At 39.9% G+C, this 72,089-nt stretch overlaps 3 protein-coding genes across 4 annotated transcripts; 1 reads left to right on the top strand and 2 right to left on the bottom strand.

Moving 5' to 3' along the window:
* The first annotated feature begins 13,964 nt into the window (after positions 1-13,964).
* Positions 13,965-29,790, top strand: LOC131242541 (histone-lysine N-methyltransferase ASHR1). Of its 2 annotated transcripts, none has more exons than XM_058241249.1 (14): positions 13,965-14,273; positions 15,810-15,955; positions 17,980-18,114; positions 18,995-19,049; positions 19,168-19,286; positions 19,833-19,921; positions 20,140-20,221; positions 20,340-20,444; positions 20,585-20,675; positions 20,789-20,926; positions 21,370-21,476; positions 25,096-25,165; positions 28,324-28,387; positions 29,313-29,790. In XM_058241249.1, exons 1-14 carry the CDS (start codon positions 14,174-14,176, stop codon positions 29,470-29,472), a joined length of 1,461 nt encoding a protein of 486 aa, XP_058097232.1. In that variant the 5' UTR covers positions 13,965-14,173; the 3' UTR covers positions 29,473-29,790. The 2 variants fall into 2 exon arrangements, with proteins under 2 accessions (XP_058097232.1, XP_058097233.1); XM_058241250.1 differs by having other exon boundaries at positions 13,966-14,273; positions 20,789-20,908.
* An 869-nt stretch (positions 29,791-30,659) lies between these two features.
* LOC131242540 (serine/threonine-protein kinase MPS1-like) lies at positions 30,660-38,568 on the bottom strand. Its single transcript, XM_058241248.1, has 6 exons — positions 38,277-38,568; positions 37,688-38,110; positions 36,119-37,194; positions 31,971-32,171; positions 31,703-31,864; positions 30,660-31,321 (listed from the first exon to the last, which is right to left on the bottom strand). Exons 1-6 carry the CDS (start codon positions 38,395-38,397, stop codon positions 30,848-30,850), a joined length of 2,457 nt encoding a protein of 818 aa, XP_058097231.1. The 5' UTR covers positions 38,398-38,568; the 3' UTR covers positions 30,660-30,847.
* A 10,043-nt stretch (positions 38,569-48,611) lies between these two features.
* On the bottom strand, positions 48,612-62,949 carry LOC131242539 (probable apyrase 7). Its single transcript, XM_058241246.1, has 4 exons — positions 62,833-62,949; positions 57,880-60,034; positions 50,596-50,923; positions 48,612-49,579 (listed from the first exon to the last, which is right to left on the bottom strand). Exons 2-3 carry the CDS (start codon positions 59,780-59,782, stop codon positions 50,607-50,609), a joined length of 2,220 nt encoding a protein of 739 aa, XP_058097229.1. The 5' UTR covers positions 59,783-60,034; positions 62,833-62,949; the 3' UTR covers positions 48,612-49,579; positions 50,596-50,606.
* Between the last annotated feature and the right edge of the window lie 9,140 nt (positions 62,950-72,089).

The following is a 72,089-nucleotide window of genomic DNA, read 5'->3' as shown; positions in this document are numbered from 1 at the left end:
GCATTAAACATGGACATCATGGTGGGCCCACAAATCTACTGACAGGACTGTACATTTTTGGCTAGGTACTGGTGGGGGTAGTCTCCAAGATGGTGCGACCCTTACAGTGGGGCCCACCTTGATATATCTATTCTTTATCCAGGCCGTCCAAAAACAAAGAAGGTCCAATCATCAGGTTGACCATACCATAGGGAGAAATGGTGATTGACCATTAATGGGTTACAAAAGTTTTCGGATCAAGCTGATATTTGTTTTCCCCCCTTCATCCATGCTCATGTGACCTTATCAACGGATTGGATGTAAAATAGACGCTATGGAAACATTAAGATGGGTTCTATGAAGTTTTTAATGGTAGCACGTTTAATCACCACTGTTTTCTATGGTATGGTCCACCTGATAATTGGATCTTCTTCATTTTTGGTATAATGCCCTAAAATGATTGAAAATCGGATAAACAGCGTGGATACGGAATTCATAAATCAAGATGGACCCCACAGTAAGCGACGCAGCGTCTTGGGTGAGTCCGGGGTCCTGGGAAAACAGGGAAACAGTAGTGATTGAACATCTACCGTTAAAAACCTCTTGTCGCCCTGTAATGTTTATTTGACATCCAACCTGTAAATCAGGTCATACATACCTGGATGAACTCAAAAAGCAAATATCAGCTTGATCTAAAACTTTCGTATCGCCAAGAAGTTTTTAACGGTGAGAGTTCAATCAACACTGTGTGGCCCCTTGAGATCTTGATCTACCTCAATTTCGGGTTCATAACATAAAATTATCTGGAAAAATGCATGGACGGCATGGATGAGACACATACATCATGCTGGGGTTCACAGAGCACAGACCACTAGCCATTGGTTACTGTAGCCAATCCGTTTTTGGATGCATGATACATCCCGTGCTCCGTGGGCAACCAACGATTCCACCCTTCAAAAAGAGATCGAACGAAAAGAATATGCATTGTTATCAATAAAGAAAAAGAATAAATTTGTACTTTTTCTTCAGTCATGTAAATGGATTCTGAAAATCTAATATAAAACCTTGAAATCACAACCGTTCTTTCCCAAGCCCATTCTCTCGTTATCACAACCGTTTTTTCCAAGCCCATTCTCTCGTTATCCCCATCTCCATCTTTCAAATGGGAAATACAATCTCTAGCCCGTCCTCGTCACCATCCCCGCCCCGGGCCCCAGTCTCCCAACCAAGGCAGCTCCCTTCCTCGCCTTCACCCACCCAACCAATCCAGCACCCGGTCTCGCGCGTCCCGACCCACCTGCGCCCAGCTCACCCCAATGCCTTCGACTCCAAAACTATCTTCCTCGGCCCCATCCACGACGACGACGACTGGAATGACTCGTTACCCTTCAAATCCAAATCCATCTTGACCTCCCTCTCCCTCTCCAAACCTGACTCCGGTTTCGAACCTGACGAGCTCTGGAGATGCATCACCAAACACCTGTTAGAGTCAAAAAGCATATCCACCATCCTATCAAGAATAACAGAGGCGCAAGATTACGACACCCGTGGGCTGGATATGGAGAAGTTCTTGCATCTCCTGCAGATTAGAATCGTGGGAGATGCTGTTTTCCTAGTCTCGTGCTTCCTCACCGATCTTCATTCCAACCCGGAAGGACTACGAAGAAAATACGAAGTAGCTGCCATTAATGATATTGTGAAGCTCGACAACCAGTTGCCGCTCGAGCTCGTTCAAGCTGTCGTTGCAGAGCTTCCTTCTGCGCTAAAAGCCACAGTATCCGAAAAGACGAAGAACACAGACGAAGTTTCCGAATCTAAACCCGAAACATTTCGGATCGGGTTCTCAGAGGACGATTTCCCGCAAGTCACTGTAAGTTTCTGCAAGTTCTACTCGATTTTCCGGCAAACCGCCTCGCCAAGTCTCGACTTGGGTAAGAAAAAGACCCTGTTGGACTGCTTACACACAACCATTTCCGGCGAGTTCGAGTCTAAAGAAGCGGAAACCAGCACCGCTCGGCCTGAAATAGCAAAGACAGATTGCCCAACAGCTAAAGAAATGGTTCGGGTAGGAATCCGGTTCAAATCGGAAGGGGTTCAGAACATAGCTGGGATCCTTTTCAAGAACGGTTTTCTCCGGTTACCGGTTCTGGTTTTGAATGATCTGACGGAAACGGTTATACGGAATCTGCTGGTTCTAGAAGCTTCTTACAAGGAAAGGCCGGTGTCCGATTACGTCCGGTTCTTGAATATGATAGTGGAGGGCGGAGAAGATGTGGCGGTGTTGAAAAATGCAGGGGTTTTGGAAGGGTATTTTGTGGAAGAGGAGGTGGCAGAATTTATAAAGTCATTGGACGACTTTCATTTCACTCCTGCTTACCATGTTCTTCCTATTCAGAATGCTTTGGAGCATTTGCGGTCTTATTACGATGAGAACATTAAGGAGGAAGGGCTTGTGAACCGTTTGGCTGAGAACATTGAGAAGAAAAAAGGGCATGTGAACCGTTTGGCCGAGAAAATTGAGAAGAAGGAAAGGCATGTGGACCAGTTGGCTGAGAAAATTGAGAAGAAGGAAGGGCATGCAGACCGTTTGGTTGAGAACATTGCGGAGAAGGAAAGGCATGTTGATGGTTTGGCCGAGAAGATTGAGAAGAAGGAAGAGCAAGTGAATCGTTTGGCTGAAAACGTTGAGAAGAAGGAAGAGCATGTGAACCGTTTGGCTGAAAACATTGAAAAGAAGGAAGAGCAAGTGAATCGTTGGGCTGAGAACATTGAGAAGAAGGAACGGCATGTGAACCGTTTAGCTGAGAATATTGAGAAGAAGGAAGGGCAAGCGAAGCATTTGGCTGAGAACATTGAGAAGAAGGAAAGGCATGTGAGCCGTTTGGTTGACCACATTGAGAAGAAGGAAGGTAATGTGAAGCGTTGGACTGTCGCTGTAGTTGCATTTGTTTCAGTTGGGTTGCTTTTGCGCCTTGGATATGAGATGTGGAAATGAAAAATCAAACACCATTGTTGTTTCTACATCTATATCTATCTACAAGTCCTTCCTGCTCCAGAACACCAATTTCCATTAAATGTGAGTGGATGAATGCCCAGGCCTCTTACAGAGTCCCATGTTGGCACCTATGTAAATGTCCATGTAGATTTCCACATTTCCTTCAAACAGATCCTTGGTATGTATAGTTTTTTTTTTTTTTTTTCTTTGAGCTTGTAACTTTGTTGATGTGGGAGAAAATTTACAACTCTCGAACAGGCACTAAATAAAAAAAAAAAAAAAAAAGGCCCCACGCCTATCTTATATGCTAACAATTCAAGTAGGTGGCACCGAGGTACGACAACCCATCCTCCCTTCGAATTAGCTACATCGCTATGCTTACTCGACCTAGACAGGACCTAAAGTTGACAAAAGAAAACGTCAGCAGAAAAAGAACTAGAGACATGTATAATACATTTACGCAAAGGGAATGGCGTGTTGATGTATAGCGGGTCATGGACAGTTTCATGGCCAAGATGGACCAGAAAAGGCCTAATCGAAGACCGAGGTGATCAGATAATCAGGACTTAAAATGGACATATCTCGCGGACCGCAATGAGCTACGACGTACTGTATATGATTTTGGGTAGGATGATCTACTTTAGCCACCCAACCCCACCATGTCGGGTTGTGCATACCGAATTTGTGAAATACCATCAGATCGGCAATTAGATTTCTGTTTTAATTTCATTTTTACTATTTATAACAAGTTTGGCCGAAAACCATTAGCACTATTTATAATTAGTCACAAGTTTTAGTTGCAAAACTCATTTACTCATTTATCAATTAATTTACATATTCTCTAAAATATTTTTTTTATTTTTTTAAATTTTTTCGGTGTGAATTGGAGAAATCTCTCCCCATAAGCTTGTGGTTCGAAGTAGTTATCCTTGAGTAATACATTCATCCAAGCGTCGCACATGGAAGAAAGTAAAGGGAAGAGAGGGGAGATCATCATACGTAAGGATGTGTGTGTAAGGATGTGTGCGCGACGCGAACTGCATCTAGCAAGGCACGCAAGTGCGCGTTTGCCAGCATGGGACAGGAGCGGATTAGATACTGAACACTTCAGTAGCCAAGAGGCTACTGAAGTGACGTGGTGAAATAGGATTGGTTGAAGGCCAAGAGTCTATTGCATTACAATTAATGCTCTTTTCGTTAGAGTTCCATTATAAGTCTCTTTCCGTTTGGCAATGCACACACCCGACCACTCAAGGGTAAATGCCATTTTCAAGTCATTTATTTTACCATGATGTATGCATTGTATCCACATTGCTCATTCATTTCCCGAGATCATTTTAGGGCATAATCCAGAAGTGAGAAGGATCCAAATTTGAAGTGCACCCCACCGCATAAAACAATTGGGATTGAATGCTTACCATTAAAACCTCTTTAGGCTACAGAAGCTTTCGATCAAGTAAATATTTATGCTTTACCTTATTTTATGTCTTTTTTTAACTTGTAAAAAAGTTGATCTCAAATAAACATCATGATTGGCCCAGGAAGTTTTCAACGGCGGCTGTCACTGTCCCATTTTTTTTCCCTGGTGGGGTCCACTTGAAATTGGGAGCAGCCTAATTCTTTGGCTCACTCTCTAAAATGATCTCTCCAAATGGATGGATAGTGCGGATACAACACATATATTATGATGGGCCCAAAGAACGTGGTGATGCCACATCAGTGGCCAGACTCGCTACTGTATGGCTAAGTAACCAACAAGCTTCCGGTTCCAATTGACGCGGTTTGCGGCCAAAGCCATGAGCATGAACTTCCTTAAACGGCAAGCTAGGTGGGGCACACCATGATGTTTGTGAGAAATCCACTCCGTTCATCCGTTTTTTCATATCATCTTATAATGTATGCTGAAAAATGAGGCAGATCTAAAACTCATGTGGGCTGTACGGCTGGAAACAGTAAGTGGGGGAATTCTCGTCGTTCAAAATTTTCGGGGTCCACCATGATGTAAATATGCCATCCATATGGTTCATGAGGTTATTCTTACGGGGATAAACTGAAATTATAAAAACATTAGCATTATCCAAAACTTTTGTGGCCACCTGAATGTTTCAATGGCAGAAGCTCAATCCTACTGTGTGGCCCACTCGAGGTTTGGATCAATATCATTATTACGTCCATGATGTAACATAATCTAAAAAAACTGATGGCCGGGATAGATTTATCAAAAACATTACTGTGTGCGCCACCTAGATATGTTACTACTTTTAACACTATGTGACGGCATTTTAATAATTCATGGAGGAATGGATTTTTAGTTCTTTAAATTACGTATGGTAGGGAAGCAGGCTGGCTACTCAACCAGATGGTAGCGAGTCATATGAGACGTCACCATGTTCCACGGGTTCCATGATGTATGTGTTATATCCGCACCATCCATCCATTTGGAGGGATCATTTTAGGATGTGAGCCAAAGAATTAGGCAAATCCAAAGTTCAAGTAGACCCCGCCACAGAAAACAGCGGGACGGTGACAGCCACTATTGAAACCTTCTCGGTTGGGATTTAACTTTTTTATAAGTTAAAAAAGACATAGAATAATGTAAAGTATAAATATTAGCTTGATCGGAAGCTTCCGGAGCCTAAAAAGGTTTTAATGGTAAGCATTCAATCCCCATTGTTTTCTGCAGTGGGGTACACTTCAAATTTGAATCTTTCTCGCTCTTTGGATTATGCCCTAAAATGATGTCGCGAAATGAACGGCAGTATGGATGGTCGAGTGCGTGCATCGCCAAACGAAGAGAAAAGTCTAACAGAACTTCAATTGAGGGAGCATTAATTGTAAGGCACTAGACTCTCCGCGTTAAACAGATCCTATTTCACCCCGTCACTTCAGTAGCCTCGTGGCTACGGAAGTGTTCAGTATCTAATCCGCTCCCGCATGGACGACAACGAATGGGTAAAATAATCATTTTACACCCAAATCCATAGCTCGAAATACATCGTTTCAACACTTGAGGTCTTGGTATCGATCCCTAGTGGGGGTGGCTAATGTGTGTGTACTGACATAGGTGTGTACTCACATGCTAACCCAAAAAAAATTTTAAAATTTTTTTTTTAAAAAAATAAAATGTAAGAAATTTTTACTGTAGCCCCTTTGCTGAAATGGTTAGATAATGTAAGCCGTCCATTTCTTTGTCACTCCAAATAAGGGAGCGGATCACGTATCACCCAGATAACACCATGGTGGGTGTTTCCCTGACTGTGGGGCCCACCTTAATGTATGTGTTATATATCCACAGTCCATTAGTTTTTTTCAGCTCCTTTTACTGAAATTGAAGCAGATTCAAATCTCAAGCAGACCACCACAGGAAACTATAGTCATTGAACGCCAACCATTAAAACTTCCTAAGGCCACTGTCATGTTTATTTTCCATCCAACTTGTTGATAAGCTCACACAGAAAGGGAAAACACAAATGTGAGTCTGATCCAAAAGTTGTGGCCCCCAAAAAGTTTTTAATGATCAATCACCACTGTTTCCTTGTGGTCTATTTGAGATCTGAATTTATTTAATTTTTGGTATTATGTCCTAAAGTAAATTGATAAAACATATGGATGGCATGGATATACAAAAAATACATCAAGGTCGACCCCACGATCAAAGAAACACCCATTATAGTTAGAGGTGGGCATCGAGTCAAGTCGAACTAGATTGGGCCCAACTCTACTCGGTTCAAAGTTTTCAATGCCTGACCCAAACTCGATCCGATCCGGGACCGAGTCTAGGTCCTCTGAATCAATCCGATCCGTTGTACTGCTGGCCGACCCGAACCGAGTCCGGCTCGGTCAGGGAAATTGAGTCGGATCGGGTTAGGTACGGTTCGGATCGAATCTTCTTTACCCTAAAAGAGTTTCAATGGTGGACGTTCAATCCCCACTGCTTTTTGAAGTGTGGTCCACTTGATCTTTAGATCTATCTTATTTTTCAACTTAAGCCTTAAAATGACTCCGCCGAGTGGATGGACGATTTAGATATAACACATACCTCATGATGGGACCCATAGAACTTGCTAACGGCAACACGCCAAATCGGCTGCCTGGTGCGTGGTATACCTGCCAATCCAGAGTTTTTTCTTAGGACTGCAGCCATGCATTGGGATACTATGTGGGCCCACAGTGATATTTGTAAGAAATCCACACCGTCCATCAGCTGTGAGAGCTCATTTTAGTACATGATACCAAAAAATAAGTGGATCTAAAACTCAAGTGTGCCGGACGAGAGGGAAAACCGAGGAAGGTGGTCAATGAATCTACACTGTTTCCTCTCGTAAGGGCCACTTGAGTTTTGGATATACTTCATTTTTTGCCGCATGTCCTAAAATGAGCTCCCAAAATGGATGAACGATATGGATTTATCACAAACATCACGGTGAAACCCACCTAGCATCCCACGCAGGAACTTTACATGAAAGGATTTTGTTAGGGAGCTCAGTGCTCAAGGCACCTTGAGCTGCCCACAGGTGAGAAGACGGATTGGCTACTCCCATGCCACCAGTCAATGGATGGTAAGTCGGTGCTCTGTGGACCCTATCATGATGTATTTATTCCATCCATGTCGTTCATCTATTTTTCTAGATCATTTTATGGTATTAAAAAAAAAAAGTATATCCCAACCTCAAGTGGACAAGATTAAAAGAAACAATGTTGAATAAACATCGTGCAAATCGAATCAACTCGGATTGGTCTGAATTGACCATTGATCCAAACTCGATTCAATTTACAGTCGGATCTGACTAGGCCAACTCGATCCGACCTAATTCTGGCCTTCGGTTTGGGTCAGTTTGGGTCGAAACAGGTTGAATCAGGTCGGATCCCCCTTGATCGGATCAGAAATGCCCAACTCTAACTATGGTGTTACCAGGGAATAAATTACGAGTCATATTGCTGCCCGGACGCAATCAGTCCTGGCAAGGGCTATGTGGGGCACCGTTTGTGGCAGATTGAAGGTTTAGATGTGAACACACCATAAGAAGCTGTGAGGATTGAATTCCCACCGTTAAAAAATTCATAATGCTATCCGTGATGTTTATTGGCCATCCAACTTTCTATTTTTTCGTTAGCTTGATAGTATACCCACTGTGAGTTCACACTTCACTGTTAGCCACCCACACTAGGAATTCATACCAAAGACCCAGCGTTGAGACGAGGTATCTTTCACTTGGCTGAAAACATTGAAAAGAAGGAAGAGCAAGTGAATCGTTGGGCTGAGAACATTGAGAAGAAGGAACGGCATGTGAACCGTTTGGCTGAGAATATTGAGAAGAAGGAAGGGCAAGCGAAGCATTTGGCTGAGAACATTGAGAAGAAGGAAAGGCATGTGAGCCGTTTGGTTGACCACATTGAGAAGAAGGAAGGTAATGTGAAGCGTTGGACTGTCGTTGTAGTTGCATTTGTTTCAGTTGGGTTGCTTTTGCGCCTTGGATATGAGATGTGGAAATGAAAAATCAAACACCATTGTTGTTTCTACATCTATATCTATCTACAAGTCCTTCCTGCTCCAGAACACCAATTTCCATTAAATGTGAGTGGATGAATGCCCAGGCCTCTTACAGAGTCCCATGTTGGCACCTATGTAAATGTCCATGTAGATTTCCACATTTCCTTCAAACAGATCCTTGGTATGTATAGTTTTTTTTTTTTTTTTTCTTTGAGCTTGTAACTTTGTTGATGTGGGAGAAAATTTACAACTCTCGAACAGGCACTACAGAAAAAAAAAAAAAAAAAAGGCCCCACGCCTATCTTATATGCTAACAATTCAAGTAGGTGGCACCGAGGTACGACAACCCATCCTCCCTTCGAATTAGCTACATCGCTATGCTTACTCGACCTAGACAGGACCTAAAGTTGACAAAAGAAAACGTCAGCAGAAAAAGAACTAGAGACATGTATAATACATTTACGCAAAGGGAATGGCGTGTTGATGTATAGCGGGTCATGGACAGTTTCATGGCCAAGATGGACCTGAAAAGGCCTAATCGAAGACCGAGGTGATCAGATAATCAGGACTTAAAATGGACATATCTCGCGGACCGCAATGAGTTATGACATACTATATATGATTTTGGGTAGGATGATCTACTTTAGCCACCCAACCCCGCCATGTCGGGTTGCGCATACCGAATTTGTGAAATACCATCAGATCTGCGGTTAGATTTCTGTTTTAATTTCATTTTTACTATTTATAACAAGTTTGGCCGAAAACCATTAGCACTATTTATAGTTAGTCACGAGTTTTAGTTGCAAAACTCATTTACTCATTTATCAATTAATTTACATATTCTCAAAAATATATTTTTTATTTTTTTAAAATTTTTTCGGTGTGAATTGGAGAAATCTCTCCCAATAAGCTTGTGGTTCGAAGTAGTTATCCTTGAGTAATACATTCATCTGTGCGTCTCACATGGAAGAAAGTAAAGGGAAGAGAGGGTAAGGATGTGTGCGTAAGGATGTGTGCGCGACACGAACTGCGTCTAGCAAGGCACGCAAGTGCGCGGGTGCCAACATGGGACAAGAGCGGATTAGATACTGAACACTTGATTGGTTGAAGGCCTAGAGTCTATTGCATTACAATTAATGCTCTCTTCGTTAGAGTTCCATCACACGTCTCTTTCCGTTTGGCAGTGCACACACTCAACCACTGAAGGGTAAATGCCATTTTCAAGTCATTTATTTTACCATGATGTATGCATTGTACCCACATTGCTCATTCGTTTCGCGAGATCATTTTAGGGTATAATCCAGAAGTGAGAAAGATCCAAATTTGAAGTGCACCCCACCGCATAAAACAATTGGGATTGAATGGTTACCATTAAAACCTCTTTATGCTACATAAGCTTTCAATCAAGCAATATTTATGCTTTACCTTATTCTATGTCTTTTTTAACTTGTAAAAAAGTTGATCTCAAATAAACATCATGATTGGCCCCGGGAAGTTTTCAACGGTGGCTGTCACTGTACCACTTTTTTTCCCTGGTGGGGTCCACTTGAAATTGGGATCAGCCTAATTCTTTGGCTCACTCTCTAAAATGATCTCTCCAAATGGATGGATGGTGCGGATACAACACATATATCATGATGGGCCCAAAGAACGTGGTGATGCCACATCAGTGGCCAGACTCGCTACTTTATGGCTAAGTAACCAACCAGCTTCGTTCCAATTGACGCGGTATGCGGCCAAAGCCATGAGCATGAACTTCCTTAAACGGCAAGCTAGGTGGGGCACACCATGATGTTTGTGAGAAATCCACTCCGTTCATCCGTTTTCCATATCATCTTATACTGTATGCTGAAAAATGAGGCAGATCTAAAACTCATGTGGGCTGTACGGCTGGAAACAGTAAGTGGGGGACTTCTTGTCGTTCAAAATTTCCCAAGTCCACCATGATGTAAATATGCCATCCATATGGTTCATGAGGTTATTCTTATGGGGATAGACTGAAATTATAAAAACATTAGCATAATCCAAAACTTTTGTGGCCACCTGAATGTTTTAATGGCAGAAGCTCAATCCTACCGTGTGGCCCACTCGAGGTTTGGATCAATATCATTGTTAGGTCCATGATGTAACATAATTTAAAAAAACTGATGGCGGGGATAGATTTATCACAAACATCACTGTGTGCGCCACCTAGATATGTTACTACTTTTAACACTCTATGTGGCGGCATTTTAGTAATTTACGGAGGATAGGATTTTTAATTCTTTAGATTACATAGGGTAGGGAAGCAGGCTGGCTACTCAACCAGATGGTAGCGAGTCTCATGAGACGTCACCATGTTCTACGGGCTCCACCATGATGTATGTATTGTATCCACACCATCCATCCATTTGGAGAGATCATTTTATGAAGTGAGCCAAAGAATTAGGCAAATCCAAAGTTCAAGTAGACCCCGCCACAGAAAACAGTGGACGGTGACGACCACTGTTGAAACCTTCTCATGTTGGGATCTAACTTTTTTATAAGTTAAAAAAGATATGAAATAATGTAAAGCATAAATATTAGCTTGATCGGAAGCTTCCGTGGCTCAAAGAGGTTTTAATGGTAAGCATTCAATTCCCATTATTTTCTGCAGTGGGGTATACTTCAAATTTAAATCTTTCTTGCTCTTTGGATTATGCCCTAAAATGATGTCGCGAAATGAATGGCGGTATGGATGGTCGAGTGTGTGCATCTCCAAACGGAGAGAAAAGTCTAACAGAACTTCAACTGAGAGAGCATGCATTGTAAGGCACTAGACTCTCCGGGTAAAACAGATCCTATTTCACCATGTCACTTCACTAGCCTCGTGGCTACGGAAGTGTTCAGTATCTAATCCGCTCTCGCATGGGACGACAATGAATGGGTAAAATAATCATTTTACACCCAGATCCATAGCTCGAGATCGATCCCTAGTTGGGGTGGCTAATGTGTGTGTACTGATATGGGTGTGTACTCACATGCTAAGCCAAAAAATTTTAAAAATAAAAAATAAAATTAAAATGTAAGAAATTTTTACTGTAGCCCCTTCGCTGAAATAGTTAGATAATGTAAGCCGTCCACTTCTTTGTCACTCCAACAAATAAGGGAGCGGATCACGTATCACTCGGATAACACCGTGGTGGGTGTTTCCCTGACTGTGGGGCCCACCTTGATGTATGTGTTGTATATCCACAGTCCATCAGTTTTTTTCAGCTCCTTTTACTGAAATTGAAGCAGATTCAAATCTCAAGCAGACCACCACAGGAAACTATGGTCATTGAACGCCAACCATTAAAACTTCCTAGGGCCACTATAATGTTTATTTTCCATCCAACCTGTTGATAAGCTCACACAGAACTGTATGAAGGGAAAACACAAATGTGAGTCTGATCCAAAAGTTGTGGCCCCCAAAAAGTTTTTAATGATCAATCACCACTGTTTCCTGTGGTGTGGTCCATCTGAGATCTGAATTTATTTAATTTTTGGTATTATGCCCTAAAATAAATTGATGAAACATATAGATGGCATGGATATACAAAAAATACATCAAGGTGGACCCCACGATCAAAGAAACACCTACTATAATTAGAGGTGGGCATCGAGTCAAGTCGAACCGGATTGGGCCCAACTCGACTCGGTTCAAAGTTTTCAATGCTTGACCCGAACTCGATTTGATCCAGGACCGAGTCTGGGTCCTTTGAATCAATCCGATCCGTTGTACTGCTGGCTCGACCCGAACCGAGTCCGGCTCGGTCAAAGAAATCAAGTCGGATTGGGTTAGGTATGGTTCGGATCGAATCTTCTTTACCCTAAAAGAGTTTCAATGATGGACGTTCAATCCCCACTACTTTTTGCAGTGTGGTCCACTTGATCTTTAGATCTATTTTTCAACTTAAGCCTTAAGATGACCCCGCCGAGTGGATGGATGGTTTAGATATAGCACATACCTCATGATGGGACCCATAGAACTTGCTAACGGCAACACGCCAAACCAGCTGGCTGGTGCGTGGTATACCTGCCAATCCAGAGTTTTTTCTTGGGACTGCAGCCATGCATTGGGATACTATGTGGGCCCATGGTGATATTTGTAAGAAATCTACACCGTCCATCAGCTGTGAAAGCTCATTTTAGTACATGATACCAAAAAATAGGTGGATCCAAAGCTCAAGTGTGCCGGACGAGAGGGAAAACCAAGGAAGGTGGTCAATGAATCTACACTGTTTCCTCTCGTAAGAGCCACTTGAGTTTTGGATATACTTCATTTTTTGCCGCATGTCCTAAAATGAGCTCCCAAAACGGATGAACGATATGGATTTATCACAAACATCACGGTGAAACCCACCTAGCATCCCACGCAGGAACTTTACGTGAAAGGCTTTTGTCAGGGAGCTCAGTGCTCAAGGCACCTTGAGCCGCCCGCGGGTGAGAAGACAGGTTGGCTACTCCCCATGCCACCAGTCAATGGATGGTAAGTTGGTGCTCTGTGGACCCTACCATGATGTATTTATTTCATCCATGTCGTCCATCTATTTTTCTAGATCATTTTATGGTATTTTTTTTTTTTTTAAAAGTATATCACAGTCTCAAGTGGACAACATTATAGGAAACAGTGTTGAATAAACATCGTGCAAATCGAATCAAATCGGATTGGTCTGAATTGACCATTGATCCAAACTCGATTCAATTTACAGTCGGATCTGACTAGGCCAACTCGATCCGACCTGATTCTGGCCTTCGGTTCGGGTTGGTTTGGGTCGAAACAGGTCGAATCGGGTCAGATCCCCCTGATCGGATCAGAAATGCCCAAATGCCCAACTCTAACTATGGTGTTACCAGGGAATAAATTACATCATATTGCTGCCCGGACGCAATCAGTCCTGGCAAGGGCTATGTGGGGCACCGTTTGTGGCAGATTGTAGGTTTAGATGTGAACACACCATGAGAAGCCGTGAGGATTGAATTCCCACCGTTAAAAAATTCATAATGCCAACCGTGATGTTTATTCGCCATCCAACTTCGTTTTTTTCGTTAGCTTGATAGTACACCCACTGTGAGTTCACACTTCACTGTTAGCCACCCACACTAGGAATTCATACCAAGACCCAGCGTTGAGACGAGGTATCTTTCACTCGGTCTACCACTATTTGCCATCTAACCTGTTCATAAGGTTACATATACCTGTACAAGGAAAAACATAATTATCAGTTAAATCCAAAATTTCTGTACCCCAAATAGTTTTTAACGGTAGGCTTTCAATCCCCATTTCTTCTTATGGTGTGGTCCACTCGAGCCTTCAATCTACCACTTTTTTAGGCTCATGACCTAAAATGGTCTGAAAAAATAGATGGACGGCGTGGATAAAATACATACATTATGGTGGGCCCCACGGAGCCCCTGACAGGACCGTCCATCTCTAGCCAGGCGCCCGGGGGGTTAGTACACAATCCGCACCCGTCCTTACCACCCAATCCAGCAAATAAGCAATAAACCAAACTTCAGCAATGATCCTAACCTTTGATTTCTAGAGTCGAAAGCAAGCCCCGTTGGCGGCAACACACGTTGTATCCTGAGTCGCGAGAGGGGAAAAAATAGCTCTGTCGCAGCCCCAACCTTTCCATCCTTTCGTCTGCCTAAAACGCTGCAACCTCTCTCGCTCGCTCTCTACTTGAGACGGAAGAATAAAATCAATGGAGGATCTGGAGAAGGAACTTTCAACGCATGGCCTGACGATTTCCTCATTTCCTGACAAAGGCCGTTGTCTCTTTGCGACCAGAGACTTCTCTCCAGGTATGTACTCATCTCTCCATTCGTCTCCATCTATCCCTTCATCGATTTCCCGTTCTCATCCCAACCCTACATCCGATTTCCACGCATGATACCAATTTCATACCCTTTTTTTTGTACTTTCTTATTGGATTTTGATTGATTATCAGTCTAGCAGTTAAAATGAAAAGAGAGTCACTTTTCACACTCTCTCTATTTGCTATATACATCCAAACTATCTACTTTTCGGTATACGATAATACAACTTTGTAGTACCGTACAACCAAAATGTAAAAAGTATGGGTGTACGTATCAAGCAGAGCGGATGGGGGTAGCATTTTCCCAAAAGAAAATTTTAGATACTCTTGCAGAGTGTGGTGGATGATACTCAGGCGCTTGGAAATTACATAGAAATTGTATGCTTGGCATACAAGCATTGCAAATCAAACTGTACAAAATTTCAGTCCCAGTTTAGATGTATCATGGACCAAAAATCATGCCTATGTGATTATCAGAATATCGGATTGGTTGACATTTATTGGACGGTTAATAATAAAAAATATCCAATGGTCCTATTGCAACAAACAAGTGTCCAAGAATCAGATGTTAGGATTGCTCAACTAATCTGGTTTTGGGACTTTCCACAATTTAGTTTGTTTAGCTTTAGTTAATGCATGTAATGTCTACAATTTCTGGGTGCCTGCATTTCCAGCATCATATGCTGCTAGAGTATCAAATAACTCGCCTTTCCCAAATGAAAATTTCATCTGATTAACATTTGTTTCAGTTTCCCACCGACATGTCACATATGTGGGAAGTCTGAACCGTGCATAAGGAAGGCTCAGTCATAAGATCAACTGGTGCAAAGATCAGGCTATTCCACTCATTGGGTGGGCCGCATCACTTAAAGAAATCTGTGGCCCACCTGATGACTGAATTGGCCTTCTTTTTTTTTTTGCACCAAGTGATCTTTACAATGTGGCCCGCCTTTTCAACTGCTTGGATGTTCTGTGCGTGTGACAGTTTAGTGGGAGAAATAGAGTGGCATAGTAAGCTTTGCATGCTGGGGGCTGTATGTGATCATATTTTGTTAATGATAGAATAACTCTCCTTAGATCAGTCCATACTAAGGCTTGATCATTCATTGAAATGTGTCCTGCTGCTTGTCTGAACTCATATTAAGCAATTAAAATCTCACTGATCTTTTTCTTTTCTTGAAATAAATCTGGAGTGCATTAAGAACTATACTCCTATAAGTCCCCCATCCAAAGTGGGGCCCATTGGATGAATGGTTTTGAATCACCAAAGTGTAAGTCCCGCATGAATAGAATCCCGTGTATCATAAAAGCTGCAAGTTTGCTGATGAGGAGGACCCGGTAATTCCTAGCATAAATGTTTAAAAACTTGATAAGCTATCTTTGGATGTGAACCATGATCTCGAAATGGAATTCAGACATTAGTAAGCTTTCAAATGAAACCTGTCGTAGAAGTGTGCAAAACTGCTGACATTTCATAACCATCCCTTTCTTTTGTTGTAGTAATGGAAACTATGCATTTCAGGAGAAGTGATTATTTGTCAAGATCCTTATGCCTCGACACCAACTAACTCACCTGCTGACCTAAGATGTGATGGATGTTTTGCTTCTAGTAACCTAAAAAAATGCTCAGCATGTCGGATAGCATGGTACTGTGGGAGCAGATGTCAGGTATGATTTGGGATATTTCTTGTATGTGGTTCTTTTGGGACTTGGGACCATTCGTTTTACAAATTTTCTTCGTTGTATTTTCTTTTGGCTGCATTTTAATATTCAATTGAATCCCATCATAATAATACAATTCATTAAAGAGAAGCCGATGATAAAGAGAAACAGATGAATCATGAAAGGAGGGATAGGCCCACATCATCTGTGGTAAAGTACTGGCCCAAGCTGCAACTACTGTCATTTCAATTCTGTTGTATATCTTTTCTTTAATAAATATTACTGTTACCTTCCTATTAAAACAAAAAACTGCCATTCAACTCCAATTCTTAATGCACGTTGTAGTAATTCAATCCATAAAGAGAAGCAGTAAAGAGAGCATGGAAGCAGGAATAGGCCCATACCATTCGTGGTGAAGAATTGGCCCAAACTACCACGACCCTCATTTCAAATCTGTTGTCTCTCTTCTTTAATAAAATTACTGTTTTACCATTCACAGAAAGAAAGAGGAAAAAAAATAAAAAAAATCAATCATTCAGCTCCAGCGCTAAATTCATAGAATTCTTGTACGAGGTTTTGTTGTCATGAATTGTAAAGGTTTCCTCCCCCTACCCACCCGCTCACACATGCACATTCCTTCTCTAATCGATTAAATAAATTGCAATTAATTTCAACAGATAATTCAAATGCATCTTCAACCTATGGCTTAAATGAGGATATGGTCCGTGATAGAGTGGAATGGTGTAACAGGATTCGTTCTTACTGCATTTCTTCTTGCTGCGATCCTGACCCCAATTAGTTGGGATAAGGCTTTGATGACAATGACAATCTCAATACATCCTCAACTTGGAGTTGACTAGGGCAGAACAGTTCTGAATGAAGATTTTGGTTTTAAATATGTACACATATGACATATCTATGATCTGCCTAAGTTTTTGGTTTTAACATCCCAGTTACATCTTACTGCATTTCTTCGACTTTGAATGTTTACACCAGCTATTATATATGTACACATATCTATGATCTGCCTAAAATTGGCTTAACAGATTGTCCATCTAGAAATAATAACAGAATGCAGTGGTTATTAGGGGTTCCAACAAGTGGATGCATACAGTATACCACTTTTATTTCCTCTATTAGGGAGACACAATCACATAACCCACAGAGATGGTCAAAATGACACTTGTTGTTAGCCAAGGAAATGACTCGTCTTAAAAACAAGATACGACACGCTCATCATCATCGAAGCTTTATCCCAATTAATTGGGATCGGCTACATGAATCCTGTTCCACCATTCCACTCTATCAAGCGCCATAACTTCAGTTAGACCATAGGTCATCAATTCTTTTCTTAGTACCTCCACCCACGTCCTTTTAGGCCTTCCCTTTGCCTTTTTAGAGCCTTAATGCTACATAGCTAATGAAAATAGTCGCATGTAGTGTACACTACATGATTAATTTCCAAACGCTATATGCTACATAGACTACACTACACGTTATGCAGCTCACATTACAAGTTATTTTTCACTACAACATTAAAATCATTTAATGTTTTAATGATTTGTTATATTTTTCTATTTTCAATAAAAATCAGTTAATTTTTTCAATACTTTTTGTAAAATAATATAAGTAACAGAATTAAATAAGTTTCGTTGCTAATTCTTTACTATTATACTTAATCATACCCTTTCCAATTACTTTAGGTTGTGTTTGGTTGCACCAAATGTCTTGAAATTTTGTTAAATTTCATTATTAATCAGTCTAATTTTGTGTAGAATATCATGAAATTGGTGCAACCAAGTGCAACCTTGATTAAAAACCTGAAAGTAGGGGTGAGTGCTATGTTATACGCTATTCACTATTTAAAACACTGGAATTCCCTATCAAAATGGATATAGGCACAACTTTCATTTTTGTATTCCATTTCCATAAAACTTCAATGCTATTCTGTTATTGCTACAAAGTAACTCAATAGCAACTTATGGAATTATCAAGTCTTCTTTATCTGATTTACAGTGTTTTATTCTCAGAAATTAGAATGGAAGTTGCATCAACTTGAATGCCAAGCTCTTGTAGGACTTAATGAGGATAGACGGAAGATGCTTACGCCTTCTATACGTTTGATGGTGAGACTTGTCCTGAAAAGCAAACTGCAGAGTGAGCAGGTAAATAATTATGCTCAGTTTTGCACTCACACATTGGATGTTTCGCAGTTAATTTTCTAGCTTCTTATTCCCTTAAATATGATCCATTTCCTTTTCTTAGAACTTCATCTCATACTCTGAATGTCCACACATTTGATCTGAGACTTGTCTGTCTTTGCATCATCTCCCTCCCTCTCTCTTCTTTTATTGAGTTGCTCATTTTATCATTGGAAATATCATTGTTTCAAGATCATCACCCTCTTGGGCCATTTTCTTATGCCAAGTAATTTGATTTCATCATTCTTTATTACCACTTTGTGCACTAGGAAGCAATATTAATGTCTATCTAAATGGATCGTGCATTGTACCTGGACATGTCACCCATCATTGCAATTTTTATTACCATGTTCCTTGGCCTAGAGAATTTGGCATTCTCTTTCATTTCAAAAACTTACAATGACTACTTAAGGTGAAAACGGTGATTTGCTGCCTTGTTCACTGTTTGGCTCACCCGCTGTTGCTCTTCCCTTGTGCCTCACCGCATGGTGATTCTGACTGTTCATCTAGTAGGTCCCAGTGTGGAAGGACCACTTGGTAAAAATCTTACTAGAATGGTTCACATTTCAACACCTTTTTATGGATGTTGTGATTCTGATCAATGGCCTATTAGATGAAGGACAAGGGCAAGCAATGCTTGCCAAAATCACTAACTATGCTTTTGCATGATGTAAATGTTTCAATATTCCTTTTAAATTTTAATCTCTTGTTTGCAGAATCTATATGTAGAACCATTCCTGTAATGTCTGCCATGTGCAATTTCTTACCAGTTCCAGTGATGTTGCAAAGGGCAATATATCAACTTTTCCATTAGCATTTTTTAATTTATTTGTTCTATTTCTAGGTGATCCCAAGTACTGCTACAGACAACTACAATTTGATCGAGGCATTGATGGCCCGTATCCTTTTCTTTTCTTTTCTTTTCTTTTTAATATTTTTTTATGATATTTTCTATTCCTTTGGCATTGTCAGTTTTCTTTAGATGGACTGTTTGGTTGACTTTCGATTTTTCCCTAGATATGTCTGATATTGGTGAGAAAAAGCTAATCTTGTATGCCCAGATGGCTAACCTTGTCAATTTAATACTTCCATCGCTAGAGATCAACATAAAAGAGGTTGCACGAAACTTTTCAAAGGTATTTTGTAAAATTATCTTATACTTCCAATTGCGCATTCGTTTTCTTTTTCTTTTAGGACCTGTTTGGATTTTGTGTTATCCAAAAAGTAATTTGGAAAGGAAAATGTCACATGAATCCTAAATAACATGTTTGTTGGAGCATACATGATTTTCATCGAAACGTGTAAAGTCCCGTGAGAGCTGTCTCTCAAAAAATGTGGAATCTCTGTCTTAGAGTTGTGTGGGTGTGCACATGCATGCATGTGTGTGTGCACTCACGTGTGCATGTGCGCATGGGGGGTGTGTGTGTGCGCGCGCGCATTTTGTGGAGGAAATGGAAATGGTCCTTTCTTGAGGTAAACTGACTTGCAAAGCTATTTTCACTTCTGCAAACGGTCAAAAACGTTGCATCCGAGAAAATCAATCTCCTTTCCACAGTTGAATCCTGTTTTCCACCAATCCAAACAGCCCCTTTATGCTTTTATAGGAAGCGTCAGTTTTATTTTATTGATCATGTTCATATTATTCTATTGAAGTCTTTCTGATGCCTCTCGTTCTTATTCAGCTTGCGTGCAATGCTCATACAATCTGTGACAGTGAACTCAGGCCCCTGGGGACAGGGCTTTACCCTGTAATTTCCATCATTAACCATAGGTAGTCTACTTTTTGCCAATTGACATGTTTTGATTTACCAGCCAAATCTTCTTTATCGCCAAGGAAGGTTTCCTGCAGTTGGCGCTTTGTATTTGGAACCCATTCCTCCTAATCTAGTGCATGTTGGTATTCAACCAAAATGATTTCCATTATAACCTTTTCAACAACTAAGTTTAAAGCATGAACTTTCTTTATTTTGTTATGGTTTGGAGTTGCAGTTGTTTGCCCAATTCGGTGTTAGTATTTGAAGGAAGATTAGCGGTGGTTCGTGCTGTGGAACCTATAGCCAAAGGTGCTGAGGTAAGATCTTCTCCTATTTGTTTTCAGTAGCATTATTAGTAATTCTTTGAATCGATATTTCTTCTGTTGTAGAAATTGGATTTGTTGCTTAACACTGTTTGTTGTGGTGATATCTAAGGTGTCAATTAGTTATATAGAAACTGCTGCGAGCACTACAACTCGGCAGAAAGCTCTCAAAGAGCAATACCTCTTCACTTGCACATGTTCCCGCTGCATGAAAGTGGTACAGTTCAGACTTGCTTATTCAAAGCTGATTTGTTGTTGTTCCTGTTGCCTGTTAGTTCTAAGTTCTTACTACATATAGAAATGTCCCTTTTTCCATCCTTGATGGATGCAATTTAACTTACTGCTGCTATATTGAAGGGCCTGTATGAGGATCTTCAGGAAAGTGCTGTTCTGGAAGGTTATAGATGCAAGGACAAGAAATGTGATGGTTTCTTGCTACTTGATTCCGGTATGTCATCATGGGTCCCAATTTGGCGTCTTAAATCTTAGAAATCTTTGTGTACACTTTCATGTTTTCTGTATTCTGCAGGTCACATGTTTTACCTAGGGAATGTTTTGCAGATAAAAAAGTGTTTATATGTCAACAATGCGGGCTTGTTAGGACTCAACAAGAGATTGAAAAGATTGCAACTGAAGTTGAACAGCTTTCAGAAAAGGCTACTCTTTCTCAATCCTCTGGCAGTATCCTGCAATCTTCTTGTATCTTAAGAATACAATAAATCTCATATCTTAGAACATCTAAATATTAGGTCTATATATGATCTTATATTTAAAAAGTCATGGGGCATGACCCGTGGTTTAACTGAGGATGTGATCCTTGATAGAGTGGAATGGTCGAACAGGATTCATTATAGCCAACCCCAATGAGTTGGATAGGGCTTAGATGAAGATGATGAAATAGATCGAGTTAGTCATCTGAGCGAAAAATTTAGGTAGCTGCCATGTGATATGCACTGTCCATATGGGCCCATCAGCATGCTACAAGAACCGCTGACATCTTGGGGGTAGGCTCCTTGTACAGCACCTATAACATGCTGTCTTTTTTTCTTTTTGTCGGATGAGGTTTGTTATATGATTCCTCATACGTAATTTATCTTGAAACCGATTACAGACTATATTATTGATCCTTTGACATACATTAGATTTTTTTGAAGCCAGTGCTATGTATAAGATCATTGAGCAACTCCAGCTGCAACTCTGTCATCCACTTTCAATCAATTTGATGCGAACTCGAGAAACTCTTCTGAAGGTGCCATCATATTTTCGGTTACTTTTCAGTGTTCTTTTTAATGTTTCTCTTCCTACCATTATGCTAGAAGATAGTTACAAGCTACAACTCTGTGACTAATACACCAATATGAGCATGTATGGGCCTGCATCTTACCCTTTTATGGTTTAGTTTCCTCGATAAAATTGTAGTCGACACAAGTTATTCAATTTTGTGGACACCGTCCTACGAGTCCACAATTTTTGTGGGACATGGTGATCATAGGTGGTCTATATCCTCTCATGTATGATTAGGTAATGATTAGTTGGAGGTACCATTTTCGAGAAGTGGATAGACCCAAACTCTTCTCATTAATATAATATTTATTATTGATCACGAGCTTTGCTAAGCCCACACACATGTGCTATAAAGCTCATGTACATGCCAGACATGTGCAACATAGCAGTATAGGAACGAGATCCAATCCGTCCATCAGAATGGCACCACTATATTGATGCCCTAGCCCAAGGGTCAGGTTGATCCACTGGTCAAGCAGGCCACAGTTTGCAAAACAAATGTATGGCTTTGAAAAACTTGGCCGAAGTTTTCTAACCCATCCAATTGCTTCCAATATTGGATCCCACTGCTAATTGGACTATATTTGTTTTTGAGTAAACATGTATATGGTTGAAGCAACCTGATGGATGGATTAGATGTCGCACTTATGTGCCATGCTGGCTTATGTGTGGCATGTGATGGATTTGATTATAAAATGAAGCAAAAGTTAAAGGTTTTTGAAAAATTCAATTATTAATTTTGATAGGATCCCCAGCTAGATCAGCCCATGTTTCTCAAAATGAAGAAAAAAACTATTAATCATACATGAAGTAGATCCGTCGATCGTTGCAGTTGTTGTTGCCGATTTCCCTCTCCCAGATCTATCTCAAATAATGAGAGATGAGAGCTTTCGTCTGTATCTTAGTAAGGTCCAGATCAACCTAGAGCCACTCATATGATCAAGGTGTTCCAAAATGGTAACGGTGGCCGTAACGGCCACCACTATTACCATTATGATACGGGCCGTTACGGCTCCCATATCGGCCGTTATGGCCATTTTTTAGTTTTTGAAAAAAATTGTTACTAGACCGTTACGAGACCATTTTTCTGTAACAGCCATTTCGACCCCGTAATGCGTAACGGTTATGACCGTTACCGTTATGTAACCGATTTTGAATACCTTGCATATGATGGACCCCACACAACCACATATGGACCTGAGGGCATGACTCACCTGCTCTCCCTTTTCACACTATCTCTCTCACTTTTGCTTTTAAGGTGACGTCACCATATGGTGCTCCACCACCCTACAGACATCTATGTACCCTACTATGAAGGATGTTTATTTACCTTCCTAATCCATACAACATAATCATCTAAATCCATGGTCACCATCGTTAGGCAATTTTCCTGCTACCCAAGGTAGGGATCAAATCAATCTGAACCATTGGTATCCATCAAGCATGATTTAAAACAAATCAAGAATATTTTTAAAAAAAAAGAAGCAGAAGAAGAAGAAGAAGAAGAAGAAGAAAAGTTAATGGTTTAAAAGCCACAATTAACCAATTAGAGACTTCAGAAGTGTTGAATAACCTTTTAAACACTTGATGGAAGGTCCTACTAGTTCATGTCTCGGGTAGAACAAGTGGATCCCATATTAGATCATGCATGCTTCAAGGACTATGATGAAAACACCCAGCTACACCCACTTTCAATGGCAATGCAGTAGACTCATGAGGAGAGCTAAAGCATGATCAATCAAACCCTCGCCATCCACGCATCCTCAGGTCACGGGGATTTGACGGAGCTAATATAATGGCAAGCCTTTCAAGTCTAGTTGTGATGGGTTTCATAGGCTTGATACTTGCAAGCGACCCTTGCCAATGCAAGTGACCAAAGGCCCTATCCAAGGAACCATCCATTGCACACACACTGACATGAGGTAGGGAAGAAGGCAAACTGACATTAAGTCGGCCCCGATGGGCAAAGACTGTCCATCCTGACACCAAACCAATCTCCTCACATGAGATAATCATCCAATCATATCACAAATAGTGTCCATCCTGACACCAAGCTAGTCCCCTCCCATGAGATGATCATTCAATCATATCACAGGTATGCTAAAAAACTTGTATGGTCATGGTCAAGGCAATAAGGTCCACGAATCATAACTCTCCCTAGGCTACCAAGTCGTTGTTTTCAATCTCAAATGCCCAAGAGCATCAAAGGCTATACCTCTCAAACCTACATAAACATGTTCCATAAGAATTAACTCAGAAATTCACCATGTTATCAATTAAGGTCTAATAACATTGGTCTTCAAGGACACTAGCCCAACAGCGTGTACACAAGTGGCATTTCTAGTCTATGGAGGAAGATCATAGCTGCTAAGTATGAGTTAGCTCCTATGAGTTGGTGGACTAAAAGTTCTTCTCCTTGTCATTCCTCCTTTATATGGAGAGGTATTTCTCGAGTGGCTCCTAAAGTTTTCGATGGTACCAATTTGTTATCAGGATGGGGTCTAGGGATAGATTCTAGGAGGATGTGTGGTGTGGTGATTCACCACTTCAGGCGTCTTTTCCAGGAATGGCTCGTCTTTTCCATGTTTCTAGTATCTTTGTGGCAAATTGCTTCTTGAATCTAGCCTTCGGGGGGAGTGGACTCCCCCCTGCTGTCAAGAACTTTTTTAGTCCAAATTTGATGACTTGCTTTCTCTTTTGGCCCATCTGCAGGGTTGATCGTTTCCCCATGAGTTGAAGATTCTCTCTTTTGGCGATTTAGCAAATCCAGAGAATTCTCAGTTCATTCCTTCTTTGCAGTTCTGATTCAGACTGATGATGGAAGTGCTGGTAGTCACAATTGCTGCTATGGTTTATAAATCTCCTCCTAAAGTTTCTGCCTTTGCTTGGCTTGTTGGGAGGAACAAAGTTATTATGATAATCTCCGAAAGAGATTGATGGTCTTAACATGTGTTTACTATGTATGAAAGCTGAGGAATCTGTGGATCATCTGTTCATTCATTGCTGGTTCTCTAGGATTATCTAATCTAGAATCCTTCGATGTTCGGGTGTGATCTGGGTGATGCCGGGCTTGATTAAAGGCTTGTTCCGTTTGTGGCATGCTGAAGGAGGAGGTAGGCTAGGGAAATCCAAATGGAAGGTTGTGTTGTTGTCTATCTTTTGGTCCTTGTGGAGTGAGAGAATTGGTCACTGCTTCTGGAATATCAATGGGTCTACCAATGGCATCCTTAGTCGGGTTCATTTGTATCTCGAGGATTGGGTCCCCTAGTTGTGGGTGTGGACTTGTTGCATGTTTCTTGGCTTTCCTTTGTTTTTTTCCTTTTTTGTTGTTCTTCTTAGGTTTTTAAGGCTGTTTTCTGTTTTTGTTTTCTTTCTTTTTCTTTTGTTGTCTTTTCGTTTTTGACCGCTCGCCCTAATACCATTTTATCAGCTTTCAAAAAAAAAAATTAAAAAAAAAAAAAAAAAACAGCATGTACATGACCTTTATTGCACATGTATGTGTGCTTAGAAAAGCTCATTGAGCACATTTGTCTTTTTATTGGGTTTCGTCATGACTTGGGGATTGGTGTTGTTTCTTACTGCAGATTTTGATGGAGCTTAAAGATTGGAGAGGAGCACTATCATATTGCAGATTGACAATTCCAGTCTATGAGAGTATGTCCTGTTTCAACTTTACTCAAAAGCATTGGGCCTATTAAAGCCATGGTCTGAAATATTGTATGATACGACTTGGTATCATCTGTGTTATATCAGTTTCGGTCCAAAACGAAACGTCGCCACATTGATATGGCACTGAGCTGGACTGGATCAGGGCGAGCTGTACCAGTTTTGACCCTGGGCGAATCGCACTCCAAAACCGCTACTTAAATCCACAACTAAAGCTCTTCGAATGTTCTGATTGTTGCTTGCTTGATTTTGGCTCTGGAATGTTGATACAATTAACCTTCTGCATGAGAAGCACTAGTTTATCTATTAGCGTCAATGTTGTCAAAATCGTTATCATATCATAAATCGTAATAGGGGTTGAATAGTATCGAATGGCAAATCGTAAGATTTTATCTGATACACACACACACACACACACACACACACACACACCCACACACATGGGAAATGGTACTTAATAAGGGTGATGTCTCTCTTCAAATGCCCTCCCGCTGTCCTGAAGATTATTGAGAACAAAAGACATGACTTCCTTTGGCACAACAAGGGAGAGAAGAACAAATTCCACCTGGTGGAGTGGAAATCAGTGTGCAAGCAATATCATCAAGGTGGGACAGGCATAAACAATTTGAAGCTTATGAACCAGGCTTTACTGGGCAAGTGGATATGGAGATTATGCACAGAAGACAGTAGCTTGTGGAATAATGTTATCCAGAGCAAATATGGTAAATCGGCTGGTGGTTGGTGGTCCAAAGATTCCTCTCGTTACAAGGCTTCTGCGTTATGGAGAGGTATTATCTCCACTCAAGATCAAGTCTTGCAAGGCGTGGATTTTCAACTCGGTAAGGGCTCAAAATTTTGGTTTTGGAAAGATAGATGGGTGGAGAATGTCCCACTTTTGGAGAAATTCCCGTTAATTTTCTCTCTTGCTCCAAACCCAGAAAATTTGGTTGCTGATTGTTACTCTGTTTCTGCCGGAAAGATTGCCTGGACGGTGTAATGTAGGAGAAACCTGCAAGACTGGGAGATCCAGGAGTTTGCGGATCTCCTTGAGTGCATTTATAGGGTCCAGCCTCATCCTCTTCTCGACGACTCATTGATCTGGACATATTCCAAGACCAGCAGCTTCTCGGTTAGCTCTTTCTGCCTCCAATTGGACTATACTTCTCTCTCCATTGATCCCCAATGTAAGCAAATTTGGAAATACCCAGCCCCGCCCAAGTTTGTCGCTTTCGGTTAGCTGCTTAGCAAGAAGAGAATCCTCACAGTGGATAACTCAAGGAAGAGAGGGATGTGTTTGGTTAACATTTGTTTGTGTTGCATGAGGGTGGAGGAATCGGTTGACCATCTTCTGCTCCACTGTCCCTTCATTTCTTCTATCTGGGCTGATTTTTGGACCCGCTTTGATATCAGTTGGTGTCCTCCTGACGCAGTTGCCTCCCTCTTCTTCGCTTGGCATGGGGTGAAGCTAGGCAAGCTTCGATCTAGGCTGTGGAGAATGGCCCTTCTCGCCATTTGGTGGTCCGTTTGGAAGGAAAGGAACGGCAGATGTTTTCAGGATTCAGCAAATTCTGCTGCTTGGGTGTCTTCTAGAGCTAAATCGTTAATCATAGAGTGGGCTACTCATGTTGATTTTCTGATAGATTCCGACTTTTTGTTTCTAGGCGTGTAGCTTTTCTGCTTTCTCAGCAGGCTGGCTGCTGCCTTTTGTATTTGTTCTTTTCCTTTCTTTTTTAATACAAGTTTCACTAATTTTCAATATATATATATATATATATATATATATGGGAAATGGTACTATGAGGTCAACCTCATGGGAACTTTCCATGAGGTCGAGCTGTGTGAGCCCACCGTGATGTGTATCGAACATCAACCCCATCAGTCAGATGCACCATTTCATGGTGGGCCACGTGCTTAAAAATCAAGTCACTCCATGACTTGGTGTGCCACACCACATACAACAGTTGACAGGGGTTATCCTCCCATTAAAACATTCAAAATCATTTATTGGGCAACTGAGATGTGGTTCACAAATCCAGCTCATCCATTGTGTGTGTCCCACTTGGATGAGGGGTTAGACCAAGTTTCAGCGGCATCCAAAACTCAGGTGGGCCACACCAAGTGCTTTTATATATTTTAGGCATGTCTTCAAATGGTTTTAGACGGTATGGCCCACCTGAGTTCCGTATATGGCTGATTTTTGGGATATCTCATGAACTGAAGGGGACCCATCAAATGCACGGTGTTGATGCTCGACACATCGCGGTGGGGCCCACACAGCTCGACCTCATAGTACCAGTTCCCTTATATATATATATATATATATATATATATAAAACACATGAAAAGATATAAGTATATCAGAAAATATTAAAAACTCATCAATCATGCATTTACCATCAACATGTACGAAAAAAGTAATACATATCATGATGCTATCAATTGAGATAATGTATATGGTATACATATCATGATAGTAAAGGTTTCTATCTTTTTCCTTTGTTTTCTATTTTTGTCTTTTGAAAGTTTTGCCTTAAAAGACATGCAAGATTCCTTTAAAAAATTTATTCTTTTGTACCTTTCTTGTGTAAAATCATGTTAGGAAAATGGCATTTGATTCCATTGTGAATAAAAAGATATCCTGATTTCTTTGTTTTGGGCTTTTGAATATCAAAATTCTCAAATCTCCTCTCTCTCTCTCAAAAGAAAAAATAAAATAAAATGAGGATATTTTGATAGGGGAGAGCCATTTTCATATTTTATGAGCAAAATGGAACAAAGAAAAAGAAAAAATTGAATAAAAAATAATATAATTTTGATTTTTTAAAGTTTTTTGGGCCCATTTAGGCAGTCCACAATTATCTTACGATTTGGCTGATTATTTAGGATCTGCGATTTGGGTGTATGATTCAAATCGTACACCCATATGATACGATATGAATCGTAGGAATTTGATAGCATTGATTTGCATCATTAGCAGCAGCATTTCTTGACACCATTAAGAAAGTGATTCTCATCTTTACTATATGCATACCAGTCTTCACTCTTCCCGTTATATATAGGAATGTTTGGCCTATTGTCTTTCCATTTTTTGTTTAATTTGGAAAATATCCATTTAATGTTGATTGATTATGCTTCCCATATCGCAGGAGTATACCCCGCAATTCATCCCTTGGTTGGACTGCAATATTACACTTGTGGGAAACTAGAATGGTTGGAATCCCATCTTCTATTCTTTTCTTGAGCATTTTGCTTTTACATTTTTCGTTACATCATGCTGGTTAAACTAACTTGATCAGTCCTTCATTTACCTTTCTTTCGTCCTCCGTTTGAAAATCTGATTAGCAAAATTATGACAATGAGTAGAAAAACCTCCATGAATGTTTAACGGGCTTTCCCTAATAAACCATCCATATGAGGCATTTTAAGTTTGATTTGTTGCCATCATTTATTTAGTGAAGAATGCCATGAGAAGTCTGAGATTTATTGGAGTTACTGAGGCACTATAATGGCAGAACACCCACACAATAAGGGTATGTTTTGGTGTCCTGAATATATCAGGCTCTGGAAATGCTTTTCTGCCCAAACCGATTTTTAGATCATTTCAGGTTAGCTGAAATGACTCAAAATTTGATTTGGGGCAGAAAAGCAGAAGCCTGAATGGCTTCTACCCAGCGCCACCAAAAAAAAAAAAAAAAACAGATCTACTTTGCAATTTGAGGTACATTCAAATGGTAGCTAAATCTTGGAACAATCTATCTAGTTGTGGAGGATGTTGCAATTTGCTTTAAAGCATTTCTTCATTGGGCATATCTGTCATAAAAGCAGAACAACTACCTTCAAAAGGTCCAGGTGCTTTTTCATGTATTTTTATGGTTAACAGAAACAATTCAAAGCAGCACCGTTCCTTTGTTTTAAAAGATGTATCATTTTATAATTTCGGAGAGTCTGTGCATAACTGAGAACATTTTGGAGGAAATGGAGCTCTACTTGAAGACCCCCATTTACTCCTCTCTTGTATGCTAATGCTGCCTGCTGTATGAATGGTTGTCTGGAATATCTTTTGGGATTTGTCTGATGAGATCCACCATTTTCTTTCCAGTACTTCTGGCACATTATTCCTTCTGTTGTTCAACAGGTTAATTGAGGAAACAAGGGTTGCTCTTAAATCCTTCACAAAAGCTGCAGACGTACTGCGGATCACACACGGGACGAGTACACCTTTTGTGAAGGAACTCTTCAGCAAGCTGGAGGAAGCTCGTGCCGAAGCTGCTTACAGTCTCAAGCAACATGATTGAGTGCTGATTTTCTTATGGAGCATGAATTGTAAAATAACCATCTTGGCTAGCAGAGTCACTCATCAGAGAGACAAGTTGTATTTGTTAACTTAGCTACAGCTTCATTCATCGGCCTGTTGGACACAGCATGCCACTCTTCCAGTTGAGGTTGCTGCACTCCTTTAGTTGAATATGCAGTGGAATGTAGCCTCTTTTTAACCATGTGCCATGTGCATGATGTAACCAAAGCCTTCACGATTATCTACAAATGTTGGCTCTCATACTGGGTCCACGTTAAAAAAAAATCATGAACGCATGTTAGTTCCAAATTCTTTTGAACTGGTATAGTGCGATGGATGTTTCACCATATAGCAATCAAATGAAACTTTCAGCATTCGAAATGGAAGTCTCATTAGAGACAGTAAACACTGACTTGACATTGATGTTGTGAGCAGCCAATGCTTAAGATGATGCCTTCAGGCTCGCAGATGATAGAAAATGAGGTTCTATTAATGCCCCACAACCACATATAGAGAGAGGGAAAGAGAAGATCCTCTTAGAACCCAACCTATAATTTCGGTTGGGATTATGTACACTGGGTACAGTTGGGAGGGCAGAGGAAAATGATCCAACAGAGGCCAAAATCATCTTTCTCAGTGACATTTTCTTTTTCCCTATTTTATATTAGACCTCATAGAGCAATCATAGAGAAGAGAGAAGTGGGGATGGGAAACTAAAGAAAATCCAATCAGTTCAGTAAAATACAATGAGATCAACATGCAATCTCTATAGGGTGTATGATCAGGCCAGATCAGGCCAGTGAGCTCATCATCATTTACACGTGTTTTGCAGTGTTACTCTTGCTAAATTCATTGTTCATTTCAATGTCTCACTTTGATGACCATCCAAAGCTCTGACCCATGAAAAGGGTGAGCATATCAGCATACCATGAAGATCATCTTGAACAAAAATTGGAATAATCTGCTCATTATAGGGGCCCACACATGTAGATTGACTCTATTGGCTGTCCACCAATTTCAACAGTGTAACCCGCCTAATGAATGGAATATCCTAGTTTTCAACCCCAAGTGCACATTTTCATGGTCCAGATGTTATACACAAGTGACATACTGGTGTAAAGAAAGAGTTGTATGTGAAAAGCCACATGCAACATCATATGTGAACATTACACGAAAAATAGATCATAGTTGCAGAAAAGAACTGCCTAAATGCCTATTGTGGATTTTATTTTATTTTTCCATTAAACAAAATACAGGACACTGCTACTATATTGAGTACATGGAATTACAGGGGAACCCGCCCAAAGAATCATGAGGATTTGCATTCTCAAATCCTTCCCTGCATATAAAATAAGGCCAACTTTTCAGTGATATGCTTAGGTTCCAGTGTTTTTAAAGTTCTCTAGTTGTTTTTGGAGTTGTAAAAATATTGTAGACACCTCAGGGGCATTCTCATATGCTTCAGCCATCTGCATAAGCAATTTACAGTGTTGGTCGCGCGAGGGGGGCAGCTGAAGTGGTATTGGAGGGACAAGGAATGGGTGTTGAAGCAGCTGAGGTATCCGCCACCTTTCGTTGCGATCCCATGCAAGACATTTCTTCATAAGATCAAGTAGCCATGGGTTTGGAACTGGGTCATACTTGATTTCATGGTTTCGATCTGTTATGGCCTTGAACTTGGCCCAGAACGTCTTGTATTCTGCAAAAGGTGTCCTTCCATAAACCATTTGGTAGAGGATGCAGCCAAGGGACCATATATCGGATGGCCGCCCGCATTTGATAGTGTTTCCATTTGCATCGTGCTCATTCCACATGAATGCTTCTGGAGACATGTAGTTTAGTGTACCCACCTGTAGTAATATAAGAAATAGGTGAAAGTATTCAATCTTTTTTGTTTCATTCCACTTGAAAATGTAAAGGCATTGTAGAATGGTTAGTAGTGTCTGTGGATGCTCCATTTCAGCTGAACATTAACTCATTCAATTCATTATAGAGGAAACAATCGAAGTGGCAGTAGCACCATTTTAATTCATAATGGCAACCAAACCCTAATTGCAATCCCTGTGTTTCCAGCAGGACTAAAATGCTGGTAATTGCAATTTTGAGGCTGCTCCATTAATATGAACAGGGTAGAGCCAGGCCCACTTTGGTCATTTACTCTTCCTTCAATGGAGTTACTACAATCCAATCAAATTGAACATCCAAACACAGCCAGAGAGTTAACCAAGAACCTGTGAATCTCGCTGGATGTTGGTCGTATCACTCATTATAGCTTTGGCAATGCCAAAATCAATCAGCTTCAATGAGCCTCTGACAAGAAGAAAGTTAGCAGGCTTCAAGTCCGAGTGCACGATACGCTCCTCATGAATTGTGTTTACAGCTTGAAGCATTTGCTGTAAAAATCATACATAGCAGTGAATTTGCAGAAAATAGAATAGGTCCAAAACATTCATGAGAATATATTGCCTGACGAATAAGGCAAACTTGCAGTATGCAGACCTGCCAATAGAACCGGAGCCAGTTCTCATCTATTCTCGAACTGGAGCTATCCATTCCCTTCCACTTCTGTGACAACATGTGAGCCAGATCAATTTCACCATATTCAAGTACCATGTAAATAAATCCGTCATCCTTGATCTTTCCATCATTGATAGTCATCGCGCCATTCATGACTTCATTGAGTAGAGTTTTATCTGTCACCTATGGAGGGCTCAAGCAAGCAGGGATTCTAATCAGAGCTAAAAATAACAAATAATATAGAGAGCAAATAAAATAGCAATCATGCATTCCCTATACAAAAATTTGTATATGAGTGTGTTTGGTTGCACCAAATTAGATTTCATGACATTTGGTGCAACCAAACGCACGCTATATAATGCTGCTAAAAATAATGAAATCAATCATAAGGCTTCTCGATAGGGGGGAAAACTACTCTAGATGACTAGATGATTTTCATGCATAATTTTCCTCCTACTCTTGTCTTTTCAGTAAGAAACAACAGTTATGAGGTTGTAATCAGATTTCATATACTAATCTACTCTGCATCATGTTGTGTATTTCCCATACAGGTGTTTGCTATATCCATGCAACTGCCATGTGTACATGAGTACACTGCTGCCTTTCATTGAAGAGAATATGTTCCATTCTTTCTGTAGAGCCTCTGCTCTGCTAGGTGCTTCTAACTTTATTCACAAAGGAATTGTTTTCCTTTGCATGTCCTCGGCAGGCGTGGATGCCCTTGCACTCTTTATCACAGAGTCCAGGACGCGGCATGCGCTGCTCTCTGGTGATAGCTTTGCAACCTCTTGCTGCTTACAGAAGTGAGCCATTTTTGTCAAAAAAGGTGTCCACATCTTTAACGAATTAACGGGGCAATTAAAGGGTTTCCGTCATTTTCTTGTATGCAATTGGACTTAATCCCTTTAATTTGGGTGAAAATGGTCTTAATTCAACCCACATGCCCCTCGCAACTATCTTTTCCTTGCATTGTGTAAGGGGATGTAAGAGGATGCCACCATATCCCTTGCCTGACTTGCGAGAACCTGCCTTCAGTTCCCCTTTATACATGTATGTGCATGTCTTGTGAAGGTGCAACTGGCACCTTTCCTCCAAAGTTCATCTCTAAAACTCTAACGGGTGCAACTCTACACCCATCTTCCCAATCTTAACAGGTATTGAGTGACACCACTACCACTCTTTTGAGCAGTTGTGCTCATTAGCAGGTATAATCCTCATCTAAAGTGCAGTCTGTGGCAGTCTCTGGGCCTTTCCCTCCCATAAAATCCTACATAAGGTTGCAGAAAGATGAGAGCTGGATCACTCTTCTTTCGGTTCTCTTCAACAGAACACCTTTGATCATTCAATTCTTTAAGGACAGCCATCCTTAGGGCCTGTTTGGATGGGCGTATTTGATGGTGATGTGGTGTATTTTAGTCATCATTACAATTTTACAGCGTTTGTTTAGTCAAGTAAAGATGTATTGTAATTCGGTGGTCAAGTGCGGATGTAATGGAGAGAGGTGAAAAAAATTTGTAATCATTACAAATATGCAATACATTGCAGTAGAAATTTTCCATCCAAACACTGGATTTAGTGAATTTTGAGGTATTGATTTGACATGTCAGTAATTTAGTAGTATCATCATTATGATATCGCCATTCCTATCCAAACACAGACTTTGCACTCTATCCTATCAAGTGTAGCTTTTGGCACACTATCCTCTCTGCACTTAATCCAAGGCTACAGATGGGGGTGGTAGCAATTGGTTGGGCTAGGGCTGGGCCAAGGTTGGCCCTAACCCAGAGCCAATTCCCTAAATCCTAGCCCTGGCTGGCCTGGTTCCTATTGGGTTGGAAAGGCCCTGGCCTTGTAAGAAAAAATCAAAACAGCTGAAGGATTGAAATGGTCCGATGGAAGCTTCTTCTTTCTTTCTTTTTCGTATCATCATATAAAGGGTTTGGATCATGGAAACATGACTTTGGATTCAACAAGTGTCTTTCAACTATGAATGTACGTTAAATGGGAGCCACTAATGAATTTCTTTGAACCATCCATTCTTCATACATACCAATGATTGGAGAGGGACAATCTGGCTCAGGCCCAGCCAAGGCCCTGCCCGTAGGTCAATTTTAAGGGCCATGGATTGGACCACCCAGCTGCGGGAATGCACCATGGCATTCCTGGCACACAAGAGCGCCAATCTAGACACTCTCAACTCAAATACTTCGGTGTTCAAGATTCCACCTTAGGGCTCTGCCTCCCATCTCTATGCCTAACCAGAGATTTACTCTGACATTCTCTTCCTAGGCCTAACCCCAGGTCTCACAGAATGCACCTTAAGCAGTCGTTGTAGACTGTCATCCCTGACATTCCATCAATGCATTCTTTGCATCCTAAGTCCCTCTTGGTGTAGCCACCAAACACCATTGTGCTCATCTCTTGGACCACTGCTAGGACTCAAGGGTGTCAACCCTAATGAGAAAGCATCTTCATTTTCTTATTCAGTTACTTCGGCACTCTTCACCGAGAGACCCCACCCTCCATAGTATGGTCATCCTCCAGTCCACCAGTGATGAATGCTCATCAGAGTGTGAAACTTGATACTCGCCCCTTAGGGATGCACTATTGCCATCCAGCCCAATCCTACTCCCACCAAGGGGCAGCCATGAGTGTTTATCTAACAGTTTCTCCACTTCAATGAATGAAATGCACTCTAAAAGCCCCACACATGGACACCTTAGGTGCTTCCTTGGACTTTGTCAAATCGCTAATGGTAGCAATCTCATAATATATCTCGAGTCAGCTTGACCTTAGTGCGATCATGCACGTTAATCCTCAACAAGAATTTATAAATCCCTTGAAAGTGGACCCATTCCACATATACTTCTCTCATTGTTGTGCTAAACACTCCCACCTGGAGTATCATCATGCACACTCTTACGCACTACAATACCCACAATGAGGACACTATCATCAAAGATCCACCCTTAGATCATCAGATCATCTTCATACATGGTCACCAACATAATTGACGCAGGGATGAACGTGATGAGGTCAATCACCGTCTTCCTCAAGGATAATTACTTTGAATCCACGAAGCTTCTCTGGACTCCTCACAGAGACTTCTCAAATCCACGAGGAAAGAAAGCAAGAAAATAGAAATAAATTCTAATAAATTCGAAATTTGATTGATTAATCAAATAAACGAATTCACAACCCTTTAAATAGGGGTAGCAAGCAATGGGAGAGAAATCAAAAGCAAACTATAACCAAAACTACTAGAATTCGCAACTTACTATAAATAGTAAACTTACTATTTATAGACGGTCGTGATGTCTACTAGTGCGCAAGGTTTTTGGCCAAAAATAGTAAGTGTCCTATTTGGCTTCACCAAACCGTTCTCCTAATTATTCTAAGCTCTTTTCACGTTGGGCGCAACTCCTAAAGCCCGATGGATGAAGAGTTATAATGAAACTAAAACTTACTATTTATAGCAAAAACAGAATTAAAATAGGGAAACAACTGTCAATCCAAGGGTATTTCGCAAATCCGGCTTGCGCAACCCGGCGCATCCAGGTTGGTTGGCTAAAGTAGCTCGTTCTACCCCAAAATCATATATTTTCCGCCCGATAACTCATTCCGGATTGTGAGATACACCCGATCTAAGGTCCGACGGTCCGGATCACTTCTGTCGTCGACCAGGCCTTTTCTGATCCATCTTGGCCATGAAACTGTCCGCGACCCGCTCTACATCAATAATGTACACACATTGTGCACTATTCATACACGATCGACTTTGTTTTTCATTTAAACAAGGTTTTACTCATGAGATGTAATTAACTGTTTATGGTTTGTCATGATTGGGAATGCATGTCCGACAATCAGTAAAACCCCTCCACAGGTGAAAATTTGGTCAAATTTGGGTGTTTTTCAACTCATGACATGAGTAAGAAAACACATCCAAACTCTGATTTACAGTTATCAAAATCTGAAATGTAATATGCTACTTGGGTCAAAGTTAAATGAGCATTTTACAGCAGATTGAAGAAATTGAAATTCAAAGCACAGTGCCGAAACTGTTAAAATTATCACGATGCCATATTCAATCCTCAAGTGAGAGGGAAGTGCATATCAATTATTTTTTGTACCTCAGAGTCGAAGAGTTGTATGATATTGTTCTTTCCCTTCAGCTTGTTCAGATACTCAATCTCCTGACAGAATCCATAAGCAGTTGAATAATCTCGACCTCTAAGCTTGATGCTTTTAAGGGCGTAGATTGTACAATCTGATGATATGACTTTATGAACCTCACTACTTCCTCCACTGCCTATCTTGCCAAGCTTCTGATAGCGCTTCCCGTTAACTTTAGGAAACATATTGGAGTCGTTATTCTTCTTACGAGGCGCAGATAGGTCTCTGCCACCGGTATCCTTTCCAGATTTGCTTGATTGAGAAGGCTCCAAATTTGCATTTGAAGATTTATTTTTTGTGGGTGGAGCCTGAGATTGTATGTCACTAACTTCATCTGAATACCCCTTCCCTTTACTTGATTTTTCATCAAAATAGACTGCCCTTGGATGACCCAAACGTCCATCTGGCAACCCATCGATTTCCTTTATGATGGGCCCCTGCCCCTTTGACAAGCTATGATCCTGAACTCCCCCCATTGAGGTATCTGGAGCAGATGAAGACACTTGGGTCGACACAGCCGTCTGTCTGGCCAATGTCGTGTGTATCGACTGGAACGAAGGACAGGATGGCAGGGCTAAACCTCCTTGAATTATCGGTTCTTGATTTGAACTGAAATCTTCCAAATGTTTTGTGCCCATGAGCGACCAGCTATCTCTATGCGAATGGGGATTGTAAGTTGTGGAATTTAGGATGGGTGCTGACGATGAATGGATGTTTGTTGTAGTAATACATGAAGAACCTGCAACTGAAGATTGAGTCATGGGATGGGTTGTGTCTTTCCCGAGAAAGCCCGTGAAGTGCCGATCGTGCACCAACTCATTCGTCTTCGACAACAAACAGGTCCCACCAGACCTTGTGCTCATGTTGGACATTTCAGTATGCTGATAATCCTGCTGCTTAAAATCCTGACTGCTCATGCTTCGCTTTCCTACTCGATCATTCAGACTGCATTCGCTCTCAGATAATGCAAGGTAAGTCATATGCGATGACAAGTTATCGGTTCTAGTATCAGCAGCTGCCTGGTCACTGCCCCCTGCATAAACGAAGAGATAGAGACAAATGGACAGACGGATATCAAAACCAGCCCAATTATAGTCTTGTTCGCAATGTGATTCATAGAAACAAAAGTAGGTACTATACGATGCTTGGTCCAAATTACAAGTGTTTTCGCTTGGGCCAGCATACAAACAGGTGGGGCGTGCCTTTGAGTGATCGAGGCTTTCATACAGTGAGCACGGGCAATGGGCCTAAATCTCCTCATCAAACAGTCACAACTATCAGGCTGGCATACTTCTTTCATTGCATATGGACTGTAGGCTGTATTCTCATTTTAATTATCTATTTGCAGGACAATAACTATGCAGCTAGGATTGTCTGATGAGGAAGTTCTTTGCAACATCACCACCCAACGAATAACCCAGATCATGGAAAGTTGGGCCCCGCCTATACAAAAATTCTGGCTGAACATTACATGCTTCCTCGAACAAAAGCTTGTTTCAGTACTCCATAACATGGATGCTTCTTACTCTGTGGAGGAGGTTCTGGACAAGCTGATCTGGCATTGCTGACAGAGGAAAAGTGGATCTTCTTTGGACCATCGATCAAGTCACGCTGAAATGCTGCATTGGACGAAGAAATCCCAGAATCACTTCCACAATCCAAACACCCGTTCCGACGGTCAGGGACGGTTTCCACTTCATCTGTCTGCAAACCAAAATTACCCACATTCTCATCTGGAGCAGTAGTTGTACTAGTCATGGTCTCTGTAATGGAAACTGGAGCAGTTGAGGAATCCTCAGGTCCCGCCTGATAAATCATATCATGTGCAGCATTATCCTGTTTGGATGCAGCATTTCCCAATTCCTCCAAGCCTCGTTGCAGGCTCTTAATCGAGTCCTTTTGCGGAACCAACACACGCCTTGCCCGACAAACATTGGACGGCATCTGACCTGGAAATTTCACCGATCACCGTAAAATTCCAGACCCAGATGGGAAAAACCCCAAATTTACAGAATTCCAGACCCAAATGGGAAAAATCTAAAATCCCAGACTTATAGAGAGAGAGAGAGAGAGAGAGAGAGAGAGAGAGAGAGAGAGAGAGAGAGAGAGAGATACCGATAGGCCGTTGGCGCTTGAATGCGGCTTGGACATGGCGAAGGGAATCTGAAACGGCAGCGATCGAGTGGTGGAGTTTCTTTGATGGGTTGGATTGGGGAAGTTCAACTTCCCTATCCATTGTTGGATCTGGACGGCATGTCTGATTTCTGTGGGCTAGGAAGTGATGGACGGATGAGATGAGAAGGGATGGAATTTGATGAGGGGAGATTTGAGTCTTCTTCTTGTATTGTTGGTTCGGGGAAATTTTTGAAATGGCGTGTTGCCGCTTTGAGTCCTCTTACTGTCGTTCGGTCTGAGTTTGCCACACGCTTGTCTTCTTAGGCTTGGTTGAAGAAAGATGTGATTATTCTCTTTGCTAATTGAAAACTAAACACGGGGTATAGAAGATTGATATAATATGTTCGAATGCTGAAATGGAGATTGGAATGTGAATTTATGTGGGCCCATTGTGATGTATAGGGCTTATCCACGCTGTCCATCCATTCTCTTATCTGACTTTAGGGCATGATTTTGAGGCAAACATAAAAGCACAAGTGGACCATATCACAGAAATTGGGAATTAAAAGACCATCTGAAAAAAAAAAAAAAATAGGGCATAAAAGTTTTGGATTAAACTGATATTTGTGTTCATGTGACCTCATGAACTGATTAGATGGCAAATAAACAGTCTTTTGAGTAGTAGAAAGAAAAAATACATTTCAACCATGAAAGTTTTATAACCATTGTTTCCTAGGGTGTGAGCCACTTGAGTTTTGGATTGACTTTTTTTTTTTTATCCTCGTGCCTTAAAATGTTCCTGTCAGACAGATGAACATCCGATATCTCACACACATCATGGTGAGGCTCACAAAATTTCCTTTTTTACTAATTTTTTAGACCAAAATACTCACAAAAATCAAACTGTCAGGCGAGTTATGATGAACATTTACCATGCATTTTCAATGAAAATAAAAAATAAAACAAGCCCCATAACATTTGTACTAAAATAGTATATCATTAGGGCATGGTCCCACCATGATATATGTGTTATATTTATACTGTATATTAGTGGAAGCGTGTGCCATGGTGTGTGTGACCTTACCATGTTCCATGGTCCCACCATGATGTATGTGTTATATTTATATTGTATATTTATTTTTGGAGATCAATTTAGGGCGTGAGTGAAAAAAATAATGAGACAGATCCAAAACTTAAATGAAATATATCACGGAAACCATTAGGGACAATGATTCCCACCATTGAAACCTTCCTAGGGCCTATTATGATGTTTGTCTACTATCCAACTTATTCATTAGGTAACATAGACCTCGATGATCCAAAACTTCTATGATCCTAAGAAGTTTTCAATGGTAGACATTCAATCCCCATTGCTTTCTACTGTATGGTCTACTTGAGTTTTGGATCTGTCTAATTTTTTGGTGCATAACTTAAGAATATCTCGCCAAATAAATAGACAGTTTTGATATAACACATACAACATGGTGAGGCCCATGGAACTAGGTAACGTCAGGACACAGGCAATCCACTTCTCGTTATAGTTGGATAATTAGATTGTAACAACTTATCACCTGGACAATTGTCATCTTGCTCCGGGGTAACCTCACCGAAGCAGATTGGGTACTGCCAGAGGCTATGTGGGGCCCAACATGATGTATGGGTTTTATTCATGCAGTTCATTTATTTTTATTTCTAAAGAGGTTGGATGGCAAACAAACGTCATGGTGGACCCCAAAGAGGTTTCAACGGACCGCATGACAGGAAACAGTGAGGACATCCATGGGTCTCAAAAGTTTTTTCTTATGATCATCAAGGATGGCATGTAGACATAATGGTGGACCCCAAAGAGGTTTCAACGGTAGACATTTCCCTACCTGTTTTTTCAGTTGTGCAACGCGCTTAGTTTTGAATCTATCTCATTTTTGAGCCATGTTCTAAAATGAACCTGCAAAATATAGATCCCACTAGCATTGATGAAGGGAAAACACAAATATCAGCTTGATCCAAAGAAGCTTTCAGCATGTGCAATTAATTCCTATTGTTTCTTGTGGTGTGTTCCACCTTTGGATATATTTCAATTTTGGGCTCATGTCCTAAGATGAGCTGAAAAAATAGATGGACAATGTGAATAAAACATTTACATTACAATGGGCCCCAAGGTATTGGCTCACCAACTACATAATATGTGTACGGCTAGGCCCATTTCGCGACACTCACCACCTATATCCTAGTGTCCGGATTCTGTGAATCCCATCACGATGTATGTATTTTATCCACACTCATTTTTGAACATGATTCCAAAAGCGAAGCATAGCCAAAGCTCAAATGAGCCACATCACAGGAAAACAGTGAGAATAATGACATCCACTGTTGAAACCTTTTTAGGGCCTACACTGATGCTTATTTGTCATCCAACCTGTTCATAAGGTCACAAAATCATGGATCAAAGTGAAATAAAAATATCAGCTTAATTTAAAACTTCTGTCATTCCTGAGAACTTTTCAACTATAGGTATTTAATTTCCTGTAGTGCAGTCCACTTGAGCTTTGGATACGCTTGAATTTGAGCTCATGCTCTAAAATAAGCTGGTAAAATAAATGCATGGCATGGATACGATACATCATGGTGAGCCCGTATAGAATTTATTCAATATGCAATCCGTGTTCAACCCAAATCACCCTCCTGATTTTGGTGGAAGTGGATTGCGTGTGACCCTGCAGGGCCATCGGTTTTAAAAGACCGCATAGGAAAGGAATCTAAAAATAAGTCACATCCAAAACTCATGTAGGCCATACCAACGCATGGGGCTGACAGAAGTTCTATGATATTTGTGCCTACATTTTATCTGAGTGGGAATAACCCTGTGAACGGTTTAGAGCACATCACTTTGGAGCCCAAACGATGAAGGGTGCTTATCTAGGCTAGCATGCGTGCCTGCTCATCTACTGATGGTGCTTTCGAGCAGCGTTTGAGGACCCCCTAACTCAGAGATACTAAGGGAGCCCTTTATTTCTTGAGTAATTTATCTTGATTTCTACTTACTAAAGTGATTAAGTAATTTAAATAACAAAAAACTACTTATATCATAAACCAAACCTACCGATCTCAAATATGACACTTATCCATTGCTATAAGGTTTTTTTTTTTTTTCTTTAAGTAACTTATTTGGTGGTATCCGGGCCCTAAAATGGACATTTTATTTATATAGAGGGATGATGGGTTGGGTAGCCTGCTTGACATTATGAGCTCAACCTGATTTTTGATCAGGCTTGAACCAACTGGCTAGGTTCATGGGCTGGCCTTGGGACATGACCTGATAATTTATCGAAATATTCTTGAGCCGAAGTCATTTTTTACCGACCTAACTTCATGTGTACATGCGTTCTATCCCACAAATATGTCCTTCCAATATTCCGCTGGGTAACCCATATATCTTGAATTGGACTGTTGATTTTATTCATCTAGAATGTCTATTTCTTGTGCATGTGAGATTCACTTGATTGGTGGATGGATATATTAGGCGTAATTTAAGGAAAATAGGGATTTTATCAAATTTTTTCCCTGGCCCATCATCCCTAGGTCTTTAAGTTTTGGACTAGTAAGGGTATAGGCCTATCCTGACCAGCAAGTTACAACTACGTGCTTTATTTCAGTTTTATAAGTGATTTAGAGGAATGTCTCAATTCTCATAGGAAATGGTCCCATTTCCATGCTTATATATGTGAGTCCATCAGGATGTACTTGCAACTAGATGTCTCTTTGTATCATATATATATATATATAAAACTTATTAAGGACATAGTCCAAACTTTCCTTACTGTAAGTCATGTCACTGCTACAATAAAGCAATTGTGTTCTCAATTACCATATACAATGCCGATACTAAATCACTTAAAGAAACTTGTTATCCATTTAACTTAGTTCTTGGGATCTCTAGTTATATAAGTTGGGTTTCTATTACCAGTAACTTGTCTAAATGAAACTCAACTTCATTTTTCTCAATGTACCAATCGTTAATTCTATGTCTAGTGTTTTAGTTAGTGAATCAGTTAGATTCTTTTTAAACCTTTTAAAGTCAACTGCAATTAACTCATATTGGATCAATTGTTTGACTAAGTTATGTCTCAAATGTACATGTCTGAAATTTTTATTATATGTCATATTGCTTGTTTTAGCCATCGCGGCTTGGCTATCACAATATAGCGTAATTATTACCACTGATTTACCCCAAATAGATATATTCGAAAGCTAATTTTTCAATCATTCGGCCTCTTTATCTATAATTGTAAGAGTAATTAACTCGGACTTTATTATGAACTAAGATATATAAGTTTGCCTTTTACACTTCTAAGATGTTACAGCTCGTTTAAAAGTAAGCATATAGCCATGAGTGGATTTAGATTCCATTAAATTTGATATTAAATTTGCATCATTATACTCTTTGAGTACGGATAAATATTTGATGTACTTGAAACCAAGCTGTAAAGCTTTTTCAAGTATCTTAATAATTTATTTATAGTATTCTAGTAATCTTCTCCAAAATTACTGATATATCTACTCAACTTACTAATTGCATATACAATATCAGATTTAGTACAGTTTATTAGATATATTAAATGTCTAATAATCATAATACATTATCACATTTCTTTTTACACAATTTTACATTTGTATCAAATGGGGTACTTGCATATCTACAATATAGAATATAATATTAATTTTTTCAAAATTTTCTCAATGATATAATTAAAATTAAATGTTTCCAGTAGTTCTTCAAAATTTTAATCCCAAGAATCACATTTCTCTCCCAAATCTACTACGTTTGAATTGTGAATTAAAGTACTTAATTTCATTCACCATATTAATGTTATAATTAAATAACAATATATCATAAACATACAAATATACAATAATACACATATTTTTTAATAATTTATTATACACATATTGATCTAACTCATGAAAAATCGTTTTAACACATATCTCATAATCGGCCTCACCTAATTTATTCCGCATTCATTGCATGTTCACGTGTACTACAAGTATACAAATTAAAAGAAGCGGCAGATAGATTCAATCTAAGCCGTTCCAAGTGTTATGCTGTAAAACTTAAACCATTCCTCCCAAGGGCGAGGCTTCCGGGATCCACGGAGGTGGATGTAATCTCCGACTTTAGGCCCCAACCTAATGTATTCTCCTTACATCCATGCCGTCCATATGTATTAAAAGCTCATTTTATGGTATGATCCAAAAAATGAAGCAGACCCAAATCTCAGGTGGACCATAGTCGCTATCTGTGTATATACAGTAGAGATATTTAGATAAAGATTTTAGCCGTTCATCAACGTAGATGCTATGCCTTGATTCTCAAATTCAGGCCAATCCGATCGTCACGTGGGACACGTGTACGTACAATTTGGACATCACTCGATTTTCTCAACAGTGATCTCATCTGCCTGATTCTTCAAGCATGGAACTCATTGCAAGAGGTCCTGATGTCGCACGAGTGGAACATGTCTTCACGCATGAGGCGAGTAGACTTTCAAATCGCACCAGCACATGTGAAACCATAGCTTTAATCACAGGCGCATATATCGGCTTGCCTGATTGGTACTGGACGGCCTGATCCCGACACATGCTCATCTGCACGCTGGGCCATTTTATGCAGGCACTGATTCTGCTATGTAGCACGTGTGAAGCGTGTGGCTAAAAGACCTCCGGTACTATCCACAGTACATGAAAATATTTTATCTACAGACACACTTCTCGGCTGCAATAATTGCTTGATGTGGACAGCTATACTTCAGATATGGACCATCTCATATGTACGGACAAATCCTGACGGCCCTTTTCATTTCAGGTGTCCTGTCAGACAAGCTTCGGTATGTTTCACCAAATCGGCAAATATACTCTTGGGGTGCCGTGTGCTCCCTCTTACTTGTATCGTTCTTTTACTTTTTTCTCCGTTAAAAAAAGATATCAGGCCCATCTATGATCTGTCCTGAGAGTGTACTTTCAGCCTTTTTGGCGTTTCTAGTCCTGAGGAGCTGTCTGATGTGCCGGCAGAGTACGCACGCAGACTGCTACTGTGGAGTTATCGGATCGATTGGACGGTTCTGATCTCTGTTTAGGGAGTTGGTAGAGTAGGACCGGTAGAACCGTATGGAGATCTCTCTACGCTATGCATGGGGTAATGATGTATCAATCGGATCCGTTCATCTAGTTATCCGTCGTTGTGTGGATGGCAAGTGGTTGAAGATAGACATGGATGGGATGATTCTAACGATCAGATCGGTAGATCTCAAAGCGACGGCAGGGAATGAAAATGATTAACGGTCAATGATAGGGAGAATCGAAGGTAGATGATGGATAGGATTGTCTAAGATGTGTGGACGGGTCCATACATAGACCAGCGACGTATGCTGAGGAGATGTGGTCGTCGAAAAAATGGGTCGTTCACTGCTTTCAATATAACCGTCCATTTCATGGCGACGAATGGTCAGGATCAACCTTCAGTGTGACGTCTGGGTCGTGACATTCGGGTCACGTGAATGCCACGTGTATGGTGGCTGTGTGATCAGAATCATGCAACACCCCAGCTCTGTGGACCCAAAGTGATACGTGTGTGATTTACTCCGTCCATCAGTTGAGTAACGATGGTAGCTGAGCCCAAAATCAGGCCGATCGAAGACTCGGGTGGGCCTCACCACAGGGAACAGAGGTTAATCAGGTGGGCCCCACCAGAATGAAGAGGCATCAAGCCTATCCAAAACCCAGGTGGACCACGCGGTGAATTTACAGATCAATTACGGCGAGTATGCGGTGGATCAACTGATAGACGGTGTGGATTTTACACATACATCACGGTGGGCCCCACAGTTTGCGTGGTGCACGCGCTTCCTACAGCAGGTGCTGTAGAGTATTCCCGTCCGAACTGGGTCAGGGACTCATGGGTTCGTGAATGACAATCACGTTTTCGGGCTCTCTGTGCCAGCTTGGAACCCAAGTCCAGCCTATTTTCATGCCAATGCCCTTAGGAACATGCCCTCTTTCTTGTAGGCTGCTTTTGCAATTTTGAGGAAGGTCAAGGACCAAAAGTGAAAAGGCTCGACGTTTATAACTCGGAATACTGTGAATTGTCAATTGCAGATGATATCTGCACCCTACCTTTTGACAAACTACAGTCTGTATGTGGCACGTGCTTAAGCATGCGTCAGAAGGACCTGCAAGCTCGACGACGGATTGGCTACTCCCCCTGACATCAGCTCCGTGGCTGATGGTCGGTGCTTTGTGGGCCCCACCATGATGTATGTGTTTCATCCATTCCGTTCATCTATTTTCACAGATCATTTTATAGCATGATACCAAAAATGAGAGGGGCATAAGTCTCAGGTCGACCACACCACATGAAAACAATAATGATTGGATATCCATCATTAAAATCCTCCTAAGGCCCACTATACTGTTTCTTTGACATCCAATCTGTTGATTAGGTCATACAGGCCCAGATGAAGAGAAAAAAACAAATATCAGCTTGATCCAAAACTTTTATGACCCTTAAAATGTTTTTAATGGTTGACACTCATTCAACACTGTTTCCAGTAATGTGGTCCACTTGAGATTTGGATGTATCTCATTTTTGGATTTCTACCGTAAAATGATCTCTAAAACTAGATGGATGGAATGGATGAAACACATACATTATGGTGGGGCCCACATAGCACCGACCACCAGCCATTGGCTGGTGTAAGGGGGAGTAGCCAATCCGTTTCCGAGTTACTGACTCTTCAACCGTACACGTGTCATAGTTTCACGGTAATCTTGACTGTCCAAATCGCTGATACGTGGATGAAGCATGAAAGGCTTTCTTTGGATTCGGGCCTCACACTTGGGCCAGCCTTAGTCCTGCGCTGGGAAGCTAGGTGGAGCCCACCGTGATGTTTGTGATAAATCCACCCCGTCCATCCGTTTTGCGAGCTCATTTTAGAACATTTAACAAAAAATGAGCCAAATAAAAGACTCAAGTGGGCCATACGAGAGGGGAAACTGGGAGAAGAAATGCCTACCATTGAAACTTTCCTGGGCTCCATCCTGACGTTTATATGCCATCCAAACCGTTTACAAGATAAGCCTCACCCTCGATGGAAGATGCCTAACAATTAAATTCTAGTGGAATATTTTAGAACTACGATTGTTAAACTTTTTCCGATGAATACGGACCGTCTCCTTGATCACTGCTTTGTGGACGATTGATTCGAAAGTCTAGGATTTTCTGACCTTGAAGAGTTCTGAGGCACCCGCATTCATCGTTGTATTCCGTCAGATCAACGGTTTGGATTACTTATATGCCTCCAAATCCAACTGCTATAGGCCAGACCTCTCCTATCGGTGGATGTCTTCCGAGCAGGCGTATCCTTTTGGTGGCTGAGATCATCTTATATTTTTTTTAACAAAGGACATTCATGATGAAGCTACTAGATGTACGGTCCCGATGGCTCCACTGTATTCTGATTCTTCCATGTCTAAACCGTATCACAGCCCATCCAGTTGGACGGACCGGAATCGTCTGGAACAGTTGTTTTAGGCAACGCGAAAAACAAACAAGCTCTGTGGGGCCCACCATGTTGTATATGTGAAATCCATTCCGTCCATCAAGTTTAAACCATTATTTGTACCGTAAATAAATAGGATAAGCTCGATTAGGAACTCACGTGGGCCACACCAATGGAAAAAAAGTTGCTAACAGAAATACTGAATCCACACCTTGTGGCCCACCTGAGTTTTGTATCAATATGATTTTTATATATTGTCTTCAACCTGGTGATATGCACCTGATTAACCGGTTTGATGAAAGATATACACCTTGGCGGAGCCCCATACACAAACATATGGTTGGCATCCCATCCCCATTGTTCCATTTGGTGTAGCCCGTCTGAGGAGTAGATCTTGCTGACTTTTGGCATAAGGGCCTAAAGTTGAGGCCAGATTCCAATAGACAGAGTGGATTTCATATATAAAGCATGGTGGACCCCACAGACCTGGTTGCTTTGCGCCCTGCCTAAAACAGTTGTTGCAGAGAATTCCAATCCCAATTGGACCCGCCTTGCAATAGCCGTCTCTGATTGGACGATCCTAACTATTCACTGATGTCCTGCCATAGAAAATAACCGCACAGGATTGTCTAGTTGATGTGATTTACACAATGGCCTAGATCGCACCAGCGCACATTTCTACCAGGGGTTGGTGCTTCAATTTGAACTGTTCAAGGTTGTGTTTGGATGGATTAAACCTAGCAAGTGGACATGGAAAACTAACAAAGATTTCCATGGAAATGGAAAATTGTGGATTCTACCACTAACTCTACGAGCTTGTTGGACAACGTGGATTTTAAATAGTGGGGAATCCAGTGGATTCTGCAACCTGTGGAATTGTATGGAATTTACAAATCATCTTTGAAGTAGGAATGCAAAAAGGAAAAAAGGAAAAAAGGTTCTTTTGAAAGATTTCTGTTCCTCTAGAATCCAAATCCCTTAAAATCCTTACTACCAAACAACCCCAAAAAAATGAAATCCCCCCAAATCCCTCCAAATCCATGCTGCCAAAAGGAGCTCTAATGCTTGTTTTAGTATAATTTTTCATGAAAAACTCCGGGAAGTAAACCAAACAAGATGGGCTTACTTCCATTGCTGACCTCATAAATCAATTTAACGGAACCTTTTGGGCCACATTGATTTCCCCAATTTTCTTGGGAAACCTAGAGAAAGTTATTAAAAAAAAAAAAACATTCCACACTTTTTTCCTTTTTTGTCTAAAAGTAAGATTCCATGGAAATCAATTTCATTTCCAAGGTTTTCACCATTACCAAACACCCCCTGAAGGAAAATATCGCAACATTATGTTGATGTTTATAATGTTGTGTTTGGTAGAAGAAAAACAGCCATTTATTTTCCTGTGAACCCAGCATTTTCCGCTTCAAAAATATCCCACTTTCGGCTTTGGTAGTGCCCTTTTACATAACAGTAACGCCAGCCAGTTGTTATAAGGCTGTAATATGTTACTTACACAATGAATTATAACACAAGTTATCTATCAACCAGGTTTAAGGAAAAAAAATAATCCAAAATCCCCACAGAAATTTCATGAAATTTTGTGTTGCGACTGCTCTCTATCCTTGATGATGATATAAATGGTTACACCAATCCTGATATGTGATTCAAAATATGAAGATGTGGTATTATATATATATATATATATATAGATAGGAGGGATTTAAAGGTTTCAAAAAATGCAGTTTTGGTATTTTACATGAAACGGATCATACTGATTTTGTATTCTTAAGTAGCAGAATTTTTAATTCAACTCAAACAAACCAAGATTTGTCAACAATTAATATCAGAGCATTGAAAATTGAAAATTTTCCAATGCTATTCTGCTACAAAATTGTGCTCGGGAATTTCATTCATTGATAAGATCAGTAAGCCATTTACAATAGAAGGTAGCGGTGCAGCAGATGCATTAGTAGTTAGCTTGGGTTTCTATGTTCCAAGCGTCTGAAATCAGACCGAATGACCCTTCCGTCAACTCAAGCTCATTGCTTCGGGAGAATTAGGAGGACAATTACTGCTAATAACAAAGAAAAAACAGAGAGAATATGGCGTCATGGAATGATTTTTTTTTAAAAAAAGATAGAGAGGAAATATAGGGATGTGCTTATCGACAAATATATATTTTGCCACTCGGTTTGGTGTTCCAAACTATAATCTTATCGGCCCCACCTTGGATGAGGGATGTCCTAGAAATCTCCCAGATTGGATGACCACAACAATTTTATCAGCAGCCAACAAAAATTAGAGCAGCAATCCACATTTTAACTGAAGAAAAGGCCAAATAGTGAGAGTATAGGATTTTCCAATCTGGTATATTTTCAGGCAACTACCATCCATGGTGGGGCCAATAAGATAAATAGTTTGGATCACTGAGCTATGGGCCCCACATGTACCAAACCTGCATATTAGTGAACTAGCCTTTGCGGATGAACAGGCCCTTACATTCCCTAGTAGAAAATATAAGAAAGCAAAAACAAAGCAGTGAAAATTACCAACTATATAGTAGAAGAACCAGAGCAGTATTCCCATAAGCTTTCCCAAGAGAGAAAAAATCATCTTGAAAACAAAATTTGAAGTGCCAGAATCTCTTGATGCCAGTTAGATATAAAAGAATGCAAATCTTCTTGTTTTTGTGGCTATATTTATTGTGCGGATACCATTCATTGCAGTCTCTCACCTGACACAAAGTGTCCTGTTCTGTAATATAAAGAATCAATTAGCATTTCGTACTTCATGAACAATCAAGAAAATCATACAGAGATGTGTTTGGATACTAGGAATAAAAGTAAAAAAATATGGAGAGATTTTAAAAAAAAAACGATGATCTAATGATTACTTTATTAAACAGTTTTGAAAAATGGATACCATATTTCCAGGTCGTGTTTGGATAGCGAGTGGAATCCTCAGATTTACTAGACAACAGTCACCTAATTTCTTGTGTTAGAGAATCTTGACTATGGATAAGTGTCATAATTACTTTGTGGAATCCACATATCCAAACAGCCCAACTGCCTTTTCAGTGGAAAACAATTTCCATTTTAATATGGATTCTGCATATTGAAGGAGGCCCTGATGGTTTTTTAAAGCAATGATTGGTTTTCACTTCAGATCCAAGAAAGTTCAGAAAAGGAAAAAAACATGTGGAAAGGCAAGCTATGGGCTGACTCCATATGAGAAGGTAGTTATCAGACATACAATAGCTACATAAGAGAGTAGGATTCCAGATCACACTCTTTCTGCATGCAGCTGGTGCATGCTATTATCTGAGTCATTTGTCAGGTGGGCTCAGCTGAGCATGTACAATGGCACATAACAAAGCTGGTCAAGTCTTATTTAGGTTACAGTTTTATTACGAGTGCCCAACTGATGAATGGCCATGATCACACACGTGGGAGTAGCCATAGCATGACCCTACTCTCCTCATATGCAGCATGTGTGTATGTTTGGGTGTACCCCACATGCATATGATGTGGCACAAAAACAATGCTGGTGAAGCCCTTGGTAGGTCACATGTGTATAACAAGTGCACACCTGATGAATGGCCATGATGTTTGTGGGTATGGGTGTGTGGGTGTGTGGGTGTGGGGTTGACAAAAGAAAACATGATCACACAGGTGAATAAAATTGTAATTTCAATATTCATTTCTGATATATGTTGCTATCAAAGATGGTAAGAAATCAGGGCATGTAGTTTTGCATTCTATCACTCTTACCGGAATATTCTTCAAGGAGACGAGGACTCATAATGCCAAACCTTGCTAGGGTGAACCTCAGTCAGTGAAGAACTGAGGTCATCTCTTGACTGCGATCTCCTACTCTGGAGAGTCACCTGACTTCTAAGTGTGCTCCAGAAAGATCCTGGCCTGTTGTCAAACTGCATCTGACCCAGATTACCTGCAGAATAACTGTGCAAAACGTTTGGGGTTAAGGAAGACATCGTTAGCTGGATGCTGCTGCCTCCCAATCCATGTCCCATACCGGACGGTCGCTGCTGAGGGCGGGAAATTATAGTACTCGATGATGTCTTCACCCTTCCTTCACCTGAAAATTATACAACCAAACGTGGTCATTCTTTAAATATAAAGGAAGCCTAGAATAGAAATTTGCAGTGGTTAAGCTGTTGACATTTACACACGGGCAAGGCTATGGAGAGGATGGTCTTGGCATCATGGAGGAGACGTGTGGTGGTGAAGAAAATAAGTGTGGAGAGAGAGGGAGGGAGAGAGAGAGAGAGCAACTTGTGCAGGTTGGTTGCCCAACCAGACCCGACTTCGAAAGGACCCAATTCAGGACCTGACCCGACTTGGAAAATGATTCCAAACATACAGGAAGTCTGGTCTATCCTCTTCGCTAAAAGATTAGAAATTAAATAAAGGACAATTCAAGCTGGTCTGAGAGAGAGAGAAAAAAAAAAAAGGTTGAGAGGGAGAGACCACATCAAAACAAAGCTTAACAATTGCCTAGTCATTCTAACTAGGTGTCGCTTGAGTACCCCTGCCTCCTAGCCTTTTAACTCCCAACACACGCACGCACGCACACACGCACGCACACTATTCATGCTCCCGCTTCCTTAGCCTTTTAACCCCCAACACATGCACCTGCACGCGCGTGCACCTGCACATGCATACACACACAGGGATTTCTAAAATGAGCATTTTGAATCTATAGTACCAAACAAGGCATCTATATCACTTGGGAGTGGATTAGGTGCAGCCCTTACTAGAGGGCCCGCCTTTATTAATGTATTTTGTATTAACTCCATCAATCAGTTTTTCCATATCATTTTTAGGACATGATCTAAAAAATATAGCAGATTCAAATCTCAAGTGGATTATACCATAAGAAGTAGTAATTAACAGTTAAAAATCTTAGGGTTTTTTTTTTTTTTTTTTCATATAAAGGTTATTTCTCAAAAAAAAAAAAAAAAAACGTGTATTAATAAAAAGCCAAAACTACCTTCCAATCAAAATAGAATCATGGCAGATAGGGGTTGTAGGTGTCTATGGTTCTGAAGCTAGGTGGGGCTCACCTTGGTGTTTGTGAGAAATCCACCCATTCCATACGTTTTGCCATATCATTTTAGGTTACGAACCCAAATATATAGAGATCCAAAGATCAAGTGGGCCACACAATAGAAGATTGGAGATTGTACGCACGGATCACATAACCTTGGTATCATGCTAATATTTTTGTTCTTTCCGTTCATTCTAATGGGAATAAGTTTATGAACGGTTGGGCTAGTTTATGAACGGTTCGGATTACAAATAAACATCACGATGGAGCTCTGAAAGATTTAATCATTATGCAACCCCTTTCCATTTTCTAGTAGTGTGGCCCACTTGAATTTTAGATCCTCCTAATTTTTTATATCATGTCTTAACATGAGCTACCAAAACAGATGGGCATGATGGGTGGATTTCTCCAAACATCAGTGGACTCCACTTGTGGTAAGGTCATTGATGGTCAGATCATTCAAACATCATGTTAAGCTGAAATTGGGCAAAGAGAGGGAAGTGGATTAGGTGGGCCAAATCACACGGTCCACACCCAACTGGTGCAATCTTTTGGTGCAGATTATCGAAATGATAGGGTCACTCAATAGACGTTTAGATTTCATACTAATCTGCCAAACATGCACTTGTGCACGATGCCTTAGAGTATACGATGACATTGCTTTTATGGTATTTCACCCCAAAGACATAAAAATTAATTATAAAGGAAAATTAAAACATGGTACCAATTGCAAGAAGTATACATTCTAACAAGTGCAAATAAAATTAGATGAGCTAATTAGTGATGTTAGAATATATCTCTAACTCATAATCCTATATGCAATCATAAAAATTTAATCAATCTTAAATTACTCGCAAGCTTAAAAGCTTTAAAAATTATGAAAACAATAAACATAAAATAATTAATATTATACACAAATTAATAAATTATATAAAGAATAAAACAAATTAACACATACCAATATTTTGTCAGTTTACTCCAACATCTCAATTTGCCTAAACACAACATCTTAAGTAATTAAAATTATTTAGGTTAATATCATAATATTAAAATAAACAATTAATCATCTAAATTTGTTGAATTAAAAAAAATAAAAATAAAATCTAAAGAAACTCACAAATGAATTTCCTCACCTCTCAAACTTATAGACTCACACCTCTCGTATACACAAAAGTTTTTATATCACGCAAAATGAATTGAGTTGTGTATGATTGCTCAAATGAATGAACACATGAGAACATTATGATATGAATAGGGATTAGATTTGGTAGATATTGAACACATGGAAAGGTGACTTATTCATCAAGACCGTCAATCTAGTTTCTCACTTGTAGATAGAAAAATGGTTCAAAATAGACATTCATAAGATGATCTTATCCATCTAGTGAGAGGCCTTCAAAGGAACAATAGTCCGCATTTAGTAGGAAAAAGTGAAGGCATGAGTATGCAGACACACGTATGGGGTGCAACTCGAGCAAGTGGGCTTGGGCTAACCTCAAGAGGACCCAGCTCGATCTGTATTCCCACCCAAGGTGTCCGACCCAACCCAACTTGACCCAAGTACATGTGATCATTCCCAACCCAACCCAAATTTGCTCAACTGAACCCAATCCGAATTCAAATTGGGTTGCCGTTTTTAAACGCGAACCCAAGGACCTTGACAACCTAACCTGAACTCGAGCTGAGCCAATCAAGTCTAGGTTGATCCAAACCCAAAGTTATGTTAGGATTTATGGAGCGTGATCATCAGATGTGTATTATTCATCTAGTCATCAAATTTGTGGGTTAAGCTCCGTGTTGAGCTCACTGAGGGTTGTAGAGGGGGAGCACCCCCTTGCTTGGGGGTCCGAGGGCATGTCCTCGGTCCAGAGGGTAATTTCATAATTTTACATAGAGTTTTTGTGTAAACACTAGTTCATTAGAGGTAATATATATTCTATCGTAAGAGAGAGAAAGAGAGTCATCATTGTATTAAGAATTGTTTCTTAGTTTTTTGCTTTTGAGCATAGTGGGTGCGAATTTGTGGACGTGTCAAAATGGAACCACGTAAATCTGTGTTGTGGTTTTCATCTTTTTTATGCTTTCTTTTATTTCGATATTGCTATGTGTGCGAACGAGAAGGGATCTTTCTCCCAACAACTAGTATCAAATCTCTTGGTTTGAGTGGGAGCAATGTCGAAAGAAATAAAGGCGAGACTTGAAAAGTTTGATGGTTTGAACTTTGGATTCTCAAACATTACCTCTATCGAAAGGATCTCTATCTTCCACTTGGAGGAAAATCGAAGAAACCAGAAAAGATGTCCAATAACGATTGAGAGGTGCTTGACAGAAAGGTTTTGGGAACGATTTGACTTTCTCTAGAGAAATTTGTTGCGTTCAACATCTCAAAGGAGAAGACCATGAAGTATCTGATGGCAACCCTATCAAGGATGTACGAAAAACCCCTACTTTCAACATAGTTCTTCTAATGATGAGTTTGTTCAATATGAAATGTCTGATGGCGAAAGCATGGCTGAGTATCTCAATGAGTTCAATACAATCACGAGCCAGTTAGAGTCCATAGGCCTCAATTTTGATGATGAAATCAAAGCTCTTGTGATCTTCTCAGCATTACCAGATAGCTGGGATAGTTTGATGGTAGCAATGAGCAATTCTATCAGATCAGCGAAGTTGAAGTATGATGATGTTGTGGACCTCATTCTAAGTGAGGAATCTCGAAGGAAAGCCTTAGGATCTTCACGTGAAACATCAGGTAATGCTCTGAATGCTGAAAAAATGGGAAGAACACCAAACAGAGGAAACAAAAATCATGGTCAATTGAAATCGAGGAAGAACTTATCAACCATGCCTCCGCAAGTAAAAGGTGATGGTTGCTGGAACTGCGGACAAATGGGCACATGAAGAGGGATTGTAAAGCTGTAAAGAAACAGCAAAAAAACATTAATCAATGAGGTAAAGATTCCATAAAAATCTCTGAAGAAAGTATTTCTGATGCCCTGATTCTGTCTTTGGATATTCATAATGAATATTGGTTAATAGATTTTGGTGCCTCATTTCATGTTACTTTGAATAGGGATGTTCTTCATAACTATGTAAAGTGTAATATTGAGAAAGCCTATTTGGGAGATGATGAACCATGTTGTATCGTTGGAAAGGGGGATATTCAGATAAACTAATTGAATGGGACAGTGCTAAAGCTAAAGGATGTCATGCATGTTCCAAATCTAAAAAGAAATTTGATTTCAGTTAGCTAGCGTGCAGATTCAAGACATATAATGACCTTCACTATCGATTTGTGGAAGATAATGAAGGGGCTATGGTAATTGCTCGGGGTAAGGAATGTAGTCTTTACTTAACTTCCAGCTCTAATAGTTCCATTACAATTGCATCATCAGGGGTGGACACGAGCATATGGCATCACAAACTTAGGCACATGAGCGAAAAGGGGATGAAGGTTCTACTTTCAAAAGGGAAGCTACTAGGGCTGAAATCTATTAATCTAGATTTTTGTAAAGATTGTATCTATGGCAAACAAAGGAAGGTCAGCTTCTCAAAGATTGGAAAGACTCCAAAGTTGGAGCAGTTGGAACTGGTTCACACTGATGTGTGGTGATCAACTAAGGTATCCTCTCTCGATGGCTCTCTTTATTTTGTTACATTTATTGATGATGCTATTAGAAAATTGAGCATTTATTTCTTGAAGCATAAATCGGAAGTATTTGATTTGTTCAAGAAATGGAAAGCTTTTGTTGCAAATGAAATAGGTTTAAAGTTGGAGTATCATAAGTTAGATAATGGGAGAGAGTATTGCAACAACAAGTTTGAAGAGTATTGTGTTCTTAATGGAATCAAGAGACATAAAACGATTCCAAGAACACCATAGCAGAATGTTGTAGCTAAGCGCATGAACAGAACCATTCTAGAGCGTGCAAGGAGCATGAGAATCCATGCTAGATTGCCTAAACAGTTTTGCGCAGATGCCGTAAATACTGCAACTTGCTTGATTAACAAAGGACCCTCAGTTGCTTTGGATTGTTATTTCCTAGAGGAAGCATGGACTGGAAAAGAGGTAAACTTGCCCCATTTAAAGGTAAGTATCTCTTATGTCCAAATTGATTCTGAAAATAGGACCAAGCTTCATCCTAAAGTCCAGAAGGTGCACATTCATTGGAGACAGTCTTAATGATTTTGGTTATCGATTTTAGGATGTTGAAAAAAAAAAAAATCATTAGGAGCAAGGATGTGGTAGTCAATGAAACTATCACGCACAAGTGTAATACCTCGAAATTTTCACGCTCGTATATATACATGGGTGCTTGGACACATGTATATCCCCTTTTGAACCATGCCTTTAGAGAACGACTCTTGGATTTATTTTTTTCGCCTTGTACACACGCTTAGATTCTTGAGACCCAACATATATCCTTATATAGTCGAATCAGTCACCAAACCAACCATTGAATTGATTTCTTGTCACCAAATTTAAACATTTGACCGTCCAATGTTGCTGTGACAGAGACTTGAAAGGAAATGGCATGGTTACAGGGTCTCGTGAAAGAGTTGGGTAAGAAGCAAGAAAATTGTAAGTTGTAAAATGATAGTCGGAGAACAATTCATCTAGCAACGAACTGAGTCTTTCATTCAAGAACCAAGTATATAGGCATCAAATATCATATCATTTCATACGATCGCTTTTGGAGGATGGACAATTTACTTTAGAGAAGATACATACAAGTCAAAACCCTGCAGATATGTTGACCAAGCTAGTTACTATAGAGAAACTGAAGTCATGCTCAATTTCTGTTGATCTTCAGGCTTGAAGACTAGGACGAGATTCACATTGAGTTCTCTATTAAGGCATGGCTTTCACAGATGCAGCAGTTTCAGTGGGAGTTGCTTGTGATCAGTATCCAAGTGGGAGATTGTTAGGATCTATGGAGGCTAATCATTAGAGGTGTATTGTTCATCCAACCAGCACTCTGGGGTAATATATATTCTATCGTGAGAGAGAGAGAGAGAGTCAACATTGTATTGAGAGCTACTTCTTCATTTTTTGCATTTGAACAAAGTGGATCGGTGCTAATCCGTGGACGTACCGAAAGATAACCACGTAAATATCTATGTTGTGGTTTGCATCCTTTTTTCCGCTTTCTTTTATTTCGATATGGTTGTGCATGTGGTCGAGAAGGGATCTTTCTCCCAACAAGTTGTAGCCCTACCCACACCCACACACATGAATCTGTTTCCACTTGCAACTATAAACCTCATGCACATCACATGTGCGCACATTGCCACTTGCAACTACAAATTATAATAGTTAAAAACCCGTAAAAACTTGCCTCGATGTTCATTCGTATCGGGTCAACTCAAAGCCTCGACCTAACTTGACTCTATATTTAATAATGATAAATTCTTATATTTGTATTTATAAAGAATATATAACATAGTTATTTAAGTATTATAATATGAGAAATATAACATCAAAGTACAGTGTGGCCCAGTGGTAGTGTTGCAACTTGGAAGAAGTCCTGTGTTTGATTCGTCTTCCCTATGCATTTTCATTTTTAATAATGCCAATTTCAGAAGCAGAGCAACTCGGGTCAAGTTGTGTGTTGACCAAGTTTGCGACTTGACTCGACGAGTCTTCTCGAAACCTGGCTGAGTCAAACTCCAGAATGAGTTCCCTAAGGACCTGGCTTGAAATCTCACTGATTCAAGTTGGCCCAGCCAGGTTTTGAGTTGAGTGAGTGAGTCTTAGAACTATTCTATAAACCCCACATACCTGGACACATTTGCACATGAACATGACACACACACACACACTCTGTTTGATGCAGATTATGAACACGAAAACTGGTTAGATGCATGCACATCTTAGATATTGACGGCATGAGGATGCTGAAACGCTTTCTAAGCATTTGGAAGTAAGGTAATTTCATTCAGTAATCATTGAATGAAGCAAACAACTAGAGAAAGCAGCTTACCTGAACCGATAGGACTCCAGCGCAGTAACCGGATAGGATATGGAATATTAAATAGGGAAGTAGTATTCGAATTTTTACGCTTGAAAACAGGGAGGTATCGCCCATGGAAGAACCTCTGCATCCAATTGCCCATGCATGATAAAACACAAACTACAGTTATCAGCGACACGAATAGCAAACCAATAAGAATGGTTGGGCTTAGCTTCGCATAAAGTTTCTTATAGCTGTTAATCTCCATTCTGCTCCACAGTGCATGCCCAGCTTCCAATAAAGCAACTCCAAGCGTCCAGGTAAGATTACCTGACCCAATAACCACTTGGCTGTCCGTAATGTGCAAGCCATCTCTCAGTAATGAAACAATGTACGGCGCACGAAAGCAATACTGCTCTATAAAAGGCTGGGGAATGACGCTATTCTTCGCTGCTTCCCATGTACTGTTGCAAAATTCCTGACCCTTTTGTAATACGTCATCCAGCGTAGCATCAGATGTCAGATTAAAGAAGCGAAACACCACAAAGAAACCAGACATGGCGTAGAATTGCCCATTTGGCTGGGGCAAATCTTCCCTAAGAGCGCAGGGTTGGAGTTGACAATCAATTCCAGGGTTGAATTGTGACCATTCAGACAAGTTGACTGCTATTTTTGCAAGGGTGACGCATTCTTCCCACTGTGGGGCACCATGCAGCTCAATCAATGGCCTAGATCTTCCATTGTTGATATAGCTGCCACCCATCAAAGGGCTTCCTTGTTGGTCTAATGCAGCACACTGAGAACAGATGTACTGCGCTTTGTACCCGGTCAGCAAGCATGGATGCTTAAGCTCCATTTTACCATCCGCTTTAGTACGCACATGTAGTTTCTTGAGAAGATGAACAACTGACTTGTCAAAGGCGTCATTCAAACCATAGCCCGAAAGAGAATATGCACTGAGATGATGGCTAACTGCTCCGATAGTCAAATCTAAACTAGTATCATCTAGCACAAGTTGGTCATTCTCGAAAGTAACTTGCAGTGACGAACCGCCCAAATCAAGTGCACCGAATGTAGGTGAGGAACCCAACATATGAGTGCGATAATTAAGAGCTATCCATCCATAGTAAGCTTCCTCCATGCCAGTGATGATCTTAACCCATTGTCTCTGACACAAGAAGGATGAGTTCTTCAAAATCAACCATGCCTTGTCTAGAAGCCACTCCGAATCATAATTCGGTAGCCTACGAACTCCAGCAGTCGCATAAAGAAAGAGCCAAGTATTCTTATGAGCATTCTTTGGTATTTGCTTCTCTGCCCACTGAAGAAGTGGCTTGATTACAGTCCTCAAACCAGATATATTGCCTACAAGTTTATCAAAACCGGGCTCAGTTTCCACACGATGATAGGCACGACCACTCCTTGAATTGGGTTTTTTGGGAAGATCTTCAGGTAATGATCTCAAGACAATTGGAAGATTCTTGTGGCCTGTTTCATGACCAATGGACCACTCATAGACATAAACCCGTGTTCCAGTACTGCCGCAATCAAGTATCACATGAAACTGTGATGCATTGGTACTAAAATGTCTTGCAAATACATAAATAAAAAAAAAGAGCAATGCAATGCAAAGAAGACCCATGGACACTCTGACCCATTTCTTTCTTACAAATGAGGCAGATGGCAAGTTCCTTTCCTTTGAAAAGCTTGACCCAGAATTTTCCCTTTCTAGGGCATCAGGCAGCTTTGAATGGGTCAAAATGTTGCCTTCTTCTGGATCAAGCATATTAATTCTTGAAAAATCTTGGACAGACGACGAAAGTCGCAAATTGTTCTTCTGTCCAACACCAGCTAAACCAATCCTTTGATTTGAACCTGTCGATGGCAACATACCAGATGATACTGACGGTCCAATTGAAGAATGTGATGCCATAATACAGTTCACCGCATCTACAGAAAAATGCTGCAGTCCCACTTGATCTCATTTTGTTGTAGCTTTCATCTTCACTAAAACAATCTTACTCTCCAATCCTACAACTTTGATGGTCGAATAAATGAATCTTGAGTTTCTCAATTCACGTAATAAATCAAATAACCAATATAAGAGTGACATCAATTTCATTCTTTTCCCTTTGTGCGAACAAAAATTCCAGCAGCATGATTGGTAAGCTTTGCACGCTGCCTCCTGAAAGAATTCAATTGCATCAAACAATGAAGGGGATTACAGGTATAGCATATACATACAAACCAACAGATCAGTTCATTCAAATTCTTAGTCATAGAATCACTTTCACCAAAAGACAAAAGTGAATATGACATGAAAATAACAGGAAAACCAGGAAACAAAAACACCAATGATCTAAACCAACATCCACGTTGCACAAATATTGAAAACCAAAAGAACATATAAGTATTCCATGTAATTCGGAAGTACAGGTAACCAATACATGTACTTCTACCTAGTCATACAGGTTTCCTTAGTTCGGCTAATTTTCAAAAGAATAAACTATGTATCCTACTCAGGGTTCATCGTAAGCACTGTTCCAGTTGAGAATTTCCAAAATAATGCTGCCAGTCTTACAATATATGTACCTTGGACATGGGCATGTGTCTATGTTGGACACAATTGCTTTTGGAAGTCAGATACTTGGACAAGAATATAAAATTATTTTGAATTACAAAATCGGATACCTTGACAATATAAACTTATTTTCAATAATAATATATTACATTATATATTGTAATTATTTATCATCATCATCACCATCACTATCATCATCTAAGCCTTATTGCAACTAACTAGAGTGAGCCACAAGAATCCGTTCTGCCATTCGATTCTATCAAGGGCCATAACTATAATTAGACCATAGGTCATCAAGTCTTTTCTTACTACCTCCACCAAGGTATTACGTAATGATATCAGTCAGCATCCTGGCCATATCGGCTGATATAGCCTTGGAACAGCCTTTTTTTTTTTTTTAAGAAAAAACTCATAAATTATTGTTAAAATTCTAAAAATAATGTGAGAATTCCTTCTTTTTTTTTTGTACATGTATTCGATGGTGTAACTGGCCATTCTTTGGCAAAAATGTTGTCTGTCCAGCAATGTCAGCTTGACTTGTTGAAAAGTCGATCTGTCCAGCAATGTCAGCTTGACTCGTTGAAAAGTCAACCACATAGATCCTAGTCGAAGGCAAATCAAGCATGATTTGATGGATTAGGGCCTTCCACAAATAAAAATGACAATTTTTTTTTTTTTAAGTGATGGTTTATCCTTTCTTCCTATATTTCCCAAAATGGTCCACTCTGCTCTAGTTCATTGAATCTCACTCAAATTTAATGTTTTGATGCTCAAAATAAGGATAGATCTAGTTTAAGATTAGTTTCTAAGCTTCTCTTGTGGTTGAAATGAATAAAGAAGTGAAACAATGAGAGCAAGCTTGAAAATAAAAATGTCCAAAGCTGGCAATTAATTGACATATCGTCCCGTAATGTTTATATCAGGGCCCATGTTTTCATAACAGACCGATTCACGCCCATCTTGCATGACAGAGGTGACTGTTGCCTTTATGTCACAGCCGGGACGATTGTAATGTAACCATTTTTTAATACCATGACCTCCACCCATGTCCTTTTGGGCCTTCCCCTCAACTTAGAATAATATTGAAATTATTTAATGTAAATAAAATCCATAGAATAAATAGCAATAATCATAATCTAAAAATCAGTAGCTGGCATTTGAAGCTTGAAAGAATATCCCAGAAGCAAAAGATAGTAATAACTAAAAATAGAAGAAAAAATATATGATCGTTTAGTATGAACCGTGTGTAGGAGTGTCAGACATGAACACATGTCAACATGAAAAAAATTCAATAATTAAAAAAAATAAAAATCAGAGAGAGAGAGAGAGAGAGAGAGAGAGAGAGAGTGTGTGTGTGTGTGCGCGCGGGTGCCCTTGTTACATAATTACAAGTCTATTTTAGTCTGCAAGCTATTTTCTAATACAAAAATTCCAATTCCTCTCAATGGATGGACAAAGCAATGAAACATCCATCAAGAGATTCGGGTACAAGGAAATTACATTTTGGGTGGGTCGAGAAGCTAATTCAATTGAATTGCAATAATTTGATGCATTAAAGTGGAATTCATGGAAGCGGGATGAGCCCCGCTCCGCTCATGATGTCTACACTTAAATAGCATGTCCACACATACTCGAAATGCATGGCATTGCAATTGGGGTTGGTCAGCATTGTAAATTAAAATGATCCCACCTCCATTTTGGTCATTTCCTTTTATATTTAGTTGAATTAAATTATTGCAATTCACTTCAAGTGAACATCCAAACGCACCAATAAGTAAATTTATGAATTTTCCATGGCCCACTCCAACGACCCATGAATATGATACAAATCCATTGCTGATTAGTTCTCCATCTATCAGTCTGAAACTAACAGAATAACAAGGGCCAGATAACGGTGATAATCCACTGCCATTTTTTCAGTTGCGGTGTCTCATCCACCACACATGTGGAATACATTTAGGCCAATCCTGACCATCCAAGTCATGGGCCCCACATTGTGGACTGAGATCATATCCTGAAACTTACACTGAACGACCGATCTAAACCTTCTGATTTCTTCTGTTGAATTACAACCGCTAATCAGCTTGTTTTCTTAGCCATCCATTCAATAAACAGCAAGTAGATTCGATCAGTGCAATTTCCTACATATGCTCCATCCAAGTGGTTCTACGATTTGGACGGTTTGGATTGACATAGATGGTGCCACGTGTAAGGAATGCGTTAAGGGAGTGAAAATTGCTTTGAGTTTGATACGCAATCGAAAGAAAATCGAAAATTCCTTTCTGGGTTTTACATTACATTCGCAAATGAATTGAATTTAAAAAAAAATAAAAAAAATGGATGCCTCAATGAGAGAAATGAAAGAAAAGAGAAGAAATTTCATGAACGACACGAAAACTTACAGTGCATTGCGATTGAGAGAGAGAGAGAGAGAGAGAGGAGCAGAATCAGAAAATTTCAGATCGAGATTTTTTATATTTCTTCATTGTTCACATGGAAAGGTAAAAGAGGAGTTATTTGATACTCTGGCGGAGTGGTATGACGATTGATACGCAGGCGCTAAGAACTTGTACACGTGGAATAAAATAACACATAAAAACCGATAAAACCGTGGAAAATTTGTCTCCAATTCATATTCCATGAATCCGATCGGTTGATCTGTTATAACCTCTGGTTCGTGGACACTTGTTGGTTGAAATAGGACCTTCGAATGTTTTTGTTATCAACCGCCCAACAAATGTCCAGCAATCCAACATGAAGATAATGAAATAAAGCCTAATTTTTATTTCATGATATATCTAAACTGGGCCCATAATTTGGACAGTTTAAGTTGAATTAATTGCATGCCACGTATGCAATTTCTAAAGAAATGCTAAGTGACTGCGTATCATCGATCATGGTCTTCAAGAGTACCGAACTTTTTCTGAACAAAGAAACGCACTGCGGTGATCCCTCGCTTCAGCTCCCGGGAGTTCCAACGGAAATAATCTTACACTGCTCTGTACCATTACTTATGGTACTGCACATTTTTTCTACCAACGTGTCAAATATACAGGAAATCCAATCCGTCCAGAAGGTTCAAAAGGATGAAATTATCATGATAATCACACAGTATAAAAATCAGGCTAATATAAGTATCAGGTGAGAACACCGTCAAAATGAATGGAAAACCAATTATCTGACCCAACATACGATTTAACTCGCATCATCACTAGAACAGGATATCTTATGATGGGACCGACCTTTTGGACGGATTGGATGTCCTAAAAATGTGATCAATAGGCAAGAAAAAGCGCTGTAAGCTTTACGGCAATGAATAATGGGACGGCTCTTTTTCTTTTTAGTAACTGTTAAATGCACGTGAGTTTCACATGGTTGACATTTCAATTTAAAATGGAAGCGGCAATCCGGCCGTTATTTTACGGTCCACACCATAAAACATGCACAACATTGAGGGACTCGAATTGGCTACTCCCACTGCCACCAGCCCGCTGGTGCGTATTTGTTTCATCCATTCCGTTCATCTATTTTGATTGATCATTTTAGGGCTTGATCCTAAAAATGAGAGGAATATAAATCTCAGATGAACCACACCACAGGGAAACAATAATGGTTGGATATCCACCGTTAAAATCCTACTTAAGGCCCATTTTACTGTTTATTTGACATCCAATCTGTTTATAAGGTCACACAAACCTGGACCAAGAGAAAAACAAATATCATATTGATCTAAAACCTTATAACCCTCAAAAGGGATTCAATCGTTGGACATTCAATCCCTCAATGTTTTTTGCAGTGTAGTCTACTTGATCTTTATATCTGTATTATTTTTCGGCTCAAGCCTTAAGACAATCTCACCAAATGGATGAGCACACATCTCATGACAGGACTCATAGATCTTGGTGATGTCACGCAACAACTAGGTCGGTGCTGTGTGGTACATCAGCCAATCCGCTTCCATTTGGAATTGGCTGGGGAAGCGAATGGGCTGTGTATCACACACCATCGACGTGGTTAGCATGCGTATGTGTCGTGAGAAGACGAGCTCTCACGCTCCTCAATCTCGGGTTTTCCAACCTGATTGAAGGAGATCAAAGTTACATGGCCCCATAGTGATATATTTATTATATCCACGCCGTTCATCCATTCTGCGAGATCATTTTAGAGCATGAGACCAAATATGAGTCATATCCAAAGCTCAAGTGGACCACACCACAAATAGAAGCAGGGATAATGATTCTCACCATCAAAACATTTGCATGGCCCACCAAAGCATTCATTTCCCATCCAATTTGTTCACAAGGTCACGCAAACATAGATGAAGTGCAAAAACAAATATCATATTGTTCCAAAACTTCCGTGACCCTATAAGGATTGTAATGGTAGACGTTCAATCTCCCAGTCTCTTTTGTAGTGTGGTCTACTTGATCTTTGGATCTCTCCTATTTTTCAACTCAAGGCTTACAATGAGCTTGCCAAATGGACGGACAGTTTGGATATAACATATACCTCATGGTGGGACCTATAGAATTTGGTGACGTCAACACACTAGCTACACGGATGGTGTGCAGTACACCAGCCAATCCGCTTCCATTGGCCGGCCCAATCTAGGCCTAGACTGACATGACCTTAGCACCATGGGCCCAAGTTCGAGCTTGATAAAGAAGGTTGGACCCATGATCGACAGTCAATCCCAATTTTTCAATGTATTCCTCATCCAAAACCAAGTGGGAGTGGGATTTTTTTTCCTGTTAGCTTGTTAGTACACTGTCAGTTCACACTTCATTGTTAGCCACCCTCACCAGGGAATCCATACCAAGTGGGAGTGGGATCCTTACTCTTGCTCGGGTGATAGACTGTGAGGAGTTTCTACACCAGTTAAGGGTACAGGTGGTGAAATCCCACTACAGTGTGAGGGTGAGTACCAAAGAAGAAAAAAAAAAAAAACTGAGCAGTAGATGCACCATGTTAATAGTCATTCATAGAAATGTACACGAGTTGAAATGAGTCAAGATTAACACAGCTCAGCTCGGCCAGTAGCTAACCTAGCTCAAACTTAGCTCGGTTCTTGAGCCTAACTAACTACCTCAACACTGTTCAGTCAACGGTGTGACATTTTCTCAAACACACAGTACATCTTCAATTTCTCACATAATACAAAATATTAGCAGCACTTTACCGGTATTTTATCAAACACTTGGTGAGCGGTATCAAAATCAAATATATGAGGACAGTCTTATAATATAAAGTTTTTGTTTTTTTATTTAGTGATTTATTTCATATCCATTCCTTCCTCGCCACTAGCCGATCCCGCAAAGAATGTACGCACCTGAAACAACACTTCATTGAGTCATTGCATCAAACACTCGACAAGCAGCATCAATATCAAGATAACCGAGTCATCGAGTCGAGCTCGGGCAAGCTCGAACTTAGCTCGAAATTTTTTCAAGCTCCAAAAACCAGTTTGACTCAATCTAAATCCAATTTCGAGCCGAGGCGAGTCGAGCCTTTTCGAGTCGAATCGAGTCGAGCGAGCTGACGGTGCTAACTCGACTCATGTACAACTCCAATCATTTAAGGCAAGTTTGGATTCAGGCGAAGTTGTCTCACAATTAGCAATCCATGCAAGAAGGGAGCGTTTAGTACTACAGGTTTGGAGACATTTGAGGGGATTCTAAATCCATGGGTTGTTTTGCGTGATGGATTCGAGAATGGTAGATTAGGTGAGACCTCGGCCTCACCCAAGATGGTGAGGCCCTTACTGTGGGGTCCACCTTTATGTATGTATTATGTATCCACGCAGTCCATCTATTTTTCCATGTCATTTTAGGGCATTATTCTAAAAATGAAGCTGATCCAATTATGAAGTGGACTATACCATAAGAAATAGGGGTGATTGACCACCATACCATTACAAACTTCTTAGCCGCACTTTAATGTTTTTGTAGTGTTTATTTATCATCCAATCTGTTGATAAGGTCACGTAAGCATAGATGAAGGGAAAAAACAAATATAATCTTGATTCAAAACCTTTATGGCTCATTAATGGTCATTCATGGTCCACTTGATAATTGGATCTGCTTCACTTTTAGAATACTGCATTCAAATGATCTAGACAAATGGATGGACAATATGTAATTCAAGGTGGGCCTTACAGTAAGGGCCGCACCGTGAGGTTGGGGTCTCACCTAATTTGCACTCAGATTCAAGGGTATTCCAAAACCAAAGAATTTTAAATCCTCACTTTTGTTAAGTTTTGCAATTCCTCCGAGCGGCTTAGATTTTCAATTGCATTCATCTTTTGCTCATTATTCAAAGTACTAGAGTTGTATGTGTAATATGTATCACTAGGCTACTAATATATTCTGCACATGGCCCACTGATTATATTCCAAAACAATTAACTTATCACCTACGTCACTAAAATTACTTTAATATGATGATCTAAGCAGTCCAAATATTGTCCATGTAAATTAACGGTTAAAATTATTTGGTTAGTTGCTTGGTTGTGATCTGACGCTTGTGGCCCTTCAGATGCAAGGAATTTTATCATTTTCTGCCAAAATATATTTCGATTAGCTACTTATAGTTATTTTGTCAAACATCACATTACTACTAATTAGGAATATAAAAGTTAATTTAGTAATTAAATTAAAACTCTTGAATAATATACTATATAAGTTAAATGCATAGTTATTTTAGAATTACATGATTTTGAAATTACAGTACCAAACAAAACATGAGATTTTAGATTACAAGATTTTGCATTACATTGCCAAGTATTGCAGTATCCTTATGACACAGGGATGAACGTGATAAGGTCAATCACTGTCTTCCTCAAGGATAACTACTTCGAATCCATAGAGCTTCTCTGGACTTATTACAGAGACTTCTCAAATCCACGTGGAAAAAAGTAAGAAAAATATAAATAAATTCTATAAAATTCATAATTTTATTGATTATTCACTAATGTGTCTCCTTACACCATTAATAAAGAAAAAAATAAACCAAAATTCGTAATTACCAAAAATAGTAAAATTCTAACTCTAATAAAAATCCTAATTCTAATAAAACTCTTCTAAAGCCTAATTTCTGAAAATAAAAATTCCAAATAAACTTTTGCTAGAAGAGTCTTAGCATAATTACAAGTTATTTCTAAAAGAAAAGAAAATCTAAAACTCTAAAAATAAAAAAAATATTTAAAATGTTTGAATTACTAAAAATAGTAAATTTTTCTTAAAAATTTATTTTTGTGCTGAAAGCGTGCATTTTCTAACAAAACGAACATATGCGACCCACTATGTGGGTCGGTTCACATTAGATGGCCCGTTTCAATAAAGATTGATAGGTTACGAGCCCCATAACAATACCCGAATCAAAAGTTGCAATCAATTTATAGTCAACCTTCGCCCAACCATGCCATGAGCATAGTTATGACACGTTGTGCATCACCTTAGTACTGCATTAGAAATTATAGGTGCCTGCAATATATAAACAAATATCACCGAAACTTTCAAATGTCACTTTTATCAATCACCATTACATCAACCATTATTATATAACATCATCAATACAATCACAACGCTGAATATATTAAAAAAATCCATTTCAAATTTGTGGCTATGGGTGCACAATTGCACAATGAAATGCATGTTTATATGTGCATCATGGATATATATATATATATATATATATATATATATATATATAGAGAGAGAGAGAGAGAGAGAGAGAGAGAGAGAGAGAGATATGCTCACATACAACTAGTTGGACCATTTAAATTTGTCCAACTAGCTGTGCATTAAATGCCAAAATTTCTATTTTCATCCACATGTGATGCACCACATGTGAGGATATGTGAAACTGAGTTTTAGATAAGTATGTTGGGAATTATGTGTCATAGATCCAACCCGTTTATTAAATAGAGCACACTAATGAAATTTTATGTGCTAAAATTTTTAAAATTTTCATAACCACTAGAGCCACACATGTAACTTGAATCTAGACTGCTTGAGTAGATTTCTAACGGTTCACTTTTTTTATAGATGATATTGTAATAGTGATTAAAAAAATATATTTTTTTTTCACATGCTTACAATTGACCCTACCCAATTAACGTACCAGATTTGCAAAATATATAGTGCATCACCCATATATATTATATATGTACAACTTCTTTGATGTTCCTATTATTTTCTTTGTAAACACTCCGCCTCCTTTTTCCTTATTTAATGCTCTCTCATTTAGCCACTGGGTCGATGCTTTGTGGGCCCCACCATTATGTATATGTTTCATCTATTCCATTCATTCGTTTTTTTCGATCATTTTAGGGCTCTATACCAAAAATGAAAGGGATATAAATCTCAAGTGGACCACACATAGGAAAACAATAGTCATTGGATATCCACCATTTAAACCCTCCTAAGGTCCAATGTACTATTTATTTAACATCCAATCAATTGATTAGCTCATTCAGACCCAGATGAAGGGAAAAAAATATATCATCTTGATCCAAAACTTTTATGGCCCCAAAATTTTTTAATGGTCAACATTAATTCATCACTGTTTCTTGTAATGTGGTCCACTTGAGATTGGGATATAACTCATTTTTGGTATTATACTATAAAATAATCTAGAAAAATAGACATACGGCGTAGATGAAACACATACATCATGGTATGACCCACAGAACACTGACCACTGGCTGGCAGGGGAGTAGTCAATCTGTTTCCCTTCTCCACCAGCATTGACACTAGCTGACTAGTCGAATCGAGTCGAGCTGGCCTCAGCTCGACTCGGCTCAGCCACTGGCTGACCTCAGCTCGAACTCGGCTCGGCTCAGTTCGGTCAATAGCTCAGGCCAATTCAAGCCAAGATTGAGTCGAGTTCGTCATTGAGGCATTTCCACAAACACTTGAACTGCAACTTCAAAATCCCACTGTTTTACAAACAAAAGCAATGGTTTTACAGGTATTTTATCAAACACCTTCTGAGCAATATAAAAAACCAAGAAAAACAAAGAGAAAAATGGTATTTGTTTCATGTACATACCTTCCTTGCCACCAGCCACATTTCGTTGAGTCATTTTATCAAATAGTTGGTGAGCAACATCAATGGCAAAGTAACCGAGTCACCAAACTGGTTCGATCCGAGTTTGATTCGAGCTGGATTCGTCCGAGTCGAGTCAAGCTGGGCCTGCTCAAACTCATTTTCGAGCTCAAAAAATCAGCTCGACTCGACTCGAACTCAGCTTCAAACCGAGTTGAGCGAGCTAGCTCGTTTTGTGTACACCCCTACTGATTAGTTACAGAACTTAGCCAGTCTCACTACTGAAGTGATGTCACATTCTGTAGGCCCCATCATGATGAATGTGTTGCATCCACACCATCCATTCATTTGGTAAGATCACTTTATGACATGAGACAAGGAACTAAGCAGATCCAAAGCTCAAGTGGATCCCACCACAGAAAACAGTGAGGATTGAATGCCTACCCATAAAACATCTTGAGGCCACGTAAGTTTCCGATCAAGCTGATATTTGTGTTTCCCCTTATTCCATGTCATGTTAACTTATAAACAGGTTGGATATCAAATAGACACCATAGTGGGCCCTATGAAGGTGTCGACGATGAGTGTCATTCTCCCCACTGTTTTCTGTGGTGGGGTTTACTTGAGCTTTGGATCTACATCATTCTTTGACTCATGCCTTAAAATGATCTCTCCAATTGCATGAACAGTGTGGATACAACACATGCATCATGGTGGGCCCTACAGAACGTGTGACATCACTTTAGGGGAAGTGGATTGCGTAGTAACTCACTGTGCTGAGCATACCAAGGTCCACCATGATTTATGTATCTGATCCGTTCCTTCCATGAATTTTACCAGACAATTTTATGGCCTCAGCCCAAAAATAAAGTATATAGAATGTTTGAATGGACCACACCACAGGAAACAGTTGAATTGAATGTCTACGGTTGAAAAATTTTTAGGGGCTACATAAATTTTGGATCAAGCTTATATTTGTGTTTTCCCTTCATTCATGTCTATATGAACTTATGAACAGGTTGGATGACAAATAAACATAACTGTGACGCCTAGATAGGTTTCAACGGTAGAAATCATTATCCCCACTGGTATGATCCAATTGATCTTTGGACATGCTTCAATTTTGGGCTCAACCCTTTAATTTAGATGGAAAAACGGATGGAAACTGTAGATAGAGCACATACATTCAAGGTGGGCCCAACTGAATTTACTCATTACGACAAGAGCTTACTAAGTAACTCACTACGCAATCCGATTTCCGCATCAGGTTCAGTAGCTAATCAGCAACCGTAAGCGTTATGACTTATGAGCGTTAACTGCCGGCCTTAAAATTAGTGTACTACTAGTGTTTTGTCTCATGGACTTCTTTTTTGTTTTCTTTATGGATATAATTAATATGTATGTAAGATCCATTCCGACCATTAGATGTATAATCAAGTAATAAGCCTAGTGTCAATAAATCAGCTAACCAGCGATTCAAATGGGCCACACCAATGAGAATAATTAGGAGAGAGACATCCACCCTTGATTTTTACAGGGCCAATCACAAAACTTTGAAATCTATTCCAACCATTAGATGTCATACCAAAAGTAAGCCTAAGTCCCAAAAATCAAGTTTATATATCATTCATGTGAGCCACACCAGGGGAAACTGTTTGGAGGGTGAACCTTTCCATGTACACCGATTCCAATAGTGTGGTCCTCTTTATCTAGGGATGGGGATAAATTTTGAGAACTTACTCTAAAATAGAGTGAGGGGTTGATTTTACATTAACACCACCCAAGCTGTGGCCGCTTTTCTATGCTAAAATAAAATTAGTAGGCAATGAAAGCATTTACAATAATTAAGAAGAAAGTTTTCATTAAATGCACAGCTAGTTGGACGAAAATGTAATGTTCAACTAGTTGTGTGTGAGCATTACTCACACACATATAGAGAGAGAGAGTAATGCTCACACCTGAATTAATGCTGATTAATGGTAATGAATGTTGCCCATGCAAAATATACTTTAAATAGGAAAAGGAGTTAATGGCTTGGGATGGCTCCACCACGTTATTCATGTAAAATCCACCTCAGCCATTAGCTAAGTTACCCAATGCTACACCCAGGGCTCTTAAATCAGCCCCATCAGTGGTTCAGATAAACCACACCATTAAAAACCATTTAGAAGGAATGCTTACCATGAAAACTGTTTCCCTAAGTATGCCCCACTTGAATCATTCATAAGCCTTCATTTTAGTCACCAGACTTAGAATCTGGTGTGGAATCCAATGGTTGGAATGGATTTCACATGCTCATCACGGTGAGCCTGGTAACAATCAAGGGTGGACGTCTCTCCCAACTGTTTCTATTAATATGGCCCACTTGAATCACATATCAGCCTGATTTTTTGACTCTGGAATCTGGACAGGATTACACATCCAATGATGGGAGTAGATTTCGCGGTACGCGCATCACAGTAGGCCCGGTGCAAAGATAAAGGGTGGACCTTTTGGACGGTTGGTTCCCAAAAATGTCCGACATTCCCTGGTAACAGTGTTACCTGGTAACAAAGCAGTAGGGTGCTTAACTGACCGTGGGGCCAACCTCCATGTGTGCGCTGTTTATCCAC

The sequence above is a fragment of the Magnolia sinica genome, chromosome 4, assembly GCF_029962835.1.
Source record: "Magnolia sinica isolate HGM2019 chromosome 4, MsV1, whole genome shotgun sequence".
In the NCBI taxonomy this organism is placed as follows: domain Eukaryota; kingdom Viridiplantae; phylum Streptophyta; class Magnoliopsida; order Magnoliales; family Magnoliaceae; genus Magnolia; species Magnolia sinica.
The sequence above is the reverse complement of the archived record's forward strand: the minus strand, read 5'-3'. Positions and strand labels throughout refer to the sequence as shown.

Bases quoted from the DNA above. Each gene is read 5' to 3' on its own strand.
- LOC131242539 (XM_058241246.1), bottom strand. From the start codon at position 59,782: ATGGCATCACATTCTTCAATTGGACCGTCAGTATCATCTGGTATGTTG. The intron at 50,924-57,879 runs GTAAGCTGCTTT...TATAATTTTCAG, and splicing joins CTGGAGTCCTATCGGTTCAG to GTGAAGGAAGGGTGAAGACA.
- LOC131242540 (XM_058241248.1), bottom strand. From the start codon at position 38,397: ATGGATAGGGAAGTTGAACTTCCCCAATCCAACCCATCAAAGAAACTC. The intron at 37,195-37,687 runs GTAAGAAGCATC...TCGTTTATGCAG, and splicing joins TCCAGAACCTCCTCCACAGA to GGGGCAGTGACCAGGCAGCT. The intron at 32,172-36,118 runs GTACAAAAAATA...AGCCCTCCATAG, and splicing joins TACAACTCTTCGACTCTGAG to GTGACAGATAAAACTCTACT.
- LOC131242541 (XM_058241249.1), top strand. From the start codon at position 14,174: ATGGAGGATCTGGAGAAGGAACTTTCAACGCATGGCCTGACGATTTCC. The intron at 20,445-20,584 runs GTACAGTTCAGA...GCTATATTGAAG, and splicing joins GTTCCCGCTGCATGAAAGTG to GGCCTGTATGAGGATCTTCA. The intron at 20,927-21,369 runs GTATCTTAAGAA...GACATACATTAG, and splicing joins CAGTATCCTGCAATCTTCTT to ATTTTTTTGAAGCCAGTGCT.